General features: G+C 37.6%; 4 protein-coding genes across 12 annotated transcripts in view; 1 reads left to right on the top strand and 3 right to left on the bottom strand.

Annotated features, from left to right (window-relative positions):
* Positions 1-4,152, top strand: part of MMP23B (matrix metallopeptidase 23B) — a 13,404-nt gene extending 9,252 nt beyond the window's left edge. For 3 of the 4 annotated variants that reach the window (XM_032201269.1, XM_032201271.1, XM_032201270.1), the window contains 2 exons: positions 461-587; positions 1,288-4,152. In XM_032201269.1, coding sequence (XP_032057160.1) covers positions 461-587; positions 1,288-1,462 — 302 coding nt within the window. In that variant the 3' untranslated portion in view covers positions 1,463-4,152. The remainder of the gene's footprint in view (positions 1-460; positions 588-1,287) is intronic. The other variant, XR_004254118.1, reaches the window with a different exon arrangement.
* A 1,368-nt stretch (positions 4,153-5,520) lies between these two features.
* Positions 5,521-19,987, bottom strand: CDK11A (cyclin dependent kinase 11A). 3 transcript variants are annotated; one of them, XM_032201267.1, is made up of 20 exons: positions 19,931-19,987; positions 19,708-19,840; positions 18,931-19,046; positions 18,281-18,405; positions 17,542-17,680; positions 16,901-17,031; positions 15,628-15,750; positions 14,356-14,451; positions 14,115-14,246; positions 13,289-13,354; positions 12,515-12,690; positions 12,028-12,118; positions 9,879-10,000; positions 9,432-9,537; positions 8,709-8,830; positions 8,438-8,545; positions 7,791-7,907; positions 7,361-7,509; positions 6,266-6,455; positions 5,521-5,886 (listed from the first exon to the last, which is right to left on the bottom strand). In XM_032201267.1, the coding sequence occupies exons 2-20, from the start codon at positions 19,816-19,818 to the stop codon at positions 5,794-5,796; spliced, it is 2,313 nt and encodes a 770-aa protein (XP_032057158.1). In that variant the 5' UTR covers positions 19,819-19,840; positions 19,931-19,987; the 3' UTR covers positions 5,521-5,793. The 3 variants fall into 3 exon arrangements, with proteins under 3 accessions (XP_032057158.1, XP_032057157.1, XP_032057159.1); XM_032201266.1 differs by lacking the exon at positions 19,931-19,987 and having other exon boundaries at positions 19,708-19,888; XM_032201268.1 differs by lacking the exon at positions 19,931-19,987 and having other exon boundaries at positions 12,515-12,684; positions 19,708-19,888.
* Positions 19,988-20,271: 284 nt separating this feature from the next.
* Positions 20,272-33,923, bottom strand: LOC116497625 (solute carrier family 35 member E2A-like). 3 transcript variants are annotated; one of them, XM_032201482.1, is made up of 11 exons: positions 33,787-33,923; positions 33,165-33,317; positions 31,233-31,473; positions 29,424-29,936; positions 28,574-28,709; positions 27,560-27,687; positions 26,562-26,682; positions 25,735-25,788; positions 25,277-25,349; positions 24,482-24,627; positions 20,272-23,821 (listed from the first exon to the last, which is right to left on the bottom strand). In XM_032201482.1, the coding sequence occupies exons 4-11, from the start codon at positions 29,746-29,748 to the stop codon at positions 23,575-23,577; spliced, it is 1,230 nt and encodes a 409-aa protein (XP_032057373.1). In that variant the 5' UTR covers positions 29,749-29,936; positions 31,233-31,473; positions 33,165-33,317; positions 33,787-33,923; the 3' UTR covers positions 20,272-23,574. The 3 variants fall into 3 exon arrangements, with proteins under 3 accessions (XP_032057373.1, XP_032057372.1, XP_032057374.1); XM_032201481.1 differs by having other exon boundaries at positions 33,179-33,317; XM_032201483.1 differs by having other exon boundaries at positions 33,179-33,317; positions 33,794-33,923.
* Positions 33,924-44,604: 10,681 nt separating this feature from the next.
* Positions 44,605-70,367, bottom strand: NADK (NAD kinase). Of its 2 annotated transcripts, none has more exons than XM_032201418.1 (12): positions 70,348-70,367; positions 62,411-62,624; positions 56,987-57,070; positions 53,445-53,574; positions 53,125-53,233; positions 52,797-52,882; positions 52,383-52,485; positions 51,399-51,550; positions 50,768-50,867; positions 49,953-50,110; positions 48,766-48,848; positions 44,605-48,145 (listed from the first exon to the last, which is right to left on the bottom strand). In XM_032201418.1, the coding sequence occupies exons 2-12, from the start codon at positions 62,581-62,583 to the stop codon at positions 48,004-48,006; spliced, it is 1,320 nt and encodes a 439-aa protein (XP_032057309.1). In that variant the 5' UTR covers positions 62,584-62,624; positions 70,348-70,367; the 3' UTR covers positions 44,605-48,003. The 2 variants fall into 2 exon arrangements, with proteins under 2 accessions (XP_032057309.1, XP_032057308.1); XM_032201417.1 differs by lacking the exon at positions 70,348-70,367 and adding an exon at positions 66,918-67,074.
* Positions 70,368-71,392: the final 1,025 nt, after the last annotated feature.

The following is a 71,392-nucleotide window of genomic DNA, read 5'->3' as shown; positions in this document are numbered from 1 at the left end:
AGGAACTAATACAGGATCATGTGAACTTACTGCAGCTGTGGAACTGAGTTCTAGATAAAACCTGCTGCCCTTTAGGAGTTGCACCATATAAAATTAGTATCTCACCAGTACAGAGGTGGTTTTTTAGACCAGAATAATGCAAAAATGCAGTAAGATAGCTACAAACCCATGCATTCTAGGTGATTGTTCATAAACAGAACTTCTTTTTCCTTGTATATGAAATGAGCAAGTTGCTTTTTATCCATCTGTGTCAGTTTACATGCCATAAGCTAGTTATCTTTGCATATGAACAAGGTTAAATGTCTATCCAAGAACTGTTCAATAGGAAGTATTTTTAACAAATACTTCTAAGATTCCTTAGGTGATAACATAATGCTATGAAAGTGTTTGGGGATGACTGAATCTTGGTAATGAGATGTGCTAACATTCGTCATTTCTTTCTCTCAAATTCGGTGGACAGAATTCCCCTTTCCAACGGTTCCTCCTACTCTGCCCCCACCAAGGACAAAAACCAAGACTGTTTCCGAAGGCAGGAATGTCACCTTCCGCTGTGGACAGAAGATCATTCATAAAAAAGGCAAAGTTTAGTAAGTGCTGTCATTTATTTCAGTCCTTTAGGACACTTTGCAGCATACATAACAAAAGGAGGAAGAGTGAGGGCGTATGACAAAACATTGTTCGTAAGACTGCCATTTGTCTTCTGCAGCATGTGACTCTTTCAGTTGGCACTCTGAGTAGAAAGAGGGGTGGCACGTTAACTGTGAGAAGGGAATGTGCAAATACTGTTTATAACATTGTGAAGTATTATAACATTGTGAAGTATTATTTTTGGATATTTTATTTGGATAACTGTGATATTTAATTTTAATTGGATAACTCTGGGCAAGTCAAAGTTACTGGCCCATATTCTGCAAAAAAACTGTCTTATGTTTATCCATTCACTAGCTTGCTAACTCTTACTAGTATAGGAGTGTGTTATTTCTAGATGTATCTAAAACTGAGAGAAATATGCCCAAGTCCCTGGGTTAGTTTAGACTCAGAACCCAATTTCCCATTCACTTTCAATAGGATTCCAACTCGTAGATTACTCAGGATAATGCACTGTTAAATCTGCCATCATCTACCTCAAAGAGATAGTAAAACTTAACGTCATTTTTGTTCAAGTCCCATCTGTGCTGCAATGCACTTATTTGAACAAAACTTATTAGCTGAGAGGACAGCTAACAAATGTTTTGCATTGTACTTGATATTTTATAGTTTAATGTCTGTTGTTTTTTCTTATGACAGCTGGTATAAAGATAAGGAGCTTCTGGAATACTCATATCCAGGTTACTTATCCTTAAATGACGATCACATGAGCATCATTGCAAATGCAATTAATGAAGGAACTTACACTTGTATAGTAAAGAAAAAAGAAAGAATCTTGACCACATACTCCTGGAGGATCAGACTGAGACACTAACGAGGGCTCTGGAATAAGAACTTCAATTACTGCTAGTTCTGTTTCAAATTCAGTATGGTTCTTTAGCATTTTGTATTTAATCTTCAGTAGTGTAAACGAACTTCTAAATCAGCCGCTTCCATACCTTGGGCAAGAAAGACTCTGGGACTTGATTACTGGAAAACAAAACTTTTCCAAGTTAGCTTTAATGGTAAATAATTCATTGAGTGCGAGCTGTTCAGAGAATTTTAAAAAATTATAAAAAAAAATCAAGCGTAAGATTTTGCAGTTAACCTGGATCACTGCAGACTGCTGAAAAACAAGACCATAACCCTTCATCAAACAATGGAGGAACACTGATGGCTCAGCTGTGTTGCAATGGAAGGAAAATGACCAGTTATTGTGGGAAGGAAAATGACCAGTTATGCTCTGTAAGTGTTTTGCTATCATTTTCTCAGATCTTGGTACATAGTACTAGAAGCACTTGCAAAAACAAACAAACAAAAAAGACCTAATATTACTTTTTCTTTTAAACAACCCCTTTCTAACTACTCTATTCCACATTTCAACATGTTCAGTTCAGGTATCCGCAGAACATCTTCCCCCCCCACAACAACCGCTGTCCTGTGCTTTGTATTTATTACCTGTATAACCGTAGCCCATATACTGTTTACTTTCATCTGCAGCTCCTCATAACTTGTCCTTTAGGTGTCTGGTCAGTAAACATCTCAGCTTCTTCAGTAGGGGTAAGATAATTTCCGTTAGTGTCACCCCCAGTCACTAAGAGATGAGGTGAATGTGCACATCTAACAGAAAAATAACATTAGCTCACTCGGCAAAGCCCAGCACACTCCAATGCCTGTATCAGTGGAGGATTCATTTGCACAATTAGCAATCCCTGATAGTCCTTACATTCATTAAGTACACAAAAGAAAGATCCTTATCCAGTATTAAAGCAGCCTACATAGTTTTTTGCTTAGGTTCATCCATTTTTACTCGTCCTCTTAGCCTCTTCACAGAAGTTTCTTCCTACTTTGAAGCACCACCAAAACTGCAAAGCACCTCATGGGTTGCATTATAGGTCAGCACTCTAGGAAGCTCTCTGTATTAGGACAGCATAAGTACAAGGGAAAAGTAAGAAACTAATCAGAATGGTTTGTCTGGTACAATTGCAATGACAGTCATTTTACTGGCAAACATTTAGCACGAACTCTGCACATCTTCATTTAACAGACCGGAGCAACACCACGTGGACCTGAGCATCTCCTCTCAAGGAAGCTCTGTCTTCAGGATTTGGAGAAGAGAAACGAGAGCAATGAGCTGATCGTCATATAGCACAAGGGGATGTCAACACTTCAGCTGCACAGATGCTTAATCCTAGGGCAGATCCGAAGCCCTTCATCTCACAGCTTAACACTTTCTAAAACATCATTTATGATTACTGAGTTTCATGCAATTTCTCTAACTGCTGTTTACCTATGTGGCAGTAACCTACCGCTATCTCTGCAGTACTCTCCAGTTGATGCTCCTGGCAGGCAGCGTCCAAGACGGAGTTTGGGGAATAAAGGAATGCCCAGGCAAAACTGAAAGCAGCTGCAGGGTAAATGCTGCTAGCTAAGGACCTGCTTTGCCACCGCCATCCTGTAAGGAGTTAACCACCTTCAAATACTGTCTGTGGACCTGAAGGCCACTGGGAAAAGAAACCAACGAAACAAGTTGCACGTTTAAGACAACGGGCCACTGCCCCGCTCTGTCACTCCTCCGGGATGCCACTGACACAAATCTTCCAGTGCGTACAGCTGTTCTGGCTACAGCTTCAAGGCTAGCTCATCACCCCACACAATGGTCAAGGAACTCAGAAAAAAAAGATTTAAATTTCTGTAAAGAAGCCAACAGCAACAACGACAAATTATACTCTCTCTGTTGCCTGCACAGGAAAATTGCATGACAGCTTCCATTTCTGGAACGTAGATTTGCTGGGACAGAAAACACTTCACAGACTGGGTGAACTCTTCAAGGTAAGCAACAAAACTCACCTTCTCTTGGATTACAATTTGATTTTATAAAAATAAAAACTGAAATAAATAACAACAAAATATGCACCTGAACTACAACACCCCTGTGATTCCATTGCACACTCATGCACTGGAACTTCCACTTTTTTCTAAATGATTTATCTATGCAGATTATCCATGGTTGGTTGAAATCAGTTATTTAAAAAAACATGATTTCAAACTAATTGAACACTACAGTACTGTTCCTGGTGAAATAGACCTGTAAATATTTTCTCTCTTTACTTGCCTTTGCGTAACTTATGTATGATTAAAAGCAAACAACTCCCGTCAGTGTCAGAAGTCCAGATTTGTTAGCCCATGTTGGAAAGAAGAACGCCTTCCAGCTGTATCTGACACCTGGTTAAGTAGTTAAAGATCAGTAATCATTGTGGGTAGAGCACTGTTAGCATTTCAGGATTTCTGTCCCCTTTCACCTCTCATGTATTTAATGAGTAAATAAGCTTTGGATTCAGTTTTACCATCAGAATTACCTTATAATATAAAGATAAAATAGAATTCAAAAATGCATGGGTGCATGGACAGTTAAACTCAGAATCATACCGGGCAAGTACTCAGTGCAAAAACAGACGTTTAAGCCAAAATAGGAGTTGCAATACAGTAACTGAGGGAGAACGGGTATTTCCCTGCTACAAAAAAGAAAAAAGAAAAAGAACAAAAAAATTACACATATCTCTCATAACCATATTACATTTCCATTGTAATGCAGCATGAGGTTTTGTTGTACTAAAAATATCCTGACCAAGATGAATAACCCTTTGTGTCAGGAAATTGCCTCTTCCAGTGCTGCCTGCAACAACATCAAGGAAGCTAAGAGGAAATAATGTCACCAAGTGCAAAATGCACTGTACACCCTGAAATACAAAGTACTCAGTCATGGTTAAGCCTTCACAGCATAGCACAGGCCATTGCAAAATAGCTCTCCCTGTCTGTACGCTGCACTGATGTAACAAAGAAACTGCTTTCAGTGAGTTCCTGATCATCACTCCTCCCCAGCGTAGACAAGTCTTGCTGAAATCATGCATCGTTAACAAACCAGTGGAAAACCTTTTTCTCCTTAGTACTAGGCAATCAGTGAAGAGACAACAGTTCTTCATTTAGCCACACAAAAAATGGTTTTGTAAATTTACCATAATTTTAGTAATCCGGATTTTTAAGGTCCAAACCCTTCATCCCATAAAAAACAAACAAACAGACAAACCAAAAGAAAACCAAACCAAAAGAAAACCAAAACCTCTGAAAATACACTGGAATGCTCATCACTTGAGCCTATTAACTGTTGCCCAGTTCTGACTGCACAAATACCCCAGTATTTTCCAAATCTTCCTATCCCAGAAAAGGATGACAGCATTATAAATTACAGACTTAGAAGGCTGTGATCTTCCAACTTAATTCCTCTGGACATTTCCCTTATGAGAAAGAACTGGAATACGGCATTATTCAATCAGCAAAATGAAACATTATTCTTTCTATGGAAAAAGGACATATTTAAAAGAAGTTTTTATAGAAAATAAAGTTTCAAGTCTGCACATTAAATCTTTTTGATTTATAAAACAATATAGTACTTCTTTTGCACCAGTGCCATCATAAATACATGTATACAACACATCGAACAGTGGTCAGCCCAGCAGTGCACTCCAAATGTCAACGCGTATTAAGCTCAGCCTGGCCCAGCCCTCTCCAAGTGAGACAACAGGAGAGAAAATGCATAAGCACTATGACTTCTTGCCCAAACAACTGCATTCGGACACATAAAGCTTACTTTAAAAAAAAAAAAAAAAAAAACAGTTGTTTTCCTGGGCTGATCATATACTGCAATAATGTCAGCACAGACTGGGGGAGGGAGAGGATAAAAAAAAAAAAAAAAAAAAAAAAAAAAATCCTGTTTCCACTCTAGACGGCACTAACAACCAAGTTTGCTGCATGTGAAGAAATGAAATCCTTCACACTGATGAACAATTAAAAATGTATTTTAATTCTACAAATTTACAAGGGGAAAAAAAAAAAAGGAGGAAGAAAAAAAAAAAACAGAAACTGTTCCAGGATTGTACTTCAAGTTTTCCTTTGTCAAATTCTGTAATGATCCTTGGCTTGTCACGTTAATTCCAGTCCTCTAGTGGAATGCAGCACTTATACTCCACACCCAGCAAGAGCCTTTGAAACTGTGATGGCATTTCCCCTGCAAAAAACATCTGCTCTCCCTAACAGGAAGAACAGAACTGGGGCACTTAGAAATCCACTCACACGAATAGTTCTCCTTTTTTCCCCTTCTTTCTGAGTTTAAAACTTGAGGCTGAAACCAGGTCCTGCAGCAGATGCTCCTTGATTTGTGGTGGTCAGATGAAAACCTGTGTCTTTCAGATCATCATCACCCTGTGAAAAACACACACAATATCAGTAAGTGTCTGCACACGCATTCATCTCTCCAACACAAAAATCAAACTTTTTAAAAAAAAATTAATCTAAATAAAAATTGAAGTATCTTTAAGTCAAATGTTTATTGATCTTCTCTATGTGTTGACATAATGATTCTGTGAATCCAACAGAAATTGGATTTGAAAAGGACCAGAGCAAAAGCTGGGCTTTCATGCTGTCCTTGTCAGGCAAGTCCAGGTGAGTCTAAGAGTTCCAGGCCCCGAAAAGCCAATGGAACACAGTCCATGTGCACATTTCCCACATCAGGATGAGGACATTGTCAGCCCATGGCAGGAAGGACAGCAAAAAATGCCAGCTGCTGACACGCCGTGCTTACCAACTGGCTGTATCCAAGGCCTCCCTCAGGTGGCCGGGGGCTAGTGCCACGTTTCACCCTTTGCTGTTCGCTTTTTGCTGGCCAGGTCGGAAACATGGAGGGGTCAATAGGAAGGGGAGTCTCTCGGAAATACTCGTGCTTCAAACCATCTTCGGCAGTGATTCTTCTGGCTGGGTAGTACGTCAAAAAACTGAAAAGGATTTAAAAAGACGATGAAGTAGGGAAGAAGGGAGTCAGGCAGAAAAAAGAAAAATGTAACCCCCAAAAGTCTAAATTCTTCAGAAACGCATTTTAGAAATTTCCATTTTCTAAGAAAGAATTGTATTAACGAGTATAACTGCTTATAAAAGGACTAACAGAGAGAACTAATTTTAAAAGCATGCTTCCCCCATGAACCTGTAATTAATGGAACTTCATACCAAAAGGAGCCTTTGTTGGGGATCTGTTTAGGTAAGTGTAAATCATTGAGGCACCGCACTGTGGGGGTCAGACACAGCTCAAAAGGGATCCAAGATGGTTCAATTGAAATATTTATTTATTTTTTAAATAAGACAACAGAGATTATATAGATACACCACATAACTGTACAGCTCGTGGTTAACTATTTTAAACATTTCACAGTGCAGAAACGTGTGTTACTGTACTGTTCATTCTACCAGACTTTGGCCCTGACTATCCAAGCTTTGTACATGGAATGGGTTCCACTGCCTTTTGTACACTTTTCTTTCTTCCTTTTTTCAATTATAATTTAACAAGATCCTCCAGCAGACTGCACAATAGTTTGACTCACCACAAAATTAAATGTAACATGAATGAGCTAAAACTACTACTAAAACATTTTTCTGATCTTCTATGACATAGGCGTCCAAGAATAATCTTGGACTGAGGTTTAATAGCAGATGTTAAAGAGCATGGCACACTGAACAAAGCTGTTGTGAGTGAGGAATAGCACTGAAAGAATATCACAGACCCTCCAGCATGTTTTGACAAGATGTTAAATGCATGGAAATACCATGCTTCACTACAAGTCATTTTCCACAACTACCATACAAGTGAAAACATTTTCCCAAGGATACTCTAGAAGCTAGCACTTACTTGTTCATCAGATCAAAGCCCTGATCAGAGAGGAGTGCTCCAAATCTCTTGCGCAGATTGTTATAGGGATATTCTGTGAATGTCATCTTCTTTACTGCTGGCAACTCGTTGTAACCAGGCCAAATTTTTTCACTTGGAGTACCCAGATCCTATAGATTAAAATGTCTTAATAAATGCATTGCAGAGTGCACCCCTTCTGCTTACTCATCATGCAGTTACAGGAGTTGATAAATTCCAGAGAAAACAGATAAAATACAACACATAACCCTAGCCTAGCACTGGTACTGTAAAACAAAAACCCAAAGCAGTGAGCCTTTTATTAAAGCCGAATCTCTGTGAAAGAGCTACAAGCACCTTCATTTTCCTACTACTCTCCTATAGCTGCCTCTATAAGCAGTCAATTAGAATCCAGAGGTGTTAAAAGCGTTACCTTAAAGACTTTGTTAATCTGGTCGATTTCTGACTTCCCTGGAAACAATGGTTTCTGAGTTAACAGCTCTCCAAATATACACCCTACAGACCACATGTCTATCGCTGTTGAATATTCCTAAAAAAAAAAAAAAAAGAAAGAAGGTACCTTATAAAATCAATAAGATTTAAAAAAAAAAAAAAAAAAAAAAGCAAAAAAAGAAGAATCTGCTCTACCCAGAATATGTACAGTCATCCCAATACCCAAGACATGGGCCTCAACTGTATTTATTCAAAAGTCAAAGTCGCAGTGAATTCAGAGTAATACCCATAAACACACATATATACAAAAATACACCACGATGAAGCGTGAAAGTTGCCACAATGCTTCACTCAAACAGCATCACAGCTAGCAAAGTGTTCTAAACTTGCCCTGTGTTTCACAGAGATCCTTACCCCTTATGTTCCCACAACAGCAGTCTCAGGTTATGGGCACAAAGCTTGATCTCCACGATACATCTTTTCTCTTAAATGTAGCTTTATCTCCTTTCACAAAACCATCCTTGACAGATAGCATAGGGCTTCTTTATACTTTGTTCATGAATTATAAAATCAAGTTAGTCTGAAAAGTCATTTCACTAGCTCCCAGAAGAATAAAGAGACACAAACCTTGGCTCCAAGCAGCAGTTCTGGAGCCCTGTACCAAAGCGTCACAACCACTGGTGTGTAAGGCTTCAGTGGAGATCCATATTCTCGGGCTAGTCCAAAATCTCCAACCTGAATGAAAAGAGAACCCCACAGAGAAGTCATTTTCCACCCAAAGAAAGAGTTCTTATTATATCAAAACATTCTGTCTAGCTCTTAACATAGCTACAATGCAGTGTAATTCTGCAATATGAGATTTTTTTGTAAATGTGGTTACATTTCGTAAAATTCTTACTTTTAAAATGCCTGAATGACTGAGCAACAGGTTGGAAGTTTTCAGGTCTCGGTGAAGTATCCAGTTGTCGTGAAGATGCTTGACTCCTCGTAATAACTGAATCATCAAGGTTTTCACCTCACCTGAAGAGAAAAGAAGCCAAATACATTTAAAAGATGAAATCTGTCTTCATTTTTTTGTTTGCTTGGAGAAAAGGGGGAGAAGGGGAAGGGATGTCAAGTTAAAAGCACACCATCGATTGTACCATAAAAATGTGTCGTAGAACAAAAACGGTTAAAGCCAAAGAGTTGTCAGTATAGCAAAATGGACTTGGATAGCTGGAATGCATCCAAGTAATGCTCAGAAATTAATGCTTCTCAACAAAGTGTCCAAAAATAAAACCCAGTGTTCACTTCCAGCCTAGCACAGAGGAAACTCCCTCTTAATTTCACATCTGAACCTGTTTCACCCTCAGCATGCAAACTGGATTCATCAGCCAAACATCTCTATGAATACCAGCACTTCTGGCCTACCTTCCTATCTTATCTGCTGTCAGTGGAATCAGATCAGACAGAGAAGAAGCAGTGAAATCTCTATTCCAGAGAAGGCTCAGAGGACATTCCAAGGCAATATACACCATCATACAAGCTAGCTCCCTGATGTCAGTACAGCCCAAAGACAATGGGGTTTTTGGAGGTCAATTTTTCAATTTTGACAATTAAAGGAGACTCTGGCAAACCATACCTGGTAGAAATGGTTGTTTCATTGTTTCCATCAGGCTCTTGAGATCATGTTCCACATAGTTCATTACAATATAGATTTTATCCATATTACTACCTACAACGATTTCCTAAAACACAAAAACAAATTATCAAAACAAGCACACACTATTAAAAGTAGCATGCCAAAATGAATTTTAGAAATTTACTTGGCAAGATTACAAACACAGCCTGCCATTAGTAAAATTCACAGAAAACCTAAATTAGATTCCCAAGACAACGGTTTATTTTTGCAAAATGGTAGATTTTGTCCAGACAAACACTAACTATTTAGTTTTACGGGTAGTATAAAACTGCTTATATTAACAAGCTCTGCTAGGAATGCCAACATTTTCATCAGGCATGTTAAAAACCAAGAGGCAATGTTTCAAGAACAAAAAATCCTTTTGAAATAGAAGGTTTCTGGACTTACTCTGACAGTGACAATATTTAGATGCTGTGCTTTCAGAATAGTATTTATTTCTCTAAGAGATGTAATGGGGAAGCCTTCCTTTTCCTTCTCCATTTTCAGTCGCTTCAGTGCCACAATTTCATCTGCAAGAAAAGCAGAAGTATTAACTGCAGACTGCCCATCATGGAGCTAACAAAATTCACGTTAAGAGGTCCCTCAGTGTTCTTTTACTACTTTAATGCATTTGAATGAAAACTGTTACAGGTAACTTTATATTGAACTTACAGTCGGTCTGGCATTAGCAGTGTAAAAACAAAACAATACAAACAAAAAACTGCCAAATTTAAGGAAAAATAAGAAAATACGGAATACCAATCCAAAGTTTACTTCATGAATTTTAGCATATTCCAAGATAACTCATCCCAAAAGAGATTAAAATGAAAAGTTAATTCACTTCATCCAAACTCTGAGGGTTTAGAGTTGATAGAAACGCCTCAAATACAGTTTATGTCTCTTTTAAGACCCAACTCAAAACATTTCCAAAGTGAACAATTTAAATAAATCTGCTTTTGCATGATATTGTAGAGAATAATGGCTACGTCAGCCTCTGAGCCAATGCCACAAGACAGATAAGGAAAAGAAGAAGAAGCTGATGGCAGATATCCAGTACATGAGTGAAGTCAGAGAAACCATGCCGGCTGTACACTCTCATTCCCCAAAAGGAGATCAAAAGGTCATATTATTCTAAAATAATCAGAGAAACTGAGACATCCAGAATTTAACTGTCAGCAGAATCACAGCTTGTCAGTTGGAACCTGAGAATAACAATAACTTCTATGTCTGCCCTAGAACACAATTATTTTCACAAGCTCTCTTCACCATCTGCCACCTCTATTGAAAACTGCAGATATTTAATTTACTGTGCTACAGCTCTCTTTGCAAATGACCAGCTTGCAAGACAGTAACGTATCACTAGTGATGGGACCACTACAGGGAAATAAAGAGAGGTCAGAGCCAAAAGAGCAGATTGTATCTTACGTTATCTTTTTCTAGGGAAAAAGAAAAGCTGCACTAATATCACAGTTTTTGCTAAAGCATTCAAGCAAATATTTCTTTCACTTGAGAAATCAGCATGGAAGAGGAACACGAATGACCTGACTCTTGCACCATCCATAGGAAATGCAATAATTTCCTCCAATCGCATGCCATTACAAACCAGGTAAGAAAAGAGATTTTCAATTTTAAAAATACAAATCAACTTGTGTATGGAAATTTCTTTCTACAACAAAATACTGCAGTATATACTTATGACACACAAAGCACTGCGTTTATGAATTCTCTCATCAGTGGCTGTGTTTAGCGTGACACCTAGTGGCACACTTATTTAAATTCAACCACCCAATCAATCCGTTAACTAGCTAAAGCAAATCACAAACCAGAAATAATTGCCTAATGGGCCAGAAACTGAAATCATATTAACTGGTTTTAGCATCCAATAAAGAAATTAATTCTGAACTCAAATAGCTGCTAGCAAAACCCATATGTCAAAGTCCATGTCCTCTTAAAAGCATAATTAGCCTCGAAAAAGAAAGAAGCATTTTAAACGTTTTGTTCCTCAATGTAGATGCAGAACCATAATTTGCACATATCTGCACCCTTAAATTTATGTATGGGACACAAGTAGAAATTAGCTAAAAGAAAAAATAACTTTTTACAGCTTTCCCCTTTCTTAGGGAGGAAGATCGGTACAAAGGAGTATCAGTTTTGTGCTTAAAATGCAATCTGCAAAGTAAGATACATGAGCTGTACTTCTGACTCTGCCATAGATCCCCCTTTCTGTACTCCTTGATCAGTTACTGTGAAGGTTGTTTGAATTTATAAAGCTCCACTGGCAGTTGTACAACAGAAATATCTACAGAAATGCAAAACACACTAGATGCAACTTGTGTTTAGTTCTTACGCATGACACTGCTGATTCCATAGTTCAAGAACAGGCAAATAAGCAAATTTTCAATTTACAGGTCCCAAAATTCATAGCAATCCCCACAGATGACAACAGCTGCCGTGGTAACTCAGACCTTGATTGAAATGTTCTTACATTAGATGATATTTATGACACAATGCTTAGCTAATACCATGAAGACAAAAACTGGAGACCGCTTATACTAACCAGTCTTTTTGTCTTTTGCTCTGTACACCACACCATATGTTCCTTCTTCAATCCTGTTGAGACACTGAAATTCTTCCACACTACGACATCCCTGAGAAAAGAGAGAGGCAACATTTACTTCTGAAGTGTCTGCAGGAGCGTAGCACTCATTTGTTTTAAGAAGACGTTAAGTTAAACTCACACAACTTCACAGAAATAGTTAAAGTTTACCAAGAGAATTCAACAATACGGTTAGCAATAATCAAAGGTATTACACTCTTATCTATATGTAAAAGTCACTTGTGCTCCATGCATGTCTTTTACTTGTCAAGGCAGTAATATTCCACACACAAACATGTATTTTGTGACATTGAGTCAGCAAGACGTATTCTGCCTGTAAACTATCTCATGCATAAACGCTACTGCAAATGTTTACCATGTTAGTGAAGCAGCTCCTGAAATCTACTTGCGTATGCCATGCTCAAGCACCCTCTAAGAGATCCTCTACCTGAAGTGCAGGAAGGTACTTAGGAAGCTCTTGTTTCAGTTCAATGGGGGAAGAGGCTGGGGAGTCAGGAATGTAGTCTCCTTCTGTCATCGCATTGGACTGGGGGGTCCCCTCCCCTACTTCCTCTTCTTCCATTTCGCTTCCAGCTGAATCTCGATCAAACCTTGACTCTGTAACTTCAAAAGTCAGAATCAGTCGTGGAAAGAGGGAGTCATTTGGAACAATTTGGTTCAGCTTTAGACAAATATAGGAAGAGAAACACTGATCATTATAAGACAGCAAAAGTATGCAAATTTTGTTGGTGGAATACAGAAGATCAATGAAAAGCAGCCAAATTTCTCCTGTTTGCAGAGATGATGCTTTCAAGCATCCCAGTTTACAGTCACGTACATACAATTTCCTGAGTCAAACACGGCACATCAAAAAAATAAATTTTTAACAGAACACAAGAAAAAAGTGACCAACTATCTCTCGTTCTGATTGCAAAGCTGTTTTGATGAAAGGCCAAGACAAGAGACCCAAAACGAAAAAGAAGGAAATTGTAGTTCATTAGACTAGGATCTGATTTCCTCTAAATCTAGACCGTGGTTCAGATTTCAAGAAATTTCTGATTCTGACATGAGAATGGCCTTAGAACACAAAATACACAATGCCTTAGAATGATGGTAAAACTGCAACAAATAAGTTAAAATACTTTAAAATAATTTTAGAAATAGATTTAGCAGCAAAAATCGAGACAACCATTTCTTTATACATTCAGTATTTGCATTGTACCAACTGGGATGTGGTTTCCATTCTCCCGTTCCTCCTCTTCGCTCATTTCTTCTTCGCTCACCTCTTCTGCAAGACAGAACCAAGTTCAACCAAATCAACTCAGCACTTCAGTAGTTGATTGCAATGCAGATCACTGTTGAAATGCTTACCTAATTTATCGTGCCTTCTTTACTGCTGTCTAGTTCATGACCTCATACTTGCTGTTTCACTTAGAAAACAAATGCTTCCTCAAATTCAACAACTCAACATTAGTTGGGAGACTAATGAATGTTTGCTTAGTAATTCTAAGGGATTTTAAAGAAAAATATCCAGAGTGAGCTGCTGTGGTTTTTTTCTGTATTGATTAAAGATGAGAATGGCTGTAAGATTTCTTTTACTACGCCTTTTTTTTTTTATTATTATTATGTTCATGCAGTTGTACTGTAACAAAAAAAAAAATCTGATTATTTGCAACTGAAACAATTCAAAAACAACAGAGATATATCTGTCTCACCACCTCCATGTAGAGTGCAGAATTGTTCTCAGATTGCCTGTTACCATCCAATACAAACTTATTTAAACTGTTAGCATTACACCATTTAGAAGTCACAAATGGCTTTCAGTTTTCTTATCTGACTTCTTACTCAAATAATTGGTATTACCTTTATATAAAACACTAAAATGTGACTTGTCCTTTTTTCTTTTCAGCTATTTTGACCTGTGAGGCCTCATCAGCCTATCCTAGACTAAGAGAAAAGGAAAATATCCAACTAAAATACAAGATGGGAAACAAAGAAAAGCCATTACACACAAAAACCCACACTGGGACCTGCTTTACATTACTCACCAGCTGACTGCTCAGACACTTCTTCAGAATTGCTTCCTGTCTCCTCCTCCTCCTCCTCTTCTTCTCCCTCTTCCTCAGATCCTTCACTGCTAGACTCTTCTTCCTCTTCTTCTGAGCCTGATCCAGACTCCGCTGAGGAATAGTAAAACAGGGAACTAAGTAGATACAATTAATCACACAATTGTCTGTTTGAGGAAACACAGTTATTAGATAGTGCATCTACTACATTGCATTTGATTACCTGATGAAGACTCTGCCGAGCTGGTTTTTCTCTCACTGTCACTGATATCTTGCAAGTCTGAAAGAGGATCTCTCTCTTCTGGTTTCTCTTCTTTCACTGGTGACACCACAGAAATCAAAAACAGGGTGCCAGCTGAATTTCACTTCTACTTATAGGACTATGAATACCCGGATATCTAATTTACTTTTTCTGGCCATTAAATTAGTGCTGAATATTCATCCAATACTGAGCAACCAAAAATTTCACATTCTCCTCAAAAGGCAGACAGCTTTTCTGAGCTGCAGTGGTGCACAATCAACAGCTACAAATGTGGAATGTTGACTTTTTTTTTTTTTTTTTTTTTTTTAAGTGTAACACAGGCCTACACCCCTCTACATCAGATATATGTTTACAAAAAAAATAAAGGCGTAACATGATAACAAGCATGACCACAACACAGAGCCTCGTTAACATACGTACACAGTGCTTCCTGTTCTCCTTCAGTCCCTCTAGATCACAATGAAAGGGCATGTACAAATAGATGTTGATCGATTAAACAGCAAGTTCAAAGGACTCGCTGCCTGCCTCTGCCTGGAATTCCAGCTGACTGCACTAGGCGTTCAGCTTACCTCAGATAGTTACACTGATTTTTACAGCTACACACATTAACAGAGCAGACACAGAACATTTCTTCTTTAAACGAAGACATTCTTTTTGTCAGTTGTGCAGTTTCTCTCCTCACAGTTAGGACTGTCTACATACCACATTCTAGCTTAGAAAACAAAATTCACCATCTAACCAGAACACTGCTTTAAGCACTTGTTTTCTTCTACAACGTGACAATATTAGTGATGCTTAAGCTGTATTGTTCCCTCTAAGGTTGCTTTTTAAAGTAACTTAGTTCCTAACACCAAATGCAAGTGGAACTAGTGCAAACAATCCCTTTTTAATCTGCAAATAAATTAATTTACAGAAGTCAAAAGAAAAAATATCAGCTGTCTTTCATCACTGAATGAAGTAACTCGCTTTGAAACTTTTTTAATGACTACCCCTGCTACTGAACAGGAAAGATTCATTCAATTTGTCACTTACACAATTACCTGCAGAAAAGCATTGCTTTAGAAAACAGTGCACGTGCCATCCTTCTCCAGCACTCCAGAGTTATGCCACCAGGGCTGAAGTGGACATCACTTTTCATACAGCACGCAAGGGATATATCCTACAAATCAAACACTACCCCAGAACGCCTCTCCTAGCCTCCAGACAAAGACATTACGAGGTGGCAAATGCTACCTGGTTTCCTGCTCTCTCCTTGCTCAGGCTTGTCTCTTTGCTGTCGTAATGGACTGCGACTCCAGGGTCTCATTTTCACTTTGTCTCCATATTCTTCCCTCACTGTTCTATGGTGTGCAGAAACTAGTGAAAACAAAACCGAAGGAAGTTGTTAAATCTCCCTGCCCTAATTAAAATTCTTCTGTCTGCCCCAGCCACCTGCTTTGCACATTTTTCCTTACAAAATAGTCATGGGGAAGGGTGGAAGTGGAACCTAACTGTGTCTAGGAGAGCAAAGATACCTAAGAGAACAAAGGACTAGGATTCACCTCATGCACAATACAGTATGGGTTTGGACTGCTTATAGAAAGGTGCTGCTGTATTTAGATGCAAGATGCCCTCTATCCTACCCAGTAAACACCCCAAACCTGAGGCTTTAAAGCACGAGAAAGAAGTGGACAGACTAGGGGGATACATAAAAGAATTAAAACAGCTAAGGAGCCGACAGAACATTCAGAGCAATAAAAATAGCTGAAATGAAAGGCTAGAGACATCGAGAAAGACCTGCATAAATACCCAGCACACAGGAGCTGTTCAGGATGAGCGGAACTAGAAAGAAGAGCAATAAACATGATCTCTTCTGCTACCCCCAAGCAATCTTTGTCACAGGAATGGGTTCAGGTTTTTACCTCTGAAAGCTTGGACAAACAGAGGTCATTTAAACAAAAATGATCTGAACTTACAGAGCAAGTGAACTGATGCAAAGTGAAAGCTCATATAGAAGTGAGTTTAAATTGATAATTTCTCAGATCTTCCCCACTTGACTCCTATTAGTCTCTTACGTAGCTGGACTACTTAGAGGGTCTCTCCCCATCCCCTTACCATTTATTTTCCAGAAACATTAACACACTTGATTCTGAGACTTTAGCCTCTATTAAATCGGGTTAGACTCAGCCAAGGACCTCAGAAGCAACGGCAGTCATGACAGATACACACACACACAACGCACACAATGACTACAGCAATTACATAAACCTTGTTTCTATAGAAAACCAGAGACTCATTGACTACTCCATATGCCAGGACATCTGACATTGGTTTATTTCCCTTTGTACAACTTCAGAGAATTTTTTTTTCCAGATAGAGCCTCCACCCTACTTCCCACTTTTTTTTTCCCTCTTTTTTTTTTCTTGTTAATTCTGGCACTGACCTAAGTAAAAGCTGCTTTCTACACCTCTGTTCCACCACTGTGGCAGACAGTAAGCTCAAACAACATTTATACAGAGACGGTTACCTTCTCTTCTGGCTTCCCGTTCCTTACGTCTTTCTTCAGCTCGCCTCTCGCGTTCCTTTTGCTCCCTTTGTTCTTTTTGCTGCTCTCTGATTTTTCTCTCTCGCTCTCGCTCAAGTTGCTCCAGGCGATCCCTAGAAAAGAACTTTTGTTATTTTTTTGTTATGTTACAGTTCACTACAAATTCAAAAGATGAACTGTTCTTCTTAACCAGCTACAGGGCTGTTCAATTTCATTAGCAACAACAGCAATGGAGCTTTTCAGCTGATCCTTTAAAAACAGCCAAAGAAATTAGCTTGAAAACTCGTGAGCTTCTACACCCTTACCAGGATTTAAACAGAAAGTAAAGAAGTTCAGTCAATAAATCCTACTACGCCAAACTGGTTTGCTGTTTTCTTTGTTACAGTAAAACAGTGAAAATGACTTCACTTAGAAACATCTCCTGTAATAAAGTCACTTACAAAGGCAATCAAAGTCAAGAACCCACTTTAGTTAGACAACATTCACAGGAACATGGTACTGTCACCAGACCTTACCAGTTTTCGCTCTGAATTTGTGTCATTTCAGAGCAACGCAAGGTTAGAGATACTTTTAGAGGAGGAATCAGCTCATCTCTTTGTTAGTCTGTCCACGGGTAGATGTACCTCTCCCTCCTGGAATGCTCCCTTGCCATTTCTCTCCGTTTCTGTCTTTCCCATTCACGTCGGGCCTTATCCTGCTCTTCTCTATGTCTCTTCCTACGCTCATGTTCCCGTTCTTTCTCTTTCACTCTGGCATGTTTCCCTAAACAAGCAAAAATTAATTTTTGGTGTGTTACTGTTCAAAACATTTAATGCTCCTGTTTTCAAAAAGTAAAAGTAGAAAGGATGAAACTTATGATAATCTATTTCTGTGCTCTCCATACTTTCGTTTATAGAAAAATCCTGATCTGAAAGGGTGTTAAAAAATTAAAAGATTGTAAGATCTTGCACAAACGCACTGAAAACAACCAAGAAAAGGTTGTAACAGGAATACAAAGTGTACGTTTCCAGACTAGTTAATACTGAAAGGATATTTGTCTCTCTACAGTCGGGTAAAAATAGTTCATTGCCCTGACTCAGCGAAGCCAGAAAGAAGCACAACAGGCTTCAAAGAGCAAAAGCAGACGCTGGGTCCCTGACAAAAGTGGTTACTGTCCTCTCAAACATAAACATGCACCTGTTGTTCTTTGAAGGGCATTAGACAAAATCAAAGCAAAAACACAAATTTAACTTCCTTTGTCATATCCATCTGATGCGTTTTCTCTGTTTGTTAATTGTTGTTATTTACTCTCTAAATCGCCTGTTCAGCTCGACCTCAGAAAGCTACAAGAAGCATTAGGCAAGCGTATTAACTAACACTCACCTTCTGCTGAATGACTACGGTGTCTACGCTTCTCTTTCCTCTTCTCATCTTTTCTATGATGGGTTTTTTCTTTCCGTGACATTTGCTGGGGTGGTTTTATAGCCAAGGAATCATCTTCTTCTCCTCTAAAACATGACACAAATTAATAAGCTTAGGAAGGTTATGTGTACTGTCTAACAAATTGTGTTATTTAATCTTAATTTTATATTATAAAATTATATAAAGCATATTTTTCCTCTTTTTTAATATTAATTTCTATAATACTCATGAATCAAGGCATTAACAGTAAGTTACAGAAAATTGTAGTCACATGGATGAAATGTTAATCTATTGTTACACACGAACTTTTAACACACAAGCAAACTGAGGTTGAATTAAGCATTGAAATGAACTCAGCATGCCTTTAACATCTTGAGCAAAATATTTCAGATAGCAACCAAAATTTGACCACGCTATATTGTTAAGCCTGAATCAGCCCTTCAAAGAGATATCTGGACATCTTCTGGTAACAGGAGGTAAGATGGTACACCAACCTCCTCAAAAAGCTATTTTTTTTTTCCCATTAAGATACTTTTAAACATTCTCCTTGGTACTTCTACCATTTCATCTCAGCAACACGCTCTAAGATAAGAACTCTGTTCTCTCGTTACCTATCTTCCATAGAGTCTTCCCTCCTGTAAGGTGAATTTCTGATCGTTATTTCCATGCGGTGATCCCTCAGCTCCCCCTCTTCAAGAGAATCCCGCTTGGAATCCCTATCATCTGACTGCCAAACAAACACAAGAAAGGGAAAAAACAAAATGGAAATAATTTGTATGTTACAGTGAATAATAAAATAATACTCGGCTCTTCCATTTTTGGAAGAAAAATCTCCAGCTGTCCAGCATGCTGACTTATGAGAGATTTTGTAGTGTACACAGCTAAATGCAGCTAGATTACATTTATAACACTTCAGCTATGTAACTAGACAAGATCAAACAACTATTAAGCAGTTACATTAACTAGTACTATTTTTTAATGTAAAGCTACTCTGTATAAAGTTGTAGAAAGTAACGTAAAAGTTATTTGAGAATATTTAACTCCATTTTTGTATAAAACCTCTGAAAAGGCTTTTAGCTGAAGTGCTGCTGCCATTAAATTGTTGGTTTTTCTTAATTTTTCTAACAAACAAAAACGAAATGAAGAAACATATAACGATTATTAATATATATTAGTGTTATATGTAATTATTGTATAAAATAATGATATAAATGACACATGTAAGAGATTAAATGAAACCAGAGGAAAACGGGGTTTTCTGTCAATCTTTGGCACGGGGGGGGGGGGGGGACACAGAGATCACACATAGAGCGTGTGTACGAGCCCGGAGGCCCCCCGGGATCACGGAGGATCCCTCCGGGATCGCAGAGACCCCCCCGTCAGCTTACGTTCTTCATGCGCTTTATCTCTGCCTTCTCCTCCTGCTCCTTCCTCCGCTTCTTCTCCTGCAGAATCTCATCTAAAGTTTTCACTTTCCAAGAATCCTTTTCATCACCCATTGGGGTTTACGAGCCCAAATCCCTGCGGATAAAGCACAAATTCCCCGCTCCGTTACCGAGCCCCTCAGGCCCCGGCCCCTCCCCCCCCCCGACGCCCCCCCCTCACCACCGCCGCCGCCGGGCCCCGGGACGAGCAGCGCCACGCGAGTGCGTCACTTCCGCCCGCCGCGGCCGGCTGATGACGCAACGGGGGGAACACGGGAGCCGCGAGAGGCCGTGTGGAGGAGGGCCGGCGGCGCCATTTTGGCGCCCAGCTTTAAGGCAGCGCAGGTCGCTAAGGAAGGGGCGGAGCGCCGGTTTCCTACAGCGCTTCAGCCCCCTCAGCCTAATTAAAATACCCGGCCCACTTACCACTTTTTACAAAATACCCAGTAACTGTCTGCGTGTAGCATTCTTGAAGCCCATCTTTATAGTTACATTTAAAAAATAAAGAAATATATAAAAAAAAAAAAAAAAAAAACACAAAAAATCATTTTATTGTACCTCCGAGTAAGGCGTGATTCCAAAGATCGCTTAAACAAGTCATATAATGGCAACAAAACTAATACAAGGAGAATTTACAGCAATCCAGTGTGACAAGGGCAGTTCCTAACCAGCTCTCTTTTTAAGACCATACACAACTAGAACTTGAAACACATTAATGTGGTTAGGGAACGTAACCATAAAAAGATTACAATACATCACATCTCAGGAAATACTATATACAGTTTCTTTATTGTCCATCCTTTGAGCTGGGAAATAATGTCATTTTAGTGCCATAAACCACTGCAGGTAACATCTCACAGGGTGTGCATTCTGCAACAAGCACTTGTGTTAGCTCAACACTGCAGGAAGAAACAAAATCTCACCTCCTTGCTTTATTTTGTTTTTGAGAAGTGACACATCCTCTTCCCAGAAGCTAAATGCTGAAATAATACAAGCCTAATGGTGCTGTTTGTTAAACCTGAAGCAATCCTGCTCGTTACCAGGAGTCATATTTAATTAATTAGGTATTTGTATGCTGAGATTTGCATGGCATTCCAGAAACAGCTCTATATCCAAGCTGATGCACAGATGTTCCTCTGCAGTAGCTAACAATGTCCTTCCACTACTTTGTGGATACGTTTTTGTTCTTGGAAACTTGAAGTTTTCCATGATTTCCAAGGGGAAGGCTAATCAGAGAACTGTTGTTGAAATTTTATACATCTCAAAGATCTGCCTTGTAACCCAGACAATGACCAGAATCCAAGAGCTTCTGTGCAAAGTAGTCAACTCCTTGGTTTAATAGATAATGTGTGAAATTGAAGACTGATATGACAAAATATCTGCTACCATTTGCACAACAGTTTGAAGCATCATATTAAGGAAGGTGTGCTGTTTCTACAAGAACATACTCAGCAAACGTAAAATAAATAATCCACTTAACTCTTGGTCATGGAGCTTGTCTTGATTAGTGCACAAGTATCAGGAATGTGGCTGTGCTAAATTCCAGTAGAAACGTAGAGTGTTACTGGAAAGGAATTTCCAAAAGAAATTGGGCAGTATGACTGCCATCATAAAAAGCATTTAGAAGGCAGAGAGCTCAGGCATAACACTGTAATGGGTTCTCAACATGGAAAAAAATGGTCCTTTTTACCAAACAGGAAGAACTGTTAACAGTCACTAGTCTGACTGGGGAAAGAAGAGGTCTGTCTTACAAGTGGACAGTAAATGTCTGGTTTACCTAGTCCAATAAAAATAAAGGCCAAGAACTCTGCATATAAAAGTACACAAGAGAAACACTGGAAAACAACCCCCCTAGTAAAACTAAATTATCATGCTGCCACCAAACAGGCAGGGCTAAACCAGGCACTAAAAAACCCAGCTGTGTTAGAAGTTAAAATTCCAGAGTATTCTCAGCTGTGGTTTCACAAAAGTTTTCCACTACTATGAAATAATATAAAATGCAAGTCTACTAGCTCACAGAGCTCAGTTGATGAAAGGCATTACCTGACAACTGAGTAAGACAACCAGAAAGCCATTTACATTTTTGTACTCCCACAAGAGTAAAAACATGGTACAAAACAGACTGCTGTCTGCTAAATACAGAGATTCTTGAAAGTATAACAACAAAAACACCTGAAAAATAGATCTCCACCTCACAGTCCACAGCTTTTTGCAAGTAGATACAAGCAATGACAAAATAAAATCAGACATCATACAATGATGAAAAAATGGCATTTCCCTCCCACTGAAATCTTCAGGGTATATACCTTGGGCACCCAGTCATGTACAGGAACATAACCTGAAGTAAGCAGAAGACACACAAGCACACGCTATTCAAACAAAACCAAAAGACAGGCTTCTTCAGATTGCCTGTATTACAAACACATTTTTGCCCTCCACAGGAATGGTTCACTCAAACTAACAGAATACCTCACATCGGAAATGTAAGCACAAGCTTCAGTTTTGCAAGAACTCCACTTGTAACTTCCTATTACAAATAATAATTATTTTTTACCACTATCTAAACTTTTAATGCCAAGCAATCTTTTAGAACAGAGACAACTACTGAAAAATCATCTCTATTTGTTAGTTTAGTTTTATTACCAAAAAGTCCACTTGAAGGTTTTTGTAGGTACATGTGTTGGTTTTTTTTGTTTTCCCAAAAAAAAAAATCAAAATCAATTACTAATATTTAAGATTATTTTAAACAAAAGACAAAAGCTTTTAATCGTTGATCAACCATGAAACAAAACTTCTCCAAAAAAAGAACTCGTTATCAGCCTCAGTTTATGGTCCCCTTTAGTTACCTTCGTCACAGATACCTCCAAGATTCTTCACACAACCAGACATGACAGAAATACCTTGCACATAGGGTAATAACCCCGAGTTTCTGAAAGGCAGCATTTTTGTTGCAGTCTTGGAAGCAATGTTTAAAAAAAATCCTCATAAAAATACATAAAACACAAAAAAAAAGTATATAAAAATGGTTTCTGATAGAAATATAGAGATCCTGGCTCCTTTATTAAAAAAAAAAAAAAAAGATAAATTTTGGCAATCTGTAAGTAACTGCACATATTTATTCCAACACTGTTTATATAGTGTCAGTATGTATAGTTGCATTTCAGTATTTTAAATACAGAAATATTGCGTCCTGGTTGCATGTTAAATTTTAGCAGAAAAATCCTGTTTCATTGCTAGCTTTGTAGTTGGAAATAGCTCCTCATCACTTCTTTGGGGCTGGGACTCACTTCTACAGTTTACTTCAACTAAAGCTATACCAAAATAAGTCATTTGCTGAGACAGGAACAGGGTGGGGGAAAGAGAGGGAGGTTCACCTTCCATCTCTACAACACAAACAAATAACGGAGGATGTGGCACACAGTAACCAACAACTTGAAATTTCAGTTATGCACCAATTTCATTTCACTGCACACCTAATACAGGGATGGGGCAATGTTTTCACGTTATTTTGATGGGTAAGGAGAATGGAATCATTTTCCTACAAGACACAGAAGTTCCTTCTCTAATATAGACTTGTGTGTTATTTGCAGTCAAAAAAAGATCAAAAACCCACATTTACCACATTACATGACAGTAGTTCCTCTGGTATTTCAGTTTCTCAGTAAATCAAGGCTTACTGGGTTCTTCTCACTGTTTTCTCTCTGCTTCAAGTCCCATGTCTGACCTGCTGTGAATTCAAAGGAACCACATCAGCATCAACAGCTGAAGAAACAACCGCTTTCAGGAAGGGCTCCTTTGAGTTGCACTAAGTTGTAAGAATAAGTGACCATATTAATCATATGGTTTCAAATCCTTGGAAATCAGTGGCTCAGTATCATCAGTCGTACTTTGTGCAGGTTGTGGGGCTGCAGCTGCCAGGCTCTGTATGGTTTCTTGTTGATGCTGCTTTGCCTTGTTATAGAGCAGAACTCCAATTGTCACTAGAACAGTCCCAATTGCTGAAAGGCTTGTGATTTTGTTACCAAACACAATAATACTTAGCCAGATTGACAGTGCATGCTTCACAGTACTAGCAACACTGGAAAGGAATTACAGAAGTTAGGGCCAAAGAAAATTCTCTCATATCCCACACATGATCACACCTTAATGCAGTAGAGTCTCTGTTTTGCTTACTATTAAAACACCGAGTCAGATTCCACTTTTCCTACTTAACATAATACTGTAGCCAAACTGGTTGTATATTGGCACTACTATCTTTAAACTCATCTTAATATTAGAATTAATGAGTCATCTCAGAGTTTTGTTTTTAAGCATGCTCTATAGCATTAGAATTTCAATTCTAGCTAAAACATACAACCCAGACAATACCAACACAACACCAGCAACGTAACTATCGGTCACTAGTGAGCTGTTACTATGCAGGTAATATAGTAGTATAAGCAAAAAAGAACCAGTATCTAAAGGATAGCAATATTATAACAACAAGAATTATTGTGTACACAAATATAAACACATGCTTTTATAGCCTGTTAGGTAGAGAAAACTAACTTCACTGAGGAACAAACCTAATGAGGGAACAAACCAAGAAGTTTTGGTCATCTGGATGTGAAAAGATTTCTTCTTACCTTTGGTACATTTCTGCATTTACATTATTTCTTTGCACAAAAGATTTATTACCTAGTTTCTAAGCAGAAATACTAAGAAAAAATGAGTTCTTGACATGAAAAGGCAGTTTTACCTGAAAGTCACAGGAGAAATTTTTCCCATCAAGGCATAGGCTGTAACACTTTGCAGGTGGAACAAGACTCCATCTATTAAGAGAAGTACAACAACATCTTGGTTGTAGCTGAAGCTCCTTCCACTTTTCCCAATCACTGGCACATCCTAAATGCAAAAAAGAGGATTTCATTTATACACAGATCTAAAAGTGAATTTTCACCCTCCTCATTATTTTAATAAGATATTAGTCTTACATTTAAATGTCAGCAAAACAAAATGTAAAACATACAGGACATTCACGTTCTCCAAGTTTTCACTCCTAAAAGATTAGAAAGAGTTCTTACCTGACTGAATTTTCTATTGTGTTCAGCTTTCCAGCAAGGTATTTTTGAACAGTGATGCATGGCAATGAAATGCCAAAATACAAAGGATACATATTTATTGTGATACATTTTACTTACCTCAATTTCGCTCTTAGAGAGTTAGTATTCCTGCATACCACATAAATATTGATAAAAAGTCAACAAATACATAAAGATTTGAAATACAAATCTTACTTAAAACTTTAAATGCATTTATACAGTCAGACAAGATCATGATTTTTCCTCTCTGAAATCCTGAAATAAACCTATGCTTTTTGGGTTACCTGTCAAATCAGGCCTGTGACAAACCACCTCTTTCAACATTCTCCCCTCTACCCACAAAGCTCATACAAACAACAACAACAACAAAAAAGGAGGAATTAAAAGCAAAATTAAGGTTATCCATATGCATAAGTTAAAAAAAAATATCTGTGTTAGCAAATTCAAATTACCATGAAAAATATCCAAGCTGGAATAAGCATGACCACTGCAGCAGCACTTGTATAGAACTGAAGCTCTGGGGCCCTATAAAGGAAAAAAACAAAAAAAAAATTTCCTTTTTCTTAGAGCTGAAGAAAGCTGCATCAAATTTAAATAAAGGCCTCCTTGATGTCTGTAAATACAATAATAAGTAATAAAGAAAAGTTGTGTGCCAAGCTTTGGGAACAACACATTCAGCAATCTCTTGCAAAGGTAGTGTTTTGTGTTCCGTGTCGGCCAAAATGGACTGAAGTATAAAAGGCAAGCATTTTCCAGACCAACACAAGCCGTCAAATTTTATGGTAAAGTTTACGTTTCAGAAGTTCAGATAGTTCTTGGCAGCTTACTCCAACATAATTGTAAATACATTGATTCCTTATGCAGCCCAATGTCAATCTATAATCAAATCTGAAAAATTTTAAATACTTACGAAAATCTGTATTTGTCTCCACTGAGTAATTTTTTGGAAAAGACATTCTGCAAACTAGAAAAAAAAAGACATTTACCTGTAGATATTAGTTGCAGCAAACAAAACAAACCATGAGAAAGACAATTGTTTCCCTTAGATAAGTAGATATACCTTCTACACATTCCACCCTCTCACCCAATCTCCAACCAAAGCTAGGCTTAAATTTTACCTTTTTCTAAATACTACATAGATTTAAATGAAATATTTTAAAGTATGATAAGTTTGAAAGGATAGAAAAACATATTAATGGAGCAAAAAGCTCTAGCACATACCATTGTTACTCTAGTGCACCTCTCTTGGAAAAAAAAAAAAAAAAAAAAACAGTTCTGAAGCATATTTTAGAAGATTTCATACTCAGTCTTAACATGCTGTCATGCCTTATTCTATATGTAAATTCCTTATGAGAAGAGTAAGTCAATACATTATTTCAAAGTGTTACTTTAAATAAGAACATGAGAATCATACCACCACCACTCTCAAGGTGAAATGTGACCATTTTTCAAAGTAGTTGTATTTTACATTCATCTCCTGCTCTTTTAGGATTATTACACAGAAAACTGCAACCAGCTCTGTGACTTAATGTAAAATGTTGATATACTGCACATGAAAAATGCTTATTTTATTTCCTCATGTACCCTAAGTTTCAACTTTCAGAACCATTTAGTCTTTGCTCTGAAACAGAAACAATTAGAACCCTAAATTAAATAACCCTAAAATAAACTAAGTAAAAATAAACCATTGCCAACCCCCCCCTTTATTCCACACAGTTACCTGTCATTAAGCCTTACCAGTCCATAATATTAGTAGATAACGCTGCTGAGAAACCTAGGATGTTGAAACTGATTTCAGTAGCTGTACACAGAGCTAGCCCACCCATAACAGGAATGAGAGAGAGATTAACCAGCAGTCCTGAAAATGACAAAAAAAAAGTTCTAATTAGTTTCATGCCCAAGGACAATATAGTATATAGTTTTTAGAAGTTTAAATTTGGCCTTAACTTCTTTATTTGAAAGTAAAAGCAACTTATTTGATTGCATTTTAAAACTCAGAGGTTGTAAAGTGAGATCTCAGTTAACAGCAATATGCTCTTGCGAACAATATGGACATGCACTGACTGATAAAAATATCTGTCTTGGAGAAGAAAAATGGACTGACTGTCTTCATTTAATCTTTCTCAACAAATGACAGAAGAAAATTATACTCTCCCTGTTTACTCTGTGATTGGATTACTCTTCTTCCTCTGGCTCATTTCAGCCTTTTGCCATTTGAGTTTTGCATCAGAAAGCAACCTATACATTGCTTCTGTATAATTCCTGTGATTTATAGCTGGCTAGAAGCAAAATCTCTTCAAGCAAATAGTATGCAATTGCATGTCAAATTACAAAGAAATTATACTGGGGACTTGAACTGTGGTAAGCCAGCTATTAAGTTTTTAGCAAGAGAGTGAACACAGTAAATAAATTCAAGGTTTTTAAGTTCTGAGAGGCAAGCTGTCCTCCTCAGAAGAAACACACAGAAATTCAATTATTTAATGTTCCAATTACAGTTTCTTGACAGAAAAACAACTTCAGAGCAACACTGCCCTTACACAGCTACATTAAAACAAATCTTTTTTTGCTTATAAACTATCAACATACTGTGTTCAACGAGAACAATTCTTTCAGCAGTATGCAATGATCTACATTATTTCAGTGGTATCTCCCTGTCCACGGCCAAATAAATGACGCTATTATACAAGATATAAATATGATTGTAAAATCATATTTAAACAGAGAACAGTACTCACCAGTGTATTCCCCTAATATCATCCTAGACATGATAACAGTGAATATAGGTGCAGAGCTTTTAACTGTTTCTGCAAATGAAACAGCCACATTTTTCAAGCTGACAAGCCCCAAGACTACTGTTGCAAATCTGTAATTGAAAACCAAATGAAATTAAGTAGAAAATAAAGTAATACTTTAACAGTTGCTCTTAGATATCTAGCACAGAAAAGAATTGCATTATACTTTCTCTAAATTTTACCTGCAGTAACTAAGAATATGGGGAGGCATAACTAACAATCAAGTTATCAAATTGTGGTAGCTTGACTGAACTGCAGTAACTGTTCAGCTTTATTCCACGGCACCTGCTAAGGAAATTACATCATTTGCAGTTATCCACCTGTGCTGCAAGTTAGGTATGCTACATATTTACCTATACTTTAAACAACTACATCACAATAAAACTGCTCTGACTTAATAAATGGTGCCCTGATGGTTAATTTTAGCACTGTTATCCTATTACCATTTGTGCAGTGCTGAGAAAACCTAATTACATGTCTTTTTCTCTCCTAGACCACAGACGGATGCAATTCCGGCACACAGCAAATAATTACTTTTAGAAGGTAAATGTTAAGTCCATATCACTTGAGGCAAATTGCTGGAAAAGGTGACAGAACAAAGAAATGTCATAAGAAATACTACTATACTAAACAAATATCAGCCTCAAAAGAGAAGAGGAAGAAAGTAAATGGAAAGATAGCATTATGAAGAGAAGTATGTCATGAAAGAGGTTAAAGTGGTGGTAGACAAAGCTAGCCAAAAATTGACAGTCAGAAAAATTAACATAGCATTTACCAATAGGAACTAAAAGTAAGATTATCTTGTGATTTTGGGGAAGAAAGATGAATAGTCTTTTCCAAACACCTTCCAGTCTTTCTATGAAAGCAAGAAAGAAAAGGAAGAGAGAATAAAAACATAGCTTCTGTTCAGAGGAACACAATGAACAAATGGGATATATCTCTAATTTAACCTTTTACCTCATTAATCCAACAAACAGCATTATCATGATGAAATTGGGTGGATAAGAGATGCGTGTTTTGTGCTGGTACAAGCAGCATGGAACAAACATTTTTATACAGCCAATGAAGGTGGTTGAAAGCATTTGAACAGCACCTAAAAAGATATGGGAAAAAAAATAAATCAGAAGACAATGGGAATGTCAGATAAAGCATCATGAGAAAATTTCTTACATAAACTTATCTGCAGTGTTTCTAGACTTTATGGATTCTCACAAAAGCCCTTTACTTCTACATCTACCATCAAGGCAGCAGAATAAAACAAGATCACAGTTAAAATGCTTTTTGTTTGCACTTAAACAAACAAACAAACAAACAAAAAAAAAAGAAAAATAAGCCCACTTGAAGGCAGCTCTTGTGTTTTTACACACAAACAAGTTAATATTGTTAATTATCTCGTTAATCAAACAAGTTAATCAGTTCTGTAGACTATCAACAGCTTACTCAGTTTTATTACATTTTTCAAGAACCCACACTACCCTCTTGCAGAGAAAACCAAAAATTTAATTACACTCTCTCCCCCCCCCAATTCTTATTTCTCAAGTATCATTTTACAGCTTCTCTATGAACAAAATTTCATTGCGTCTTCCAGCAAGTGGAAGGATAAGAGAAGGAAAGGACACCATCAGAAACTCCTTTAAAAGCTGAGATTACAATTTACAAGTTCTGAGCCCCAAAATCCATACCCACATCTCCTAACTAGGTCCTTTTCACTTCAGCTGAACCATCTACTCCCTCAACTTTATATAGGAGGAGCTGTTATTGTTAAATACGTTACTGGAATTGAAGTGTAAATGAAAGGTAGGATTACCTAGCATGCTGGGCTCTCCTTCCAGTAATGAAAGAATGTATTTGTTAAGAAAAAGAGTGCAAAAGCTGAAGAAAAACCACAAAGTGAGGTAGATGAGAGCATGAGAATTCCAGATGCCCAAGTCTGACTCAATGACTGTAGTCTCTGTGATAGTTATTTTCAGAACGTTCTCCTCTGGTACACTATCACTCCTTGCAATTACAAATTTTTCACTCCTGTTAGCAAAGAGTGAACCCAAATGAAAGAGTGGTTTTCCCTTTGGCTTTTCTTCAAGGAGGGGAGGGTTGGGTTCATCCGGTATCTCAGCACTTGTCGCAGTTGACATGATGACATTAACAAACTAGTATCCGTCCTTAATACAAAACAACATTGACTTAGCACAGAACAGCACTTTGAGCGAACAAAAATATCATGTGATTAATCTTTCATCTCCAATGGCCTCTAAAAGCACATTTGGTCCTCCAAATAACATCTTGCGTAAACTTCAGATGCCTCTTCATGTGCTCCGTTCCACTTTTTCCACGTAAGAATGAAAAAACAGAAAGAAAACAAAATTTAGCCATGAACATAATGACACTTTAAATCCCTAACACAACAAAAATACCACAGTTTTACTTGCCATTTATGAAAGATGAAAAGTATCTCGTCTTCAGTCTTTCTGGCTGAATTTTGCACTGTTAATGTGGCTATGACCTTTACCTTTCCTAAATTATGTAATGTTTGTTGGTATCATAATGCTAACAAAGTCCAAAGAAAGAAAGAACACTTGAGCAGCTTATCTGCAACATTAAAATATGTGGTCGGATTTATAGCTTTCTAGTTTGCATTCTCTATTTTAGGAGCAAAAGAAAAAAAAAAATCAGATGAGAATGAAGTAACAGAAAGTCTTTTGCTCCTCAACAAATAAGCACTATGGGAAATTAGAGTTTAAATGTTGTGTTTTTTTAATCTAAAAGTACATTTGCTGGACAGGTAATATGGTGGGCTTTATGCAAATAAAGAGGTTCTTGTATGGATAGTTAATCATTGGACTTCCTGGAAAAGATGTCTGAAATAAGATCATAACACTACAGCGCATCAAACAGTGACAGCACAGGAAATAATCAATGGTAAGACAAAATACAAGGGTTCTAAACAAGAGCTACTGCACCTGCCCTGGTTTTGTTAATAAGTGAACAGGATACACTATTTTCTTCATGCTTTCATAGTGTCCAATGTGGCATCTCAACAACAAAAAATAATCATAAAGAGGCACTAAGAATTAATTATATGATGTCAGTTGACATATTCTACTTTACATGGAAATTTTCCACTCCTTGTGTGCTCTATTTCTGTTATAGCCACGCACAGAACACTTCCACCCCATCACCTTATCCCTTTCTATTTATCAGAGAATCACATTAGCAGCACATCGAGGTACAACACTTGACACATTCATGCTAGACCATATACACACAAGTGTGTTATCCAGCTTAAAACAAAACTGGGATAATATGGGAAAAAAGAAAAGATGCATTTTTTACGATAATTTGCTATGAAAACCTGGTTCTTTATTTGTCCTTTTTCATGTCTTTTAGAAAGAAAGAAATGAGGAAAAAAAAAACAAAAACTATACCTTTAGAATTGTTAAGCTACCAAAACTTTGTTAATACTTCTTCTATTTATACTACTCAATTAAAAACAAAAACAATTACACACAACAAACTTCCACCTTCAGTAGCACTGCAGTTTTGTATTTTATATCACAGATTCCACGTGTAGCAGGAAACAAGACAGCAATAAGAAGAAACACACCCCTAAATTACTGACCTGCTGCCTTAAATCAACTGGAAATCTTAAATCGGCTGAAAGAGTTCTCCATCTGGAAGCAATTCAATCATCCTCCCTTAAGAGCAACCAGCAGCTGATGTTTACCAATAGATGAAAACGTGGCAGTAGTTGGTAGACTGTTTCTGTTGGATTACGTGCAAACATTGAATCTTCCAGCTCACAAAAATGAGAAGCATGCTGCACATTTTATACTATTCCTTGCAGCTTCTCCCATTTTCAACTATATTAACAATTAAAAAAAAAAAAAAAAAAAGCATTAAAGGTTAAAACACAGAGAGCATAAACTTTGAAAGCCTCAAATTTTGATTTACAAGAAGTAACTACTTGTAGTAGTTCAAAGGTTCAAAGTTTACTTAGGGCTGCATTCATTTCAAACTTAAAGGGGAGCAGAGAAAAACCTATTCTCAAGGAACTTTTAAGAGTGAAGAAAATAAATAAATGCACATGCAGCTAATGTCTTCAAGCATCTAATTTTAATAAAAAATACTACTCTCCCTCAGTTTTTAACAGAGTAGTCATACTTGGATGAGAAAAACAGCACTGACTCCTATACTCGCATCAAATTGAACCCAGTCCATCATGGCTTGGTTACTAAATCACTTACACTATTTTCTATTGTGTACAGGTGGCCTTTGTAAGAATAAACATTATTTTGCTGCCAGCCAGACTGCATGAATATACAGATAGCTGTCATTTCTATATGGCACCTTCTCTGGAAGTGGTGTCACAGTTTAAAAAGCACCAGCTCACAGCTTCTGTAATACACGGTAGCCCCTTCACTCACTCCTCCTACAATAAATGAGTATTGGACCAAACCACGGAAGCTGTTCTCCACTGAAACTTAAGGCTGCAGGAAAAAACGCTGCTCTTAATCCCTGCTAGGATTAGTGCACATCACCTACTCTTAATCCACACCTATGCAGTTTAACCACATCATTGTGACAGCAGTATGAAGCCTACATGAATAGTTTACTACAGAAAGACACCTCATGTTTTGCAGAAAATAAAATGCAGAGGCAACACAAATTAACAAGAACGTGCACACTGCATTTTTGCATTAGTTTTCATAAAAATGTTTTTAAATGCAACTGTAACACTCCACACTGAAGTAGGTAAGAGAACAAACAAGAAATAAACCCCATGTAAAGTTTTACAGCAGTAAAATTGTCTAACACAATTTACAAGCAAGCAAAATAAGTTTTCCTTTTCTGGTGAAGAGCAGGTTTGTATCACATCACCCCACAAAAAAAAAAAAAAAAAAAAGAAAAACTGCAAAGCCACAAGTGCAAGGCAGCTGGTGAAAACCCCATTGCAAGTGCTAAACAACATAACAAGACCCTGAAACATTCTGCAGCTGGCCTTTGCTGAGCTTTTACCAGAGCTGCAGATTAGGGAAGGGCAGTCAGCTGGGCTGCCTTCACCCAATTCTAACAACCCCCACTCATCTTGTTTGAAAACATGTTCAGCCATGTTTTATAAAAACCAAAAGGCAAGAGGAAAAAAAAACCAACTCGGATATTAATTGTTTCAATGAGATAATCAGGCATGCTCGAAAAATCCTCATAATAGTATTCACTTAGGTTTCTTTTCATGAGACAATGCAGTTTTAAGAAACTGTCAAAAATAAAAAAAGCAATAACACAATTGTTCAATATAGCCAAAGTCTTACCTTAGAACTGAAAGGCTAAAATTGTTTAAAGATTAACACATACAGTGATAAGAAACAAATTAGGCAGGTGAAAGAGGAAATATGGTGTCTTTTAAAAGTTATATGTACTGTGCCTAGACACTGCTGAAATAAAAAATAACATTTCCAGCACTACAGATTCTGTGCTTTTTAACTAACTCTTGCAACTCTAGCTTAGCACAGTTACAGATTTAGTATAAAATTGTGCTTTTCATAGAGCTGACCTTGAAGCAGATACCTTTTAGTCAGAGGCTCTCATCGTGTCTTATACAGCAAAGCAGTTTCTGACTATCACCATTGCTCGTGACACCGCTGGTTCCTTATCACACTCATTCGTCCATGACTGGAAGAGCTCTGGACTTTGGAATGATCACCATCTGACAGGGAAGATAAAAAGTCATTGCTATGATTCTTCTGACCCCTTGTTAATACACGGATACCTTTTGAGAATATCCAGAAAGACCTCTGCAAGGTCAGTCCTATATCCCACACAGAAAACATCAAAAAAAGTTGCAAGTATTTGAGAAAGCAGGGCTAACCTGACTGCAAAAAAAAAAAAAAATGAGCAGAGGTCAGTGTGCGTGTCGGAGCCTACAGCCACAGCACACAAAGCACCCACACGCTGCCTGCAGCAACTGCCATGCAATTCCTCCTTCCCAGGAAGCAGTAAATATTAAGTGATTTGCTAAATGACAATCACAGCACCCAAGACGTTTATAAAGGCAGACCACGAACACAATCTAGAAGCACTGATGCCTCCTGCACAAAGGGATGCCCAAACCAGCTGAGGTCGCCCAAGCCCTCCTTGTAGCCCATCTGCACGGCCGGTGGCCCCATCCTGCCCACCTTGTACCTCGGGACCGGTCCCGCAGCCCAGGATAGGGCTTAGTCAGTAAATCAAGGCGGTTTTAGGGTAAAAAGGAGAGAATAAATAAGTCGATCCAGTGCAAAGAGCCAGGGCTCCGCCGCCGGGAGCTGCCGGTAACGGGCGGGGAAGTGACGTCCCCACCGCCCCCGGAAGAAAACAAAAAGTAAACAGAAAAAAACCCACCTCAAATCCTTCGGAAAAAAAGGCACGAATCCTTCGTGCATCGCACAGAAACGTGCCCCTTTCTTTCCCGTTTTCTAAAAATCTCGGGAAGAGTTACTGGGAGAAAGCTACGTGCCGACCACGTGTGCTGTGGTGGAAAAGCAGGATGCGGGTTTTTGGGATAAAGCAGAAAAATCTAGGCTGAGATCACTTACCAACAGAGTTCTCCCTTCCTCAGCAGTTTTGAAGTTTCGATTCCACTGTAAAACATTTTTTATTCTTTTTCCCAGGAAAACCCTGCACTTGTGTCAATTACCTATTTGCTTTAATGCGTTTCTTAGGAAGAGCAAACAGTTCATGCTGTGATATGAGATTAAAAATATTATTCCTTTGCAGATAAAGCCCTGTTCAGAGCTATCATTTCCTAGGAAGATCTATTTCTGTGACTGTTTTGTCTCTGTAAAGGGTAACAGGGCTAACCATAGAGACACTTGTTCCACAAACTGAGGAAGATTTCACTATTTCTCTTACACAGTTAGTTAGAGTTGGTAAGAAACAAAGTGTATTTCCAAACATACATTTTTTTTACCAAAGTAGTAATTAAGGAGTGATTGAAGTTTCTTATTTCTCTCCATCTGCCATGATATATTACACATAGAATCTTCTGCTAAGGAGTAAGATACTTTTGCCATTGCTGTTTTTGCCAGTAGTATTTTAGGGAGGGGATCAGCAAGAGATATGCTGTCATCCAAAACACCTTTATGTGTGAACAGTGTGAAAAAACATTCAGGTTGTACTTTCTTCATGGTATTTAATTATGCAGATGTAGCAATGACAGCCTTTCATTTTCTGAAAGATTACTGAATGTTCATCAGTGCCAGAAAAAAAAAATTCTCATTTCCCATTTCAGCCTGTGCTGTTATCTGTTAGGGAATTCATGGGTGTCCACATTCCAAGGCTTGCCACACAATGCACATCTCCTGAGATAGGCCGTCCTTATTTCTGAGTGGTAGCTGGTTTCAAGGAACCTTCTTACTTTGCAAGAAACCAAGTATATGCAATTTGATCTGAAACATAAGAAAATGCTAAGTTTTCTCTCTTTGTTAAGTTCCTGCAAGGATGTTGCTTCACCTGAAATATTTCAATGAAGAAAAATATGGACCTCAGTTTTCTTAAAGCCTTCTTTTTGTTTAATAATTTATGTCCTACTAGAAGCAAAATCCAGACTTCCTTGGGTATGTCCTAATATACATGTAGCTTCAGCAGAAACTGTATATTCATATTCCTGGGTCCATTTATATTAAATAAAAATGAAACTTGAAAATCAATGCAACCATAGGTATTCCAGGAAGTCCTCATCAGTGGTTTTAGCAAGTTTTGGCTGTTAGCTAGCTGGCCAAAATGCTCAGGGGTGTAACACCTGGTGTACATGCAGGGCAGCTGGCCTTCACATTGATCATAAGCAGTCATTGCTGTCCAGCTTTACGTTTTCCACCCAAAGGGAACAAAGACAATAGCTTTGCTCCAGACTCTATAATTAGGCACATACAAACAACACATTTATTCTAAAATGCTGGTTGGATTAGCAGCTTTTCACACCAGATCTGCATACCAACAAAAAAATGCAATCTTAAAACACTGGTGCCTCCAATCTGCCACACTGGTTTTGTTAGCAAATGATGTTTTGTGCTTCAGAGAGAAAAATGAAGAACCTTCATAAGAAACCAAATGAATCATGATATTGTATATCAGGAAGGCAAAAACATGCTTTCTAATCTCTTTTTCCCTCCTACCTCCTGTTGATAATTAGCATTCTGTACTGCAGCAAACACAGGAAGAAATTCACGCCTCTCACAAACCTCTGGTTTAGGTCAGGAGAAACAATATATTTTTAAGACATTACTTCAGATCTCAAGTTTTAATTAATAAATATAACAAAAATAACAAAAGTTATTGTTTTAACACATTAGTTGGTCATGATAACGTTCATGGAACAGGTTAAAACTATAATTGGCTTGCCTTGTGATTTTAAAGATGTGTAAGCTAAACATAAACATGCCAAACCCACATTTTCTGTAGGCTAGACAAAGACTGACAAAAATTGATATTAGTCCTTTAAAGAAAAATGGATGCCCCAGTTGTAACAATCATTTGGTCTTACCACTAGAAAGTTACTTCAAAGGCAGTTTTGAATTTAATTTGTTGTAGACTTCACTTTCCAAAAAGCAAGGGGATGTCTTTTATCTCAGAAACGTGCATATGCTATCTCTGCAAACAACTCTCTGGGAAAAGTTTGTTTCCAAGTTATTTGTACGGACTTCTGTTTTAGCAAACGAATTGCAAAACATGGAAATACCGTCCTGCATCCTTCAGGTCTTCCTGAGGTCATAACATGCAAAAAATTCACAATTCACTTTCAGTTTGCTAATCATTTTCAGTTCTCGTAATTAATGAAAGAGAAAAAGGAAGTTCATTCACCTTAAAATTTGTTTAGAGCAGCTGAAGTTATTATGTTATTTTGAAAACTTTTATGACCCTTTGTCCCAGGCTAGAAAAACTAGATTACTTCATGTGCAGAATACAGGAAGTAAAATTCTGGGGAAAAAAATACATATATTGTTACTTTGTCTATGGTAAGAATGAGCTAGTGTTTGCAGGAGCATCCCACATAGGAACAAAGCACCGATTCCTGTTTTTATAAAAGGAAAGACTTTAAACTTTGTAGAGTTCAACAGTGACAGCTGACTGTGGTACTGTGTGGTGGTTTTTGATGTATTTCACAAAACATTACCTCAGAACTTTCCTGAACCAGTGTCTTTCTGGACTGCAGTTTGGTGGGTGGTGTGTTTCAAAATTTCCCCAACATAAATGAACTGTTATGAATCCAGTCTAAGTAAATTTCAACACACATAGCTGTCAAAGCCACACAAACAATACTGTATGTATATGTGTAGTACAGTCCTTGCTAGTCACTTGAATTACTCACTGGAAAAATTATGTCATTTCAATTCTTTAAAAAAATAAAAATATTTTTGCTTCATTTAACCCAAATATATTGTTCAACAGTATAGTATTCATGTAATAAAATATACCACAGCTGTTAATTAGTTTGGATAGCTAATATGTTGTTATATTTGAAGTGTTACTTCACAAGTAATTTAAAAGTCCAATGATATAATTCATTCTTTGTATGCTAAACACAGGGAAGAGTACTTACAGCATCTGACTTGAAGTATCAGATCCAGGCTTCTTGGTAAGAATGAAAATATGCTCTAGACTAAATATTGCCCAGTCTTGATACTTCCATTTTGCCACCTAGATCAAGTATATTGAAAAATAGCACCATGTGCAATCAGTGTTCACCTGTAACTGACCTTTCTCTTCTCCTTCCCAGTGTTCTGTGTATACTGTGTGACCAGAGGAATCCTGCAGGAGAATGGGCAGGAGCTCATTGTCTTTGGTCTTTGCTTATTGTTAGCAATGTTCCAATCCATCATCAGCTTCACAGTTCTCTCTGCTGAGCAAAAGCCAAAACTCCTGGTTAGTCTCCTGACTTTAATTAACTTTGCTTTCCTCCAAATCTTGGATGTGAAAATCTTAGAAAGACATCTCTGATATGAGAAAAATCAGGCAAAATTATTCCTATCATCAAATAACAAAACTTGCATCTTCACAATGACAAATGTGTTCCTGTGATTCTGTGGGTTTCTTTATGACACTATCTGAAAGTATCATAAATAAAAAATAATTTTACTTGCATAGGATTACTACAGAATTACTATTACTACCTTCACTTTACCTACTCTACATCAAATTTCCATCCATAAAACAACTGTCCCAAAGTCACATAAATCTAACCCATGAGTGGAACGGCAATCTCAAATCTGGATGCAATGACACAGCTGTTTGCCACTCTCATAACATCCGTAAGTGCAGCATTGTGTTTTTAAGAGAGTTGTGATACCCTGCTGCAAGGAAACAAAAGGATACGGTGTGCTAAGGGAGGTACTGCCATTCCAGATTATCTTGTTTGTATTTCACAACCATAAAATGTAACACAAGGACTGTATTCTGCATCTTACTAAGCTTTGTAGTTTAACTTCCCCCTGCTGTGCTGCTTAGAAGTCTTTCCCTTTTATGGTTGCATTCTTATCACAAATGTGAGAAGGAGGTTCCTTGTTCCTTGAAGTCATCCAAACATTATTTTTGGAGTGAAGAGAGGCCAGCCAAGCTAGGAAGATTACAGTAAAGCAGAATTTGCCTATTCAACTTACATATTAATGATACATTTAGTTAAATATCTACAGCAAACTGGGTCAATAAGGAACAGGCATCAGAGATGCAGATTAATTTGTTGTATGCATCCCAGCCTTCTGTTTAAATATTAAACAAGAAAAAATTACATTCATGAAACACACAGGATCACAATATTTTTAGTACTTCTATCTCTCTGACAAAGTCAGGTGAAATTGGCAACAGCCCTCCTAATTATTGTGAAGATGGATATACAGACACAGTGAGATTACGCAGGCCTTATATCCTTAGGAAATCACACCAGAAAGATGAGTGGTCCTTTATTGGGGCAGCTTTAAAGGTGAGTGATAGTTTTCAGGTTAATATAAAGATTTGTGGGACTTGAAATTGTGGACTTGTGCTTCTTGTCAGTCAGAATGAACTCCCTCTGAAATCTCAAGAATTAAGAAGGACTGCAGAACCAGTGCCAAAGCACATCAGATATGAGTATCCTGTTACCAGGAAAGAGCTAGGGGGATTTTTATTATTATTATTACTTTTATTGTTTTAAGGTTCATTGGTTGTTTGCTTTAGCCAAATTCCTGACAGCTGAAATAGAGCTTTCTGAACATTTGTTTGCTTTCCATGCTAAAAATGGAGCCAGCACCAAGTACTGGGCTTTCAACATTAAAAAAAGTTCAGGTGAAAAGTTGCAGATTCATCTTTTTCCTGGACTTTGGAGTCTTGTAGCCACTACTATTGATCCTGTAGTGAAAAAAGGAGACAGGACAAACTGTGGACACTCAGCCATGCAGATAGGGATCTTATAGCTTAGTTTCCTTGTAGGAGCTCCTCACATACCCTTTCAAGGCACTGGATCTTTGCTTTCAGTTAAACTGTTTCAGGTGTGGAAAGAAGGGAGCACTCAGAACTTTCTGTCATCCTATGAGGATTAAACATAGAAACCTTCCACTATTTCCCCCCGCCATCAGAAACAAAGTTGATCTGACAAACTCTCTTTCACAGATTTGAGTTCTTTGCTTGTTCTTGACTCTCCCATAGGCATTAAAAGAGGCAGTGTTTCTTTTAGGTAAAGAAAGCGATGCTTCAGTTAGATGGCCTCATGTCGTAATACACCTGATATTCCTCATGCTTTCAGCAACAGCAAACATGTTTCTTAATAGTTCAACTAGTAATAGCAAATGTCCGAGGGTAAATACATATTATTGCTGTTTGTTCAAGACTGCCTGCATCAGAAGTACTCAAAAGCTACTTTTTATCCAGTCAAGGTATGCTACTGTACCTACATGTACTACAACATGTATCAGTCTTCTCAGAAACTGCACCTGCCATTGAAGTGTTGTGTAATAAAGGTGTGTAGACATATAAAATCCCCCAGAATATATAGCATAGAAGGAAATAAGCGTAACAGAAAGGAAAGCTTGGGAGCGCCTCATACATAGTCTTTTCCCATACCTGCAGCACCTGGAAGCACAGCTTCACCTCAAGGTCCCTCATTTCTGGGTTGATGCCATATGCCATTTCACAAAGCCACTTCACGTCATTCACTATTTTTCTTTCATTCTTGTACATGCCTTCCCATTTCCTTCAGTGGAATTATTTTTCATAACTGCATTATTTATTTTAGGATTCATAATATTTCCTATCTTTTCTCCTGTTAAGTTCTAATTCTCTCTTTCACCCCTCCAGTTTCCTAGGTTCCCTATACCCCATTATTTCTCAGCCTGTGTTCTCCATCTGGTCTTATCCTAAGAGGAGCACTAAGCAATATTGCAGAAAACAGAGACAGTAGTACAGGTGGCAGAGCAAAGACAAGCTCCCTTAAGGAAAGGAGAGTTCTCTTAATGATTTTGTAGAGGTTCATGTACTGACAATTGCAGAAGGTCTTGGTTCTGGGGGAATCTGTGTTCAATCAGATGCATCAAATCCTATCGTAGTATTGGCCCAGTCATTTCTTTCATTCATCGTGACTCAGCTGTTTTTCTTTGGTTTGTTAAGACCTGCCCTTCCTGTTAAGGATTGCTGAAAGCTGCTGCCTGCTGTAAAGCAGCCCATCATTCCTTCTTTCCCAAGCCCTAAGGTTCAGTTTTTCTGATGGTTAAGTCCTCTTGTTTTTCCTACATTTTAGTTCTCACTGACTTTATTTCCCTGTAGAAGAAAGAAAGCTGGGGGAAGAAGTCACAGAGCATGTTTAGTCTGTCAGCTGTGAAAACATTAATTTGCTAGAAAAAAAATTGAGTGTACCCAAAGAGAAAGTATATCAGCTCAGATGCAACTGTTCTAGAAGAGAGCTGCTTCTCCATTTAAGCTAGATGGGAGTTGTACTAGAAGCATTAGAAGGCAGGGCTCAAAAGGATGCACAGATAGCTCAAACCACACACAGCTATCATGATGTGCCCATAAAATGACCAGTTCTGATTTCGCCAGCATCACTCCTGTCCCAGCTTAGTGGAAAACACTAAAGCTGGAGGCTTGCACCTTGCTGCTGGATCCTTAGGCCCAAAACATGGTGCCTTGTTCCTGAGCATACACCTTCAGTGTAGCTCCTTTTAGAATCAATGAGAGCAGCAGGCACATCCTACATCTTTTGGGATCAACTTCCCACACAAGAGCTATGTCAAATTGCTCTTGAACTGATTAGTTAGAGGGAGCTTTCTGCAGCTGGCACCGTACCCAGAATGATTAGGAAAAAATAAAACAAATTCTTCCAGCACAAATTAGTTATGCCTCCTCTTCTTCACAAGAAATCTCCAAGTGGTACCAGGCAGTTTGACCAGCTGCAGAGTCTAAAGTCATGTTTTAAGGACTTTTCCTAGGTAGCACTCCCAGCTGTTGATCTTGACGTAGGCAAAACAAGAGTGTGGAAGCCCAGCAAAGCCCAGTGTTTAGCATTTTTAGCATTGTAATAGTGATAAAGCATTTATCACTGGGGCACCCAAGCAGCTCCCACAACACATGTGAAAGGGGGTGAGGAAGAAGGGCAAAGATTATTCATCATGGGAAGGGCCCAACCGCTGATAGCAGCCAGTGTTTCTCTTACTTCACATAAATATTCTCTGAAACTGATAAAAGTTCAGTGCCTGCAGTCATCCAAGTCCTCGTGGTTTTATTTATGAAATCGTGCAGCCAAATCAGGCTCTTCCAATTGTTCACAGGTCTCTTTGCTTTGGCAAAGCACAAAAGGACCACACTGACTTTGGTGGCTATACTTTACTTGTATTGCAGTTAGGAAGAAAAATACAGGCAAGAGCAATGTAGCAACTTGAAAATAGCTAAATCTCCTTATTCTTTTGCGTACCAATAAGGAAAATATAGGAGTGCCTAGCAAATGAGGGCATTGTCATGCAAGGCAATACTCCTCTCTACCAGAGAAATGTAATACAGTCACTTCTCCAAACCAATCATTTTTAGCACCTTTTATCTGACTATCTAAAAGATTAAAAAAAAAAAAAAAAAGTAATCTGCACTTACCGTTAATAACTTCAGCTCTGAAAAAATGGTAGATTGAGTCTATCTTGCAGCTACTTAACAGCCCTCTGTAGTACAAACAGGAAAACTGATAGAACCATACAGACAAATAAGTGTTGTTTCTAATTATTATAATTATTTTTTTCAATCTGAACACAACAGTGATCAGAAAGTATAATGCAGTTTTGCTAGAGTTGGTATGCAGCCAGAGAATCATGTAAGCAGGAAAGAAAGTTTAAAAGTGACCCATTTTTTTCCCTCTCAATTACCATCATGTGGCTTCATCCAGAAATTCAGTGATTGATTGCATTTTATGGCTTCCAGGATTTGGGGCACTAGGTGTTGATCGTCATGTGTCTCCTTTTTCCCCACAGGTGATAAAAGAGCGGGGCAAGGGGAATTCTTACTCTGGAAGCTGCTTTCATCATTGGCTCTTGCATTTCTGTTGCAAGTAAATCTGTTTTGTTTTGGGTGTTGATTCACGTCTACTGCAGCTCTGGGCAGGGGCTGAGAGAAAGAAGCAAGTACTAAAGAAAGTTAACTAAGAAGGTTGTAGCCTATTGTTTCATGATCACAATTAAGTAGAGAACTTGCCAAGCCGTGAAAACAGCTAGGGATGATCACAATAAAAGGCAGATCCCTAAGGACATCAGGCAGTATTGCAGTCTTGGAATTTACTGGCCTGAGAAAGTTCAACAGCTTGGTTGGAACATGCATGAGATCTTCCTGAAGAAAACTGGTATGTCAAACCCATACAGGAATTGCTGCTGTCCAGAGAAATAGACTTGTGTAGAAGGTCTCCTCTATACAAAATGCAGGTAATTCTTCTTTATCATTCTGTAAAAATATCTAATGTCTAGTACCTAAGAGATAGAATAAATAGACCTAGAGAACTACTGATCTTAAACTACCCAAACCTTTTAAAAGGAGGATGCACACTGATAGGCATTGGTGCTGACTGATCTGCCTCTTCCTTTCTTCCCACAGTGTTTTCTTCCTATGGAAGGATCAACTCCTGAATATCCCCTTTGTATTCCAACTGCAGCTCTTACAGAGTGAAATCATAACTGGGAAAGGTCTGATTGAGTACTTGCACTCAGAATATAAGGGTTCAGCTTCACAGAGGTAGAGGAAGTTGTTCAGAGAAGTGTCTTTATATTTCTTAGTTTTGTGCTAGGGAACTAGAGCAGAACAGCTGGTAACAGTTTATAAAACAAAGTGTGCTCAGGAAATCAAGAGTAATCCTCTCATTCAGGGGGGGTTTGCTGACAGGACAACACAGCTTTCACTCCTTTTCCCGATTTTGCTTTGGAACTGCAGAAGGTTCATGACATGCATGTGAGAGGGGCACATGGTTAATATAAATGCTGGTGTTATTAATACACCAGCATAACAAAGATAATTTGCTTGTCAGACTTTTCTTACTGAGGCTAGAAGTGGATTGCCCTACCTTCATTCTCATTGGTGGTGTTGACTGGAGGTCCCAAGAGCTCTGTAGTACCTGCTTTCTCACACTACCCTGGGTAGGAGTGGAATTGCAATTTACATATACTGTAAACATTGCTATCATATTCCTCTTCAGCTACATCATTAAGTGACAGGTACCCACATACTGCAAAATGTAGTCAAAATAGTTTGTTGTAGCTTAGTAGGGAAATTTACAGAGATCTCAAGATTTGTATAAGTATTTTTCTCATCCTAATCTTTCCAACATGAAACAAATATATTTTATAGAGGCATGAAGAGGTTAAATGTCTATGGTCAGGCCGCATACAGCTGGCAGTATCAAGAGAAAGTACGAGAGTACCAGCTGATGACTGTGACTTCATTTCACAAGTCAAAATGTGACTATGTATTGTTGCAGAAATGGAGGAAAACAATTAAGCATATTCAATGCTTTTCTAAAATAAGCAAACATGCAGCAGGTCTCGCCTAGAGCAGAAACAATAAGGGAAGACTGCAATCTGGAAGAAGCATGTACTTGGCCAAAATTATCTGAAGAAAGCAGGCTTGTGCTATGCTCCTTTTGTCTTCATAGCAAGGGGATGGCAGAAATAATTGTATCATTGGAAGGGGAAAAAAAAGATGTTATCACATTCAAACATTTATCTCCCCAAAAACAGCACTGTGTTAATGTGCCTTGGGGAATTAAGCTTCATACTTTCACAGAAAAACGTTCTTATTCCTGACAAAGGTCTTGTTAAGTTCCTCTGGAAATCCATGTGTTCTTTCTTCACAAGGTCTTTACAAATACTGAAGTAGTACTATACTTAGCTAGCATGCTAATCAGCAAGTTCTATGTAGATACACACTGCACTGCCAAGAGTGCAATTGTTTTTTTTTTATTTTTTTTCTTAAACTATTCAATGAAGTCCATGTAGGTATCAGACGAGGACAAGTTCTCTTACATTCCAGTTTCGTCAGTGAAGTTAATGCTTGTGTAAGTACTTTCCTCAGCTGCGAAAAACCAGGGAAAGACCAGAGTGCTGGGAGGTGGAGAGTACTTTTCACTGATTAAACAAACCCTGGCATTGCAGCCCTCTGCTAGAACTAGTTCATGTGGATAGTAAGAAACGCCCATTTTGGCCAACTCAGGACTAGCAGACTGCATATAAATCATCTCAAAAGAATCATCTTACTTGTAAAAGTGAGAGTCCAGTCTTCGGTGTCACTGTTTCCCTGCTTCTTGCATAGGCCACTGAGTGCCATTGTCACAGACATGCTGGGTTATCATTTTGGCTATGGACAGCAAGAGTTTTTAGCTATGCAGGCAACAGAAGATGGAAAACTCTTTCTAAAGCACCCAAAGAAGCAAATGAACTCCATTTAAAAGCAGCTATATTTCCACTTTTGTACCTTCAAAAAACTAGTTAATGTAGCCCAGTTAGCTGAAGGGAAGATTTGTTTCAATGTACACATTAAATCCAGAAACTTTTATTTCGAAACTTTTGAGAAAAGACTTGTATCAGACATACACAATCACAATAGCCTTACATATATTTCTAAAAAACAGAAACTACCATCCATGAGATAACGTCCACACTGGATATTCATCTTCCAAGTAAGCAATTGTGTATACCTAATTGTATAGTCTCAGTCAAATGCTGCTAAACAAATGCAACTTTACAAAAAAGATTTTATTGAAAGGATTGAAAAATATTTGATTTCAACAGTATTTAAAACAAGTTTTCAAAGCATTAACAATATGTAACAAGATTTTTCCTCTTTCAAAAATTTAGTACACTCTGCTTTATACCACACCACATCAGTTTTTAATAACTTGAACTCTCTAGTAGAGACTGTTTTTTTTAAACCGATTTCCAAGCTTCCATTTTGGCCCTATGTAGACTGGAAAGTGTTTACAGGTACAGTAATATTTCCAACCATCATATTAAAAAATAAAAATAAAAATAAATCAGCAAAACTCTGTTTTACTAATACAGTTCAAACTACTTTGATTAAGCTACATCAACAAAATAAGCTTTTACCTCCAATATAACCCAGTCTGCATTAGAGCTTTTATCATTCAGATGTAGTTTGAACGCATTACCCACACTTCAAGCAGTTAAATATGAAGAAAACTTGAGTGCTGATCAAACTTCACTAGCCTGCTTGCGAATTGCTGGTTTGCAGATTAAAGGCCTTGAAAAGAGACTTTGTACAATTCAATCAATTCGTAATGTATTAACACAAGTAATTTGTGTTGCATTTTGATACAAAGCAGCTGGTACAATTATAATCAAAGGAGCTTTTCTGAAGAAAAAGCAAAGGACTAAAGCCATCATATGACTTACTTTCCTGTGGTCAGTGATTGTAGTTCTCTACTAGGCTGAGCAGTGATCCAAACAATATTGTTATCAAGCAGGAAAAGTTGTACAAGCAAAACTGCAGAAGCCTCAAAGGCAGTAATTCAACTGCAGTACGTGATAAATTTAAAGACAACTCCAGCAGATCTAATTTAGAAGAAATAGGTAAGTTTTGTTTACATGAACTATGCACTCTGCAAATTAAACTTCTACAATTTATTAAATGATAGTTTTACTATTATAAAAGCATAAATAAAAAGTGCTGAATATAGTTTTATCTTTACAAAAATACTAGATAGATAAGGCTCATTAATTTCACCTCACCTCCACGAAATGATTTCCACCTTCTAGTGTGCCTGGTATTCTGCTTATTTTTCACTAAACAATATATTTATTTAGCCACTATACCCTGTTCCTCTTCTCAATTATTGCATGTTTAAATAAAATAATAGTTTCAAAGCAAGAAGTTTGATGCTTTTTTCATAGCTCAAAAAGTAAACAGCTATTTAATAACTGAATACCCCCATCTTAGAAAACCCGTAAGCAGCTTCAAAACAGTGATAAAACAATTAATGCAGATTCAAGTGAAAGATAAATCTCAAAAGCTATCTTGACATTCTCAAGATATCACGAAAGTTTTTTGTTTAGACCAAAGTAAACCAATATTCTATTCTACAAAATTTACAAAATGAATATTCATTTATATTAACACCATTTCATTGTGTTTTTTTTTAAATCATTAACTAAGAGTTTGCTCCTCTTTTACGGAAAAGTGCTCTCATCTTGATTTAATACAATTAGACAGATTAGGGCAGCATCCAAAACGTAGAGACATTATTTAAACCATTAGAGCACAGAACGTTAGGCAGAGTTCAGAAATTAATACATTTCCCGTTACCACTTTGGACCACATAAACAACATAAGACAATCATGAAAAGTTAACACAGCTTCTCACTCCACTTTTGAGGAAATCCCACCTTCTTCAGTAAGAAAATATCTCTTCCGCAGTTTTATGACATAGCCTTAAATTTAACTGATAATGTCCACTCCTTCAAAGGCCAACACAGCAACACTGTGAAAATGCTGAAGTTTGGATAGTATGACCACGAGACTGCACCACAGAGAACATAAATGTAAACATTATTCTCGGGTTTGATTTTTTCAGTTAAAGTACAGTACAAACCCTTTTCTTTTTCCCAAACTATTTTTTGTCAGAAAAGCACATACAATAAAATATGTACAGAGAAGTTAGAAACATCTGAAAGCATCTTAAAAAAAGTACATATGAGACTTAGAATATCTTTAATGTGCTGAAGGCACCATTGCTACTCTACTGGGAATGTGTCCTCTCATTTATCAGCCTACCAATGCAGTATCCCTTTCTGTATTACTCAGCACCCAGAGTTGGAAGATACCTGTGGAAGTTAAGGGCATTCAGGACACTATTGCCTTCAAGAAAATAGTAGCACTATGCAATATAGTAGTAAGCGAAGTCCAGATTCTTCCTGAATACCTGGAGATTTTACTTTATTTACTTTTTACTATATTGTCCCTAACACTACCATTTGTTCTAGCAAATTAACAAAAATAAAATCAACATGCTGATGATTCCCACTAACAGGAACTGCAGAGCTACAAACTAGCTCAGCTGCAAAAATGAAGATCACTGAAATAACCAACGCAGCACAAGCAAATGCTCGTCCATGCTAGCGGAGGATATTTACACAGTGATCACAGCCAAGGGTCAAACACTGTTCAAACAAATGGGCACTGTGTGTGCGTGTTTGTGCATGTGTTATTTGTTTTTCACTAATTCCATCTATTCACAAAAAAAACATTCTTCATGAGCACTACATATCTTATGGAGATACATATACTTTTTTTAACACTGTTTTTATCTATTCATAAAAACAGCTGTGTTCCTTCACAGGTTTTGTCACATTTGCAAGTAAGAAGAAAGTATTTTAAGTTGTCTTGATAGGGAGTTGTTCTGGGGGAGGTGTATTTAAGCTAAAAAAAAAAAGAAAAAGAAGTGCTTTGTTTTTTTGAAGTAAATTTTTTTTAGAGCTTTTATATGCATATAAGTCTTAACAAATGGAATTACATCTATAACAAATTGAACAGACTATTTTCATGCCTCTTTTCTACTGCCACTTTTCTATTATCTATCTACATACACCCTACCACGTTATTGGTAAGTTGTGTTACAATCAAACCTACAGATGTGGTTGTCAATACCAATCTGAAGTAACCCATTTTCTGACTGCTCGTTTAAAGGAAATTCATCAAAGTGGATTATAACAATCCGCCTCATTTCTTCAATTTCTTTTCCTGCTGAACAGGAAGCAGCACAATATTTCCAGCCATCAGCAGATCAGACAGATATAAAGTATATCACTATATATGTGTCTGAGATGGTGACCACACACGTTAGCAAAAACTTTAAAAGCATATAAAAGGGATACTGCCATTTTCCATTCCCATGATTCATTAGATGTAGACTCTCAAAATTCTTCCTCAACAAAGTTATTCTGCTTCTTCCGAACATTCCAGTGTAAACACTCGGCCAAGCTTTCAAACCAGTCACTCACAGGATCTTGGAAACATATCGAAGGAAGGGGATAGCAAGAGGTAGTGATGCTAATACTGCAACAACACAGGAATATCCCAGGTCAGTCAAGGGCAATAAACAGCAATTTACTTTTTAAATCTTCTAATCACTACGCAGCCTAGCACCACATTCTTTTGCTGGTCATCATGAGCTCAACACTGGGACAAAGGAAAATTCAAGCTACTACCTTGGCCTTGAAATTTTAAGTTTTAGCAATAAGTGACATCACTAAGGAGTCTAGTGTATAACAAAGGATCAAATGCCAAATGTGATGCTTGACTCCCTACTAGTCTCCTGATCTGACCTATGTACTTTTCAACCTAAGAGGAAATAAAACAGTTCAAGACAGAGTGTCTGGAACAGACAGTTCATGACAGAGTGTCAAGACATGTCCATCTTCCTTTCTAAGCATGCAATGTTACATGCTTTTGTCTTAATACTTCATTTGCTTTAATAGTAAGATCTAAAAGACTCATATGAATACATAAAGCACAAACTGTGCTAAAAGTGCTTAAAGAGATGTTAGGCTTTATAAAAGCTTTTTTACTTCACTGCCTGCAACCCTTCTTGTTCTGCTCAGACTGTCAAAAAAAGTGCAGGGGTCAGTATTTTCTACACTTTTAAAGAAGTACTACAATCAAAAAAAATATTTCACCTGTCTCCATGGCATATTTCCTGCCTCTTCCTTCCATCAAATGAAACCCATGCTGTATTCCTGGCATCTGGGGAGAGCATTATCTGAAAGAGAGAAAAACTAACCTTCAGGTCCCAAACCTCATTTTTCAAGGAGCAGGGAACACCTTCTCCATCCTCCCTAGTAGTAAAGAATTTACACCTCAAATTTTACTGCTGCACAAAAATTTGTAAGCTGTCCTTTACAGCAATGCAGTAGCATATCACACAAGTTCCAAACATTCATTTAATGTTTGGGATATATACATATTTTTTTTATATGCAATAAAAACCCCTCTGTATACCAAGGCTATAAAAACAGAAAGACCTTCCAGCTACAGCCAGTGCATGTCTTAACCCAGTTACATGTGTTGACTTAGCATCAATTTTGAGAAAGTATATTAAATTAATCCAGAAATACACATTTCTAATAGGTAATGGATCTAAATCTGTCAGAGTTAGGAAGTTTTGCTCATATTTAACATGCATTCCTATTAAGAGGAAATAAGTGAAATTCAAATAAAATATTCAATTTATTTCATAAAACAAGAACATAAACCCCAGCGTACACTTGTTAATCCTAATCTTTCAAGATACTTCGGAGAGCCCTTATAGCCCTTAAGAACATTATCTTATCATTACAGAAGATTGAAAGCTGGAAGGGTTTCTTCCTTACCCATGGGCATTTGTTAAAAATACCCATTAAGTCCATTTTATATTCAGGTTTTATATGCCCTTTTTTTCTGCACAACAGCATAAACAAAATTGATCAGGGATTTACAGATAGTATTACCACTAACATACTCTAGATCTAGAACATTTGTTGTTTAGCCATGAAAGTAGAATTTTTCATTCCCTTAAACTCTACTGGTTTACATGTGCTTTAGCAGAAATGATTTAAAATTTTCTTTGCCCGAATGTAAATGTATGTACTGCCATTTTGCAGAAGTTTACACAACTGCAATCCAGCAGAAAGCAGTGTAAAGTGTTCTCCTACTGGGCATATTATTTTAAACAAAGATACATTCTTCGACCAAACTTGATCCGGTCCTCCTACAAATGAAAGAATGCAGGATACACACAGTAATTCCTGACCTCTTCTGTTTTGGTCAGGTTCACATGGTTATTGAGAAAGTTTTTAATTTGGAAAGAGAAATAATATAAGCTAACCTTGAGTTCCACTCCAGCAGGAACAACAATAGGTCTGAAAGACAATGAGTGAGGGCAGATTGGGGTGATCATTATTGCAGGAACATTCGGATGAATCATAGAAGCTCCTGCAGCAGCTGCATACGCAGTACTACCAGTTGGTGTGGAGACGATGACACCTGAGGAAGCACAAAAATTTCACTTCCTTTAATATTAGAATCAGTGCTGTTATTTAGGAAGAAGACTAAGAATTAGGACTGCTAATGAAAATATAACAGAGAATATATCAATACATTGACTTATTATATTACAACTCTTCTGTGAAACACAAGAAGTCAGAAACTCTTCTGATCCTGGTACGACATGTTTGTCCTATAGGCTCACATAAATGGTGTAAACTTAGAAATATGTGTAACCTGGGATTTAGAACAGAGATGTTAATTTGTCTCTAAAGCTTAAGAATTACGAGAATTAAGAGCTTCTGTATTTCATCAGTTATATTTGAGCCCTTCAGCAAATTCCAGATATTCAAGCAAGTTTTTGAGGTACTTCTTGCCCTTTGCTCTAAAATATCATACACAAAGAAGCTGTCACATGCCTCCACAAGCCCATAAACAAACAAACAAAAAAACCCTTACGTTTAAGGCTTCCTTGATAATTTATGGATTCCACAATTAAAAATCTGGCCTGTTCTTTACAGCCTTATGTTTTCTGTCACCAGGACAGAGAACAGGAGCTTGAGGTTTTGTTTCCATGTAAGAAAAAGCATTGTCCAGTACAACAGCAACAGTCTACACATGAACTGACAAGTGCTTTAGCTCAAGAAAAAGACTCACCATCTCCTTGCACTGTTGTTATCAGGTGTCCATCTAGAAAGACATCTACATTGGAAAGGTAAGAAGAAGGACCACGATCCACAACGACTTCATTTAGGACCTGCCATGACATCAAGTATCAGCAGTCTGCTATTGCTGGTTTGGCAATGGATTAAATGACAAGCAGAAACATATTTTCCAGATCTTTGAAAAATTATACTGATTTGGTACCTGTCAAAATAGATTCTCTTTACAATTTTGTTTCCTTAAGTGCCAGTTGAAGAGTTTTCATTTATTTACTTACAGGATGTTAAGAATTAAGAGTTATTTGCAGAAGACTGTCACTAGCAATGTGCAAGGCTTTTCACTTATAAGGTCTTTGGGAAATCCCATTTTAGAGCTACTCATTTTCAAAAGAGATGGAAAATATTAGTACAGGAAAGTACAATATTAGCACTTATGGTTACAGAAAGAAATGAGGTGCAACACTTCCTCGTTATTTAGTGCGCACATTGCGCCCTATGTCAATATGGATCTGTCCCACACTACTGGGACAACGTAGTAAATTAACAAAAATGGGAACGTAATAATAAAACGTATAAAGCAAATTACAAGGCACATATTAGTTCCTTTGATTATTTTGCAGTCCAACCTGATATTGCATAATTTGCTTGCCCACTTCTTTCTCTATATTTGTAGGTGCCACTCCATTTTCTTCTATACCATTTTGTACTGTCATCTTCTCTCTGTGCTCTTTTACTACTTTCACTTTCAGCCTGCTTCGCAGAACAAGTGCTGCATTGCCTAGAAGCAAAATATAGGAGAAAGTACAAGAAAGTTATGCTAGTGTATTAAAGAAAACTGCAATGACTAGCAACCTGAATGAAATATCATTCATCTATTTCCCGTGCAATGTTCCCAGTTTCATTCACAAGAGAATTGTCTACATTTGATTAAAGTTCCAAACTGATTTTTAGTAGTAATGAGCAAAAATAAAATCAAATTTGAACCCTATCTTTCCTCCCTTTCTTTATAAAGTAAAAAGTATATTTAAGCTCTATATGGATATGATCAAGATTAGAAAACAACGTTAGGCTCAAGTGATCTACACTGAGACAAAAGCTTAGCTTGAAGAAAATTACTGCATTAGAAACACCTATTAAAAAAGCTTTCTAGCAATGTGAGAATTTTATACATCTTTTCAGAAATCTACTTCGGATGCAACTCGAATTACCTCCTACTGAAGGAACAGGTTATTTCCTTCCTCAATTATTTCATATGCCTGACCTTTCATTATTTAATCACCACACTTCTTAGAGGAACAAACTACCATAGACTTCACAGCTATACTCTATTCATTAGTTTAGCTGTCCTTTAATGTATGTTTTGCATCTTCCTCTACTTGCTTACTACACACCAGACGAAGATATTTCTTAGCCATTTTCCTTTACACAACAGTATAGAAAGCAGCACTGAATGTGTCAATATAATGTAATACTTTAGTTTAGTATATATTTCTTGTGACTCAGTCTTATGGGACTACCTAAATGAGTTGGTTAATAGGTTAACCAGTCTTGGAAAAAGCTACAGAAAATGTAACAAAAAGAAACACCACACCTTGTCTCCTTAAATTTACCTTCTATAACCTGAGTGACTTGGGACTGAAAATTCTCAAAATTAAATGGAGTAAGAAATCCAAGGGATCCCAGATGAAAAGCCATAACTGGAGGTACACTACCCTATCAATAAAGAAAAGAATTTAAAAGCTACTGAATAAAAGCAATTAATACTTCAACTAATTGCCTGTAAATATTTTGACTATTGATGCAACTTCAACTATTCATAATAAAAAAACAAAGCTACAATTAAACTAAGCAGCTCATATATGCATTATTTTCAGAAGGTATCAGGTAAAACAGGCTTGACAAAAAAGAACAAACAACAAAGAACAAACACAGTCCTTGATTACAAAGAAGAAAATCTGAAAATACTTCAAAAAAAAAAAAAAAAAAAAAAGAGGCCTTTAAGTCTATTTCCAATAAAGACCAACCTGGAAAAGCGAAGAAGCATAAAGTAAGGTCCCATCTCCTCCCAGGCATATGATAAAGTCTATCTGATTGGAGATATCATCGTAATCTAGAAGCAACATTGAGATACAAATTTTGATTTACCATTTTTCAAAGGTCTTAAATTCCTAACATAGATTATGTGCAGCATGCCAACATTAACTCATAAACATAAAAAAAAATAACTAGGATGTGTTAACAACTGTTTGCAAGAGACATCTTAACATCACAAACTTAATTCAATGACGAAGAAAACGTTAAGACAAATAAGTACCATGCCCCAATTTTACTTTTAAGAAGTCATTACCATACCTTCCCTAAAGGTACAAAATTTCTTCTTCACTGGTCCAAAATTATCATCATTAGCTATAGCAGGGTCTTCCAAAACTTTTTTTTCTACGTACACTATCATATTGTTCACCTAAAAAAGGTAAAATGAGCTAGTTAATAATCTCTTAAAGTACTTGCCTCTGCCTATAATCTGCATTGGTTTAAAATGTATGAACAGTAGTTAAAATCTCCATCTGCATTATACAGTCCTACACATTCCACATTTAACCAAATCAGTAGCTGAAAACAGGTTAGATGTAAAGTTTCTTGTAACAGTTTAAAAAGAATGGACTTTTTGTTACCTCAGTAAGATACACACAGAGCTCTTTAAAAGGCTGTAGCAGACTGGCATCACGTATCTTTTTAATAACAAGGACACTCTTGGGAGGTTTGTTCCATGTCAACCGCTGGCTTGCTGGATCCTGAATGTGCCTAAAGAATAGAAAAAGCACAATGTAACATAAATATTTAGGACAGTTAGATTTAAAACATCTTATTATCAGAAAAGGTCATTATAAAAGAAACAAATGGGTGACTAAAAGCATTGAGTAACTGCAAGAAACAGCAGAGAGACACTGCAATGCCTACAGATTTTCAAAATCGTTACTACATTTTGCCTTGACAACATTCTGGCTAGTTAAGAATATATCCTATCACATGCCTTACTGGAACAACAGAAAGAAGGATACAATAGTTTGGAATTATGATGCTTTTTTTCCCTGCACAAAACCAAGACAAGTCTTATTATCAAGACTATTCAAAGACTTGAGAATCTCAAGAACTAAATATATGTACACAACTGTTTTTGTGTTTTTCTAGGGGTAAAAATGAGTTTAGTACTTGTTGTTCGGTAACACATTTAGTTGATGTAGGAATACCCAGATGTAACGTCTTTCTTCATTTGGATTTACTTCTCAGCTACATGATTTCACAGTTGTAGTTTGTGCATTACAGACATCCCATCCTTTTCCATATGGTGCAGATATAATCCGTAAAGCAAAGCGGATTAGTGTATATATGCTGAACAAGCCAAATTTACAAAGATTTGGATTTGGCATTTCAGGGGTTAAAATAAAACAGACGCTGATGCTGGAAGTGGCATAACCTGCTCCTTTTACTTTCAAGAAAAAAGTAAGATGCTTATATTCTATATAAATACAGCAGAAACTATAGACTAATAGTCTAATATCAACAGCCTTTACTCACAAACAATGCCAACGCTCTCTCTAAATATTACATAACACAGAAGAGTACAAATACTCAGGATCACGTAGAGGCTTTCAACAGCAAATTTATACTTCAACTCATTGTATTTTACAGTCAAAAGACCACAGAACAGAGGGAAAGTTAGAAGGGTTCCTCAATCAACTAATTGGAGTCTAGCCCCTGATGCAGGGCTGGGGAGTTTTGAAAAATACTATACTTGGTCGAAAATATCACCCTGAATCTCAGATAAGGCTTCTTCTGACTTGACAATAGCTAAAAATAAAAATAAAAAACTAAAATGAAACACTGATTAATGCAACTTTGTTTAGCCCTTTCAAACAGCTGCAAACAAATCAAAGATTTATATGCTATTTCCAGTTCAAACTGTGACTAAAGAAATAAACTTGAGTACAGAAAAGAGTTATTTTAAATAATTCCTCAAATCTAAATACTGCTAAAAGGCAAAAGTCAGCCGTAGAGAAACCACCCCCAACAATATTTCAACATGACCAGGCTACCTTGTAAAGCTGGCAGAGAACTAAAGATTGCAGCATCGCTTTTCACTTAATAAACCTAGAACTAACACAGTCTTTATTCAAACCAAAAAGACAGTCTGCCCACTTCAGTCATACTCACCAATTCCACGTAGTTCTAAATGAAAAATTATTCATAACATGCTTTAATATCTTCATTTTTTTTCCTGAAGTCAGGCAAATGCAACAGTTCCAAAAAAAGGCTGAGGCATTAATACATTCCTAAGAAACTGCTACTTCAAAAGAAAACATTTTTCCTTGAAGGTTTTTCTTTTCCCCTCAGCTAAATATTTCAACCAGTCCCAATAAAACGTTGTGAGGCTTTACAGCAAATTCCCTTATATAAAGTATGTTCAGAAAATATACTTCAAAAAAAAAAAAAAATACAGCCTTCAGAAAGTAGTTTTTTTCAACGCTAACATTTAAATAGACACCAAGCCCTTGACTAACTGAAGCCCAAAGATAAAAACTAGGATTTTCTGTTATATCCTCTCCAGTGAAGAGAGTTTCACATTACTAGTGACAGTAGAGAAGAAAAAACACAAGCAAAAAGGATATGCTTGTTTTTAGAAGCCACAAGAAGTCACAGAAAAAATCTTACAAGTAGTAAGAATAGTAATTTGCAATTTGATTGTCAAATAGCCCTATTCTTTGATGACCCGAGCATGCCCTTATCTCCCCAGCTATTCTGAACGCTGCATAAGCAGGCTTTTCCCTGGCAAGTAGCGTGCATTTAGGATTGCCTACCGCCTCTGTACTCAACTGATCTTGACACTATTATTATATTGCCCAGTGCTGGCTCAGCCCACAGGGAGGAGCATATTCATCAGGATCAGGTGGGTAAACATGCAGGGCAGTATAGCAAGCCACAAACGTTAGAAGAGGTGGAAAGAATAAGGAAGTTCAGACTTCCCACATACTGCAAGATTTCCGCCACACCTGTGTAGGAGAAGTTAAGATACCACCAACCTGCTTAGAGGAAGACCACTGTTATTTTAGGTATAGATTTAAGGAAATAAATATTTAATTCAAATATGTTAAGTGTAAAGTCCAAACAATAAAACAGAACTTTTAAAAAGGAGAAAATATGTTTGCATGCCTGCGGAGTACAAATGAACCCTTACTTTCACACTAAATTTATCAGCAGGCTAAAAAAAACAAAAACTTGCCTTGATGACACTCAGACAGAAAGTGCCACAGATCAAACCACTGGCTCAAATGCCCGATACCAAGAGGAAGAAGGTTTTCCTCAGCTGAGATTTCACAGTACACAGAGCAATTCCTCTGCCTTGTGCTGTCCGTAAAAAAATTTGCTTTTCTCTCACAAAGAAACACTTTTCTTTGTGGACTAAGTAAAATGCTACCCATTGCTTCTCTGTACCATAATTAGATTGCTGTATGGGTGGTTGATACACATGGAGTTTACTGGTTCTGTTGGAAAGGCTTTATTACCGTTGCCACTGTTGACCACAAACTAAGGATTGAAGATTATGCAAAACATGTCTAAACAAAACTTCAGTATTTAATACTATTTGCATGCCCTGTCCTATTTTTTTTTAATGTGAAATGGTTCATTTTCTTTTCAAAATATATACATTGGGTTAAGAGTAAACTCCATTAGTTTAGATAGTGGATTGTGGGCCTCAGAACATCACGTGAATTACTAAGGTAAAAGTAAAATTAATTCCGTTTTATGTCTGTTATCCTGAGGGAAATATTCCAACTGGCAAGATTACTAGAAGTCCATACAGACAAATACTGATTTTATCCTATTATAACACAGAGAAAACAAAACAAAACCAGTGACATTCATATATATACTTTTTAATATGCAGATCAAGGTAACACATGTTTAATTGGTTTTACTTGAGAATCCAGTTCAGCAGTGCTGTACGTTCTCTTCTCACTCTTCAAAGGATCACCATGTGATATAAACGGCATGCCAATTTTTGCAATGCACGCCCTAGAGCTTGGCAATCAAGCAAGGTAGAAGTCTCTGAACATCAGGTAAAATACAAACAATGCTGATTTGGGGATAAATAGTAGAAAATTAAACTTATTTCACATAGAATAAGCACGAAAGCATTCATTTGACAAGTACTTACATAATTGCTTTAGGATTTTGCAGCATACAGGCCTTTGGTCCAAATGTGGTCACTGGGCATGGTCCATGCAAGGAGCGTGTTCTCCTGGACATAAAAAGTTAAGTAGTAAAAGAAACATTATGTCAAACTAGGTATTATTAGTTCCCCAACCACCAAAACCACATCTTTGAAAGAGTCACGTTAGGCAATGAAGGACAAAGTCCATTTCTTAAACCTACATTTGTGGTTGGGTAGCCAATATAATTTTACACATATTAGCTCACACATTTCAAAGCTAAATTTTAACTCCTGTACCTACTTCCTTGACAGTGATTTTAATTGAAACCTCACTCTCAGTTTATGCCCTCCTGACATAACTAAATGCTAGCCTAAGTGGCAGTACTAGGCACATATTCTTGCATTCATTTAAACTTCACTGTGCATAGAGGAAGCACCACAGCCTCTAATAAGAGATGGCCAAATTTTCCTCAAGCTGGTTCTGTGAACTCATTGCAAGCCTGCAAAGTTTCTATTTAGTCACAACTCTCCTTGGCAGTACAAAACAGAAACTGTACATTGGTCTCTCAGGGATACAAAAAAAGTAGAGAAATCTCAAATTATAAAAACATAACCATTTTCAAGGTCTCATTACTGTGAAAAGGAAAAATCCTACATTTATGGAATCAAGTACAAATAATTCCTGTTTCAGAATTAGACATGTAATATATCTTTTTAAAATATGTATTTTTTCCAAAGTTAGAGTAAAAAAGAATTTAAATAACTGAAGAACACATTTTTCACTTTTTTGACTCCTCAGTTTTGTCTTCTCTGCATTTCCTGAAGAACTACAACTTATCTAGGAGCATACAGTTTTAGAACAGGAAAAGCAGAATGATTAAATCCAGCATAAAGACACATAACACAGTTTTTTAAGGTTTTTCCTTTTTTAAGGAAAAAGTGTAAGTCTTGACAAGCAGTTAAAAAAAAAAAAATCTCACAATACCAGGACAAGACCTTCAGGTTTTCTTGTTGCTGTTACTCTTTTTGTGTGTGTCTATCATAGTAACAACGTCCCAACTGCATAAGCTTGCTTTTTAGTTTGTATCTTTGTACTTAAGGGCGACGAAGCTGGTGAGGGGCCTGGAGAACAAGTCCTACGAGGAGCGGCTGAGGGAGCTGGGCTTGTTCAGCCTGGAGAAAAGGAGGCTCAGGGGCGACCTTATTGCTCTCTACAGATACCTTAAAGGAGGCTGTAGTGAGGTGGGGGTTGGCCTGTTCTCCCACGTGCCTGGTGACAGGACGAGGGGGAATGGGCTAAAGTTGCACCAGGGGAGTTTTAGGTTAGATGTTAGGAAGAACTTCTTTACTGAAAGGGTTGTTAGACACTGGAACAGGCTGCCCAGGGAAGTGGTGGAGTCACCATCCCTGGAAGTCTTTAAAAGACGTTTAGATGTAGAGCTTAGGGATATGGTTTAGTGGGGACTGTTAGCGTTAGGTCAGAGGTTGGACTTGATGATCTTGAGGTCTCTTCCAACCTAGAAAATTCTGTGATTCTGTGATTAATAAATTAACAAACATGGGTCTTTAAATTTTTAAGGCATACAGAGATATGTATCTGCTACATCAGAATTCAGTACATTTTATTAGGTAATAGGTTAGATTACCTGATTTAAAAAAAAAATATTCCTTTTTATTGATCATGTTAAAAACAGCTTCCAATTCTTTCCACCTCCCTCAGAGAACACAAGGCTTTTGACTTTTCTAAAATAGGTTATTTAACAGAGGAGTGCTTGTAAGGCTAATTTAATCCCTTGAAAGATAAATGGAAGACATCCTGGCCTGAGACTAACACTTTTTTTTTTTTTTTTTTTTTTTTTTTTAATTCTTAAGAGAACAAGCAATGAAGCATTATTCAGGCAGTTTTGCCTTCTACCGTTTAGTGACATGAATGAATTCCACCACATAAAGAAACAGATCACACTGCAATCTCACAGAGCATACATCTTGCCACTTCCAAGGCAAGTGGAAACACTGATAATAGAATAGACCCTCCACACCTCACTTTCACAAAACTACTTTTAGGTTGCTTGGTAACTTCACCTCTTCCAGTACATAGCAGACTTGCTAACAGTACTACTGCAGTCAGGAAGTGTACCTTGGCCAATCACACAGGACTGTAAAAGGGCATGGTTTTCCAGCACTCTAAATATTTTACAACTTCCTTAAGCACTGACCCTGAATTAGAAACTCCAGCAATCAGGGAGAGAAGGAAGGAATAGTAAGGTTTCAATAGTAAGATTTCCACTTCACTAGCTGATAGATGTAAAGAAGCCTGTTTTTCTAGTAGTTTTCATGAGCTATGACAGTCTTAATACTGCTAATACCTAACATTTGTGAAGTAAATCAGAATTACCAGGACACTAACAGGATTTCATTACTAAAAAATCTCAAAATAAATTCTGAAGAGGAAAGATGATATAAATCTTTAAATTTCTTTGCTTACTCCTACATAAATCTAAAAGATATGTAGACAAAAATCATTGCCTTCAATCTTCAAAATAAGTATTTTTGGATTAGGTAGAAAAATTGCTAATTTTTCATTTATCCAATTACAGTTAATACAGACTTTGTCTTCCAAGAGATGAGATCTGAAGAGTCGTTTATCCTCAAACTTAAATCCCGCCCAAACCACAGGATTACCCTTAGCCCTAGGATGAGATTATCTGGAGCAAGTCAGAACTGTTCTGCCTTACCCCCTCCCCCCCCCCCCCCCCCCCCAGCAAATCTGTGTATGCTAGAGAGTAAAACTAGCTTGCATCACGTAACTGTTGAAATGTTACATAAAAGCTGTTAGAATTATTTAAATAAAAACAAGTGGAAAATATACCTTTCTTGTGCTTAATTCAATTAACACAGGAACTGGTATCTAACCTATTCTTTGCAAGTAATAAATCATCATCACACTGCCTTTTATTGTGTATATTGTAAAGTAGCTCAGACCAGCCAGATGACTCAGTCATAACACACAAAAAAAACACCACAACAAACCGCAGACATCTACTAAAAATCAAAAACAGATGACAGGTTAAAAAAAAATTATAATAAATTTCAGAAATAGCAGCAACATCTCATTTGTTCCATGTCCAAGAAAATATTCTTCCGCAAGATTTGAATACTGATAATTAAAATTTGTCTCCTACAGCACATACATAGAGGTGGTACCTAGCTGTTATTCGAATATTTTTTTCCATTTATAAATCTGGATATGGTAATATTCTTATCTGTCTGGATCAGTTATATGTGTTATAAAGTTTCTTACTTACATTCAAGGAGAAAAATAAGCAAGAATTCATATTATTATTATTGATGTGTGTACAAAAAGTTCCAATTAATAATTTGGATAGATTTAGTTAAGATTTTGCTTGTTTTTTTCAACATGGCCTTTGCTAAGAATGAGCAGCAATGCACTGGAAGTTACACGTCTTTCAGAAAGATGTACTTGCCCATTCAAAGCAGATTCTACTTCAATTTGAATGCTGCACAGCAAACCTGAGATCACTTTTTGTCTGACATTCTACAAAATGCCTCGTGACAATTTTACACTAATTTGAAGACAGACAGTTAATGTAGAGCATCTTAATGAAAAAACGCTGTAAACAATAACCCTAACTTCTCAGTTCTAAAGATTAAGTGGAGAAAGAAAACCACACTAGTTTCACAGCAGGCTTTCAGTGTAAAGACTTACCTGTTGACTATTGTACAGAGCATAGCAGCTAGAGCAGCACAGTCAGAGCACAGTCCTTTGCGAACATTTTCCAAAAACATTAAAGTATACAGACTGAACTATGTATGCAAAACAAGTATTTCCAAGTATTAGCCTCTTGAGATGAAAGCCTTTTATTATACCTCCCTTCACCATAAAGCTTCCCCTGGGATCTTCAGGTCTCACCCACATATGCTCTGCTTTGCAACAGCAATTCTGCCAGCAAAGTTGTAACTCTGGAGAATTTCACCTGTTGAGCAATGCCTCTGTGATTCTGTCCATGCCTCAGCCTTACGTAGGATCACAAGATAAGGAAGTTCTGCTACACTTCCCACAAGGTCTAGACACACAGCTACCACAGCATGCCATTTGATATTTACAATGGGTCCAAAGATCACAAAAGTGAAAGATCTGTCCAAGTTGTCCACGTGACAAGAGCCTTGAGTCTAGATTAGGAACTTGGCTCCAAGAAAAACTGGACATTTCTCACTGTCGTGATGCCATCTGCAAGCACCAACCTATTTTGTGCTGTGTCACCTTACCTTAACCATAATTCTCATACAGGTTTTTGATGCACAGCACACAACAGCTCCAGCTAGGGCAGTTATAAAAGCTCACAGAAGTCACTCTAATGTTCACGGATTATTTCTGACACTACAAACACTGCAGATACCTGCTTTGACAGCCTTGCCATTTTGATCACAGGTCTGTTCCTAGTTTAGTCCCCACTTTTAAATTTCTCATTTTGTTTTAGGCTAACAACCCTTTAAAGTGCATTTTAAAGTTCCCTTAAAAAAAAAGCAAGCGGTTGAGCAAGAGGCAAAACTCTGCCAACCAGTCAAAGATCAGGAACTACAAACAAAACTGTTCCTTTGCTGTGACTTGAGCAACTATCAGGCTATAAATTAACATCACCCAGTAAAGATGCATTTGCATTTTATTTCTGGAAGGTACTTAAAGCTTCTGAAGCTGGGTCGAAATATGATGTACTTAAGTATTCAAAGTTCAAGCCTATCCCAAGACACTGGAAGTCAAGTATTAATATACTCCAGTATTTTAAAAACTTCCTTCACTTGGAAATGTACCTATAGTTTGTTAACTAAGTTTCTCTACTAAGAGAGACTTTCAACACATAACACTACAGATAGCAGTTTCATGTGCAGTCTGTCTTCAAAACAAGGATTTCTTATGTTTCCCTTATCCATTTTTAAACACAAACACTTCCTTGAATCCAGACTGACGTACTGATTTCAGACATCAATCAAATTGAAAGCTTTAAGACAACACATTAGCCATTTGCTTTAAGAAGTCATACATGCACATGCAGAATGTTGCTGAAACACATCTACAAAAAAAGCAGTTTAATATCTACCAAGAAATACTGAATCACAAGCAAGTTGTGAGAACCAGTCAGAACTTAGTCACACGAACACCAATTTAGAGATGACCACAAACACGGCTACTTCAGAAATCCAGCATGGACCACAACAGGATGGCTCTCTAATCGTCTCTCTCCCCATTTGCTACCACAAAAGCATATTGTTCTTTCTATTCATTATCAGGTAACACAGCTGTAAGACTATGGTTATATAAAAAGAGGAGCAAAAACTAAAACCTATATACATTTTTTAATTTTTATTTATTTATTTAAATAGTACAGCAGGGAGAAACAAGAGCCATACCTGAATTCTTTGGTGCTTCCTAGGGCTGGAGAAGCAGACAGGCTTCGTGACTTAGCTCGTCCCCTGCTAGTACTGCTCCACTCCTCATCATCGTGACACGTTGAGCAGTGATATGCAGAATCTGCGTTCACATCAGCCTTACCGGTGCACAGTTTTTCTCGATTCACCTCCATACTGGAAGTGGAAGAACCTCAGAGAGGGACAAATTTAATTCCTGTGGAAAAATATGAGGGGAAAAGGGACAGAGAAGGGAGAGAAGAAAAATCTAAGTATTAGCAAGCTAATAGAGCAAGTATCAGACACTGAGTTGACACAATTTGGTAGACACTTCTCAAAAGCATCTAGGCAATTGAGAAGTTCTTCAAAATCATCAGAAGATGCTGGAAAGAAAAAAAGATCAGAATTAGAACTCATATGTTCCCAGATTTACAGCAGTTTCCATATGAAGCTGCTGAACACTTAGTTCAAGACCAGAGCGTCTCCAGTTAAATCCAGCAAAAATAAATTTATTTTAGAGACTGAAGAGGAAAAAGAGCTTTAGCTATTTGCCAGGAATCAAGAACGTGGGGGTATCTATAAAGTCACCTACCAACTGATACATACATCAAACAAAACTAGGATAAGCTACAATAGAAAAAATGTGAAAGAGAAAAAAAAAATAAAAAAATAGTGACAATCTTAATAAACCTCAGTTTTCAACTAAAATGAGATTAAAACCAAGCTGAGAAGAGAGAAAAAACAAGTCAGAATTCTGACTGAACTGAAATTCCCAAATCATTTGTGACAAACTGAAGAGATGGTCCAAACCAAACAAGATGAAATAAGGACAAATGTGAATTATTTCACTTCCACTAATAATCAGCACAAACATAAGATAACGAGCAGCTGGGTAGAAGGAAATTTTGCAGGAGTAAAAGAGAAATAATTTAAATATCCATTCTTCCCAAAAATAAAACACATCTAAATTTCCATCATTATTTGAACTGAATAGAAGAAGCCTTGTCACAAAACTAGAAAGCAACTTCCAGCGTGTAAAGAAACACTAAACTGTATACAAGCATTATCTGAAATAATGAAGTCTAGAGGAACAGTACATTCCTCCAACGATTTCAACACAGGAAAAAATATTGGCTCATTAAATTTTTGCAGATGTTTCTAAAACAGCTTTTAGCACATTGGATGGGCTTCTTACTGTATCCTGTACAGAATGGATCAGGACATTACTGTAACTGTTAAAATGGACTTGGGCTCTGGAAAATACTCATGGAATAATGGTATTTGGCTGTACAGTTAAGAGGATAACATCTGAATAATTTTACAAGTACTATGCTCCACAGCATCTCAACTTTTAGATAACAAAGGCCTTGACAAAATGTAGTAATTTGTAAGGAATACTGGCTGATTACTCAATTAGACAGAACCACCACGTAACCACATTAGAATCTATTTTGCTCTTACACCTCATGCCTACGCTAAAAAAACATGACTACAAGGAGGTACAATTAGAGCCAACCATTAATAATTGATAAGATCCTGTGCTTGTAAAGATATCGATGCTTAGTTGTTGGTTACTCATTGCTTAGTATTACCTGTGACCATGACTCAGGAAATACTTGTTTCAACATATTTTTGACAGCTGAAATTAGAAGAATGTAGCTCCATTATCTTTGACCAGTTGATTCATGTGAATAATTCTCTCCAATCATGCAAGCACGTATGTAAAATATTGTAAAATCTGACTTAACAGAAGTTATTTTTATTAGATTTTAATTTGTATTATGTGTAATCACAGCCTCATCAAGTTTCAGGAATACATCCTTGGCTGTTGTTTCTGAACCAGGTACAGAAAACAGGTTGCTTAGATATCTAAGTTTCAGAAAAGAAGTGACTTTATCAGATACTCAGTATCTGTCTGGAAAGGGTCTTTCAGCATCTGTGTGCACATGAGGAAAGTTCTTACAATGTTTGTTCTTGAAATCATAATCTCAAACTAGTTCACTGTCTGTAACCTCTGAAATAAAGTCTTGAATGCGTGTTTTATTTATATTTTTCCCCCTACAGGCTAACTGGATTCTGAATGGTTTTCCCCATCAAATAGAGTAAGAATAAAAAATTTTGAGTTCTGAATTTTAACAAAGAGCACTTTATTCATCAGGTTTATGAAAAAGCCATAATGGAAGTTAGAAAACTTGACACTAATTTACCATCTGTTTGTAGATATTCAAACATACCACATACTTATAATTTCTGGACTATTAAAAAAAAGCACAATACTTTATATTTTTAAATCTAAGGATCATTCTTTATAACCAGAAATCATAACAAGTAGATTACTCTTGCGTTGAATGTATCTGTGTAGTGGGGTCTGAACAGGCTTCTCAAGCCAACAGCAGTGAGCAGTCCCTCATCATCCGCTACTTATTCTCAGAGGGGCATTCCTCAAAGATATTCATATATTCCTTATATATATATATATATATATATATATATATATATATATCCCCTGCACATACATGCTCAAAAGTCACAATTTTTAATTATTTCTTAAAAATCTGCACTAAAGATAGACATACAAAAATTTGACAGCCCAGGATGTGGAACCCATCCTATTCCACAGTATCATCATTAACTAAGAGGTGCAGAGAAAAATAATTTTATATAAAAAGTAATAAATTAGGTGTGCTTCCTAGTGACTTTGAGAAAACTTGATCTGACAGATGCTGTCAGAGAAGAGAATTAGATTAGCACAAAACTGGAATAAAGACATTGTGCAGATCTACTACTAAATACAGCCTAAGAACTTGATATTCCTCCCATGTAATGCTTTCCAATTCAGGATGTTTTAAACTACAGCTTACACCATGTACTGTTTAATTAACATCCCCTCACAAGACCTTTATTAAATAAGCAGACCTGACATAAGGACAAAACTATCACTGAACAGCTCCCAGGATTGGATCCAAAAACTTGAAGCACAAATCAACAAACGAGTGAAAAGGCTGCTCTGGTCTAAGTCACATCCAAAATTAAGAAAAACAGAAAAAGAAAAGATTTAGAAGCATAGCATTACAGAACGAAGGACAACTGACAGAGATTTAACACTTGAACAATAAAAATCCTGTTACAATGACAGGAAGTAGCAAGTTGAGTCACCTTGGTCCTAAATAAATAAATAAATATATTATTGCAGCCTATCCCATCTTCAACTTCTCCATCATTACAAATGAACACTCCCATGAACCAGAACTCGACACAGGTTTTGTCAAACCACCTTTAGATGGAAGGAAGTGCTACCATAACATTCCACAAGTTAAACTGTTATTAAGGAATCCAGGCCTACACTAAGAATTCTAGCTATAAAAGAAGCTTGAAACAATTTCACTAAGCTTTCATACATATGTAAACCACGTCCTGGTAGCCTGGAAAGAATCATATGCACTCATCTTACAATGCAACATTCACCACTGTTAGATCACACCGAACATAGCATGAGAACCATGCACTTTTGATGCACAGAAGGCTGCAAATCATCCAGAAATTTAAACCATTCTTTGCATGAGCTTGCTTGTTGGCTACTGTTTTGTAACAAAGTTTTCCTCTGTGAAATGCATTACCCTAAATCCTCACAATGAGAGGATTACTGCAGGGTCCACCCCAACCAAATACACTACTTTTAACATGCCTTTGAGACTGTAGCAATTCCCCTAATTTCTTGGAAACTGTATAAGCCCACAGAAACTCTTCGTTCTGTAACATGTTATCAGCTCTTCTATCACTGCAGACAGAAGGATGTTGTATCCAAAAACTGGTATCAGCTGCCCTGCTGCTACAGACCCCTCTATACTTAATCACTTAATTCCGTAGCAGTTTGTATTATTATTACATTTTACTGAACAAATCACTCCAATAGAGCTCACATGCACATGACTCCATCCCCATGGCACTAAACCTCCTCTCACCTAGAAAACTAGAAAAAGAAGGAACATCTGCATGACATAGATGAGGCTTTTTTCTTTAAGTTTAGAACTTCATATCCTAGACACTATCCTGCATGTGAGGAAAAACCTTCAAATCCAGACACTACCCTGTGTGAAGAAAGATCTTCGTATCCTGGACACTACCCTCTGTCTGAAGAAAAACATAAATAATATTCCGTACTGAGATCCAGCTGCCTGGAAGCAGTTGAAATTCAGTGGCATCTTTTTTTTTACATTCTACAAAAAACAAAACAGAACAAAACAAAACAAAAAAAAACGCACCACACCACAGATAGCATGACCATCACGTGTTAAATACCCGGGGAAAACAAGCCTATTCTTTAACCCTTCCCCTCCAGAAACCCCAGCACATAGCCTCCCCCTGACAGCGGCGAAGCTCGGTGTCCCCGCCGGGAGGTAGCTGCCCCCTCAGCCCCCCTCAGCCCCCCGGGCAGCCGCGTCCCGGTACCGCTCGCCCTCCCGCCGGCCCAGCCGCCCCTCAGCGCTCCCTTCCCTGCTCCCCCGCTCACCGCGGCTCCCTCAGAGGCCGGCCGGCCGGCCGCGGTGGCTGTGGCGGTGGTTATGGCGCTGGTTCTGCCTGTGGTGGCTGTGGCGGTGCCAAGGCAGGGAGCGGGGCCGGCGGCCCCAGCGCACCTCCATCGTCTCTTCCCCGCCCAGCGCCTGCGCCGGCCCGACCACGGCTGCGCATGGGCGGTGCGGCCCGGGGGCAAGTGTAATTAACCGGAGTCAATTTAATTAAGGTGGAGCCAGGCCGGGCGGGCCCTGCCTGCAGCTCCGCAGCCCAGCTGAGGGTGTTGTGCCAGCCAGCGTGGTAGCTGTTGGTTTGTGTGGAGAAAGGCCCGTGCACAAGTTGTTTTCACTGAGCTATAGAGCGCCTGCTTGTTGTTTGCAATTAGAGATTAGCTGTAATTAGAGTTAGTCCCCAGCTAAAGGCTAGGAAAGGCAAAAAAAAAAAAAAAGAGCCCACCCCACACGTCATGACACACAGACAGGAACTGTGGAACAGCTACGGGTTCGGTGCCCTCAGAGGACACCAGCAAATGAAGCTTTACACAGCTGTGGCTGCCTGACGTGCAGCCCTAGCAGGCAGCTCCAAGCTAAATGCACACACACAGCCCTCGGATCTGTAACACACCTCCTTGTTCCCTGGGCTGGCCCGAGGACAGGCACAGACTTATGCACCCAGCTGGCCCTGGTCACTTCATGCCACACCTCGCACTCCTGCATGACCTGCACACGTTGTGCTCACACACACCTGCTGTATGACAGCAGTTTTGGATTTGGACATTCATCTTTCCTTAGGTAACTTATCTCAACAAGAGACAGAAGCTCTTAAAATACAGAAAACTATTTTCCATTCTGTCCTTGACTAATTTTTTAGCGATCCTTCAGGGTTGCTAAAGAAGCAGGTTTTCTAATGTCTAGATGGCATTTTCTACCAATACAATTTTCAAGAGGTCGTACAGTAGATTGTATATCAGGGCAAACCTCCAGTGTTTCCAAGTTACACAATTTGAGAATGTGTTAATGTTAGATTTTTTCCTCTTCCTTGATGCATAAATATAGGTGTGGAGTTGCAAAGAAGTGATAGTAAATGAAGAAGCAAACTTGGAAAGGGGGAAATAGTTGCCTCATACGGGGAAATAGTGTAGCCAATGTTATATCATTTTAATTTTTTTTTAATTTATTTTTAATTTTTTAAGTAAACCCAGTGTTCTGAGTCAAACTTTTGCTTTATTCCTCCTTCTAGGCCGTACTAACGACCCAGTCTACAAGGAGTTAATGAGACAATACACAGTTCTATGAAAATGATAGTTTGGAGACGTGCGTCTTTCAGGTACTTAAAAGGGATGTTCAAACTGCAAAGGGACAACAGAACATGGCATCAGGAATGAATATAGCACTAAGTTGCACAAAGTCAAGGCATTTATCTCAAAAGCTGCAGTAAAACATGTTCCAGCAGGAGACATGCTTGGATGTAGTGCCTTTGTTAACTATGCCTGACCATACCCAAATACCATCTACAAAAGCTAACAAAAGAGCAAATTTTCATTTGAGTTGGCTATGGGGGGGGATTTTTCCAAATCCATAAAGATGAAAGATAAAAGTACCACTAGACCTGTTTCCCATAAGAATACATATTGGCTGTTATAAAACATTTCCAAGTGGTAGTTTTTTTCTAAGCACAGTTACATCATACAGGTACGCAACATTTTGCAAGATGCATGAACTCTGGACTTGATGAACACTTATCCTCATTAACTGATAGAGATCAGACAAGAGTGTAATCAGCTGAGCCTATCCTATTTATAAAAGGGCTACAGTTACAATAGCAGCACTGAGCTGCCCAGGTTCAGCAATGATCTTGGCAGCTCTACTTGCTGGTCTGGATGCATGTAACAGACTGGTAACCCCTCTTCCCTTCTATACAGATTGATGTGCCATGAGAAATAGATGTCTTACATCACTTTTGAGCACGTTCTCAGTAAGGAACGTAATCAGAACAGCATAGCTCATTATCCAGGTTGTGCTTCTTTTCTCCCAGAGAAAACACTAGGGAAGACTGAATCAAGAGAAACTGAATTAAAGAAACATCCACAGTAAGACTGAGAAATAAGCATAACAACATCGTTCTTAATCCCCCCCCACCGGGTTTTCAGTTCTGTGAAATACATTTGACTGGCCTTAGATTAACAAAAGAGGTAAGTTAACAAAAATGCTATTGCTTGCCCAATTCATTGCACAGAAGGTGCTAGGTATGAAGATGCTCTGCTCTGTCTCCATCTACAACTCAAACCTACTTTCAGTAAAAGGTGTTTCCACTGAACAGGAAAAAAATAACACATTTTCTTCAGTGACACCTAAGAGGGTTGAAGAACATAGTTCTTACCTCTTGAACCTCATTTCAAACTGCCTCTGATGATTCAAAATTCCTGAGGAATCACGAGAAAAAAAAAAAAATGTACCAAGAAATTTAAATTCTGATGAAAACAGTGTCATGAGTGTGACAAATAAGCTATTATCAATGTGCCAAACTACAGATCTACTGACATAAGGACAGAGTAATGCATGCCACAGCACTGCATTCATTATTCAGGCTGATTACAAATAGCTCCAATAGTTACGTAAATGTCTTTATCCCCACTTTAAAGACTGGAAATTAGATTAATTGACTTGCAGAAGGGTTCACAAATCTGTGCCATAGCTGAGATAAGCAATCAGGAATGTTGGCATGTAGCCCCATGCTCAATCCACTTGACAATATAAACCATCTTTGATAACGCAAGGATAGGATTGAGGGCTGCTGGCAGACAGTAAAGAAAACTTACGTGTAGGTATCAGAGAGTGGAGAGAAGCAGGAGAAATCTAACATGCAAAGAATATTGTAAAGTGGAAACGTGCAAATTCTTTGAGTGAGTGAAAGGCCAAAAATTTAGCCCTGTTATACAAAACAGCTAGCTAGAAAAAACATACCAGATTGTTCTAAGTGCATTGGCTCCAGTTAACAAAGACTACAGATTTCATAGTCTCTGAATACATTTTAACAATTTTTAGACAACCTTATTCACTACAAAATATTCTTAGAAGAGTTTAAGGAGAAATTTTAATGGCTGAATAAAAGTAATATAAAGCCACATTTCAGATGGCCTGCTAGCCATGTGACACAACTTAGGGATAAGACTTGCAAAAAGCAGCACTGCATTGGATAGCCTGATTACCTTGTTGGACTTGATTATTCAACAGGGATGAGACCGAAGTGACCACATTTTCAGTTTTTGGACAAAACAGGTGGCTAAACATAAATCTCAAGGTCATCCAATTGAAGTTAATACCCTATACTTAATACAATCTAGATTCACGCTAGATTATGGGACGAAAATGGGTTTGTACCACTGACCTGCTCCTGCTAGTTAGTGTACAAGACCAACAGCCACTTACACTTCTGAATCTTCCTTTGGAATCCGATAGCTGTAGTCAAAGCTTTCTTGTCTGAAGGAAACAAGTGGATGCCAGGTAAAAAGGGACCCTGGAGGAGCACCTGAAATTAAGAGGACACCTGAATCTTTCCCTAAGGCAGTATGAATAGCTCAGCTATTGGAAACAACAACTCTACTACTATATACTCTCCTGGGAAGCTCCAAAATAACCTGTTTTCTCCTGTATAAGTTTTACTGTGTGAACTGTATCAGCTGATGCAGGCTCAGTTGAGAGTCCCTAAGCAAATTCTGAGCATGTCTGCCTGTTTTTCAGTTTCACTGCTGACAGGCTTCAGTGTTGGAATGAAAACACAGAGGATTCAGCTTCAAAAAGTTCTCCTGTCCCAAAGAGTACAATGATTATGGCAGAGGGCAGCTAAACTGAGTAAGTCTGTAACTAAAGGCAGTTTCTTTTTTGGAAACACATGTTCGCAGCTGTTTGATTCAATCCATGGCTTTGGGCTGCCCCCAAAATTTCTAACCAGTATTGAGCAACATCCACAACTGAGGATTTCTACTAAGTCTGATCAGTAAAGATGACTGTTCTATCTTGATGAGCAATGATTTGGCTTGAACTATACTTGGCATCTGAATTATGCCTCAGCTGGAAGTCATCAACCCTGAGGAAGTTTCAGCAAGTGCAAAGTACTTATTTTGTCTTATCACTAGTAAGAACTATCCCAAGCAAAGATCTCTCCCACCTCCATATTGTTCTCTATATGAAAATAAATGTAAACAATTATGCAAATATATCTTATTCTTTATGAAAATAGACACCTGGGACTTACCCCCCTATCTCACAGCAGGATACAGGAGAGAACTATGGAGAAGGACTTGGGCTACAGCTTGGGGTGTTTTGGGAGGTGCTCCTGTCTCTGCCTGTGTGACTCATGCAGTCTGTGTTTCTGCCTCCAAAGTAGAGATAAAACCAACTACTTCCCTCTTTTTCAATCTTCTCAAGACTGTTGTCTCAATGATGCAGGAACTACCTCTTTGCACGTGCCTGA

Source organism: Aythya fuligula, chromosome 21 (assembly GCF_009819795.1).
Source record: "Aythya fuligula isolate bAytFul2 chromosome 21, bAytFul2.pri, whole genome shotgun sequence".
Taxonomy (NCBI): domain Eukaryota; kingdom Metazoa; phylum Chordata; class Aves; order Anseriformes; family Anatidae; genus Aythya; species Aythya fuligula.
This window is presented reverse-complemented; position numbering and strand designations above follow the sequence as displayed.

Coding starts and splice junctions, on each gene's coding strand:
- CDK11A (XM_032201267.1), bottom strand. CDS start 19,818: ATGGGTGATGAAAAGGATTCTTGGAAAGTGAAAACTTTAGATGAGATT. Junction 17,032..17,541: donor GAGCATTCCAGGAGGGAGAG/GTACATCTACCC, acceptor GTTCTTTTCTAG/GGATCGCCTGGAGCAACTTG. Junction 7,908..8,437: donor AACTGCTGCTTGGAGCCAAG/GTTTGTGTCTCT, acceptor TTTTTTTTTTAG/GAATATTCAACAGCGATAGA.
- LOC116497625 (XM_032201482.1), bottom strand. CDS start 29,748: ATGTCAACTGCGACAAGTGCTGAGATACCGGATGAACCCAACCCTCCC. Junction 25,789..26,561: donor TCTACTAATATTATGGACTG/GTAAGGCTTAAT, acceptor TTTTTTTTCTAG/TTTGCAGAATGTCTTTTCCA. Junction 25,350..25,734: donor GGAGACAAATACAGATTTTC/GTAAGTATTTAA, acceptor TTTCCTTTATAG/GGCCCCAGAGCTTCAGTTCT.
- NADK (XM_032201418.1), bottom strand. CDS start 62,583: ATGGAGGTGAATCGAGAAAAACTGTGCACCGGTAAGGCTGATGTGAAC. Junction 57,071..62,410: donor GGAAGCACCAAAGAATTCAG/GTATGGCTCTTG, acceptor TTTTATGTCCAG/GAGAACACGCTCCTTGCATG. Junction 51,551..52,382: donor AGTCACTCAGGTTATAGAAG/GTAAATTTAAGG, acceptor TTTTGCTTCTAG/GCAATGCAGCACTTGTTCTG.